Source organism: Argopecten irradians, chromosome 10, assembly GCF_041381155.1.
Source record: "Argopecten irradians isolate NY chromosome 10, Ai_NY, whole genome shotgun sequence".
Classification (NCBI taxonomy): domain Eukaryota; kingdom Metazoa; phylum Mollusca; class Bivalvia; order Pectinida; family Pectinidae; genus Argopecten; species Argopecten irradians.
In genome coordinates, this window is record NC_091143.1 from 27,883,904 (window position 1) to 27,944,036 (window position 60,133).

At 36.0% G+C, this 60,133-nt stretch overlaps 2 protein-coding genes across 6 annotated transcripts; one reads left to right on the forward strand and one right to left on the reverse strand.

Annotated features, from left to right (window-relative positions):
* Nucleotides 1-16,319: 16,319 nt before the first annotated feature.
* Nucleotides 16,320-17,598, forward strand: LOC138332642 (uncharacterized). The gene is made up of 4 exons (XM_069280645.1): nt 16,320-16,781; nt 16,956-17,066; nt 17,173-17,375; nt 17,493-17,598. The coding sequence occupies exons 1-4, from the start codon at nt 16,320-16,322 to the stop codon at nt 17,506-17,508; spliced, it is 792 nt and encodes a 263-aa protein (XP_069136746.1). The 3' UTR covers nt 17,509-17,598.
* A 7,271-nt stretch (nt 17,599-24,869) lies between these two features.
* Nucleotides 24,870-50,893, reverse strand: LOC138333548 (monocarboxylate transporter 4-like). Of its 5 annotated transcripts, none has more exons than XR_011209996.1 (9): nt 50,672-50,892; nt 37,313-37,729; nt 36,681-36,933; nt 35,534-35,683; nt 33,342-33,710; nt 31,837-32,106; nt 29,376-29,501; nt 29,200-29,257; nt 28,794-28,932 (listed from the first exon to the last, which is right to left on the reverse strand). XR_011209996.1 is itself a non-coding variant. In XM_069281997.1 (8 exons), the coding sequence occupies exons 1-8, from the start codon at nt 50,693-50,695 to the stop codon at nt 28,616-28,618; spliced, it is 1,926 nt and encodes a 641-aa protein (XP_069138098.1). In that variant the 5' UTR covers nt 50,696-50,892; the 3' UTR covers nt 24,870-28,615. The 5 variants fall into 5 exon arrangements, 3 of the variants coding, with proteins under 3 accessions (XP_069138098.1, XP_069138099.1, XP_069138100.1); XR_011209995.1 differs by having other exon boundaries at nt 28,796-28,932; nt 29,188-29,257; XM_069281997.1 differs by lacking the exon at nt 29,200-29,257 and having other exon boundaries at nt 24,870-28,932.
* Nucleotides 50,894-60,133: the final 9,240 nt, after the last annotated feature.

Genomic DNA, 60,133 nt, shown 5'->3' on the forward strand with positions numbered 1-60,133 from the left:
TGCTCCACTACGACACATAGGGACCAATTCGTACCCGGCCGAAAGGTATAGTAGGCCGGGTACGCAGTATATTCGTTCAATATGAACTAAAGCACAGAAACGCATGAAATATCTGTTTTATTATATAATCACTATTTTTTTAGTTGAATATTTTATAAAACGAATACGACAATCACTTAACAAAATCAACAGCACCGTACCGTACGGAGAAGCTTCAAGTCCTATTGAAGATTGATGAATTACCCACGTATGTCACGTTGAAACTCCAGTTTGAATGTCTTATTGTCTTCTTTAACATTGTTAGACCTGCATGCAGCCTTTTAATTTTATACATTCGCCGTGTCCGTCCTCTACTCGATAAACGTCTACATGACGTGCTTGATTCGAGATCTATAAAGCTAGCGCGAAATTGAGCGTGAACCTTTGTGACGTCATAATAACGTAACTCACTGTTACGCGCGATTCCTCGGAAGTTTATTTAATTTTATCGGGGTATGAAAAGAAAATTTGTTTGCAAACTGTGTGAATCTGCGCAGTGGATTTTCACAAAAGTTTGCAAACAATTTTTTTTCATACCCCGATAAAATTAAAAATAGTGACATCAATACTGTACTTATAATTAATTTTATACTATATTTGATAAAATGAAGTATGTTTAAATGTAACATTATAGTGGTTTTTCAAGGGATTCTTTTTTCAGAATCAATACGCAACGTCAATGACGTCTCTATTGTGACGTCACGATAACGTCGTGGTTTCGCGCCATTCTCGGATTTTTTTTCATAGTGGTGTGCAAAAAAAATATTGGCTAATCAGATTTGGTATGAAAACCAAGAAAAAATAATTATTAATAGTTGAAAATATTATATTTATAAATTGGTGTAAACAAATTAGGTAATAAATATACCTAGTTATGATGTCTATCCGTCTAATGGACATTCCCTATATATATCCCTAGTTATAATGTCTATCCGTCTAATGGATTTTCCATATATATATATATATATAAATCCTTAGTTATAATGTCTATCCGTCTAATGGACACCCCTATATAGCTACAAGTCACTAGTTATATAACATTTTCCATCTGATTTACTTAAGATGCTCCACCGTCGACAGAGCATAAATGATATTCATCATTTGTACAATAATTGGTGTTTAATCGTGTACATATGTCTAATTAACACAAAAAAAATAGAATAAAATAATTTCTTTTGCCTTTGGTGCATGCGCAATCAGTACTTAATGCCATATAAGATATAGTGCCACGGATTTTTTCCGGGATGCAATTAATTATTTTTCATATTTTTAACTTTAAGTAAAATTAGAAACTCAAACTTTTCAACGGTGGTAATTGTGTAAAGTAAATAACTTTTGTAACTGAAGAAAAACACTAACTCGTCTGCTCCTGTTTTTGATAGTGAAAAAATAACATTTGTCAGCGATGGAGCGTCAACCGAACTATATATCTAAATTGTATCGGTATTTTTATGTATTCAAAGCAAAAATATACCTTACATATACATTGTAGACCTATGTAAAATGTATATGTTTGCTTGATAAAGTACATGTACACCTGTATAATATATACATAATTAACGGGTGAAAATACCTCTCACTTCTTGTCACATTTTTATCACATACTCTAAAGCTTCATAGAACTTATGCTGATTTACTTGTCAATGGATGTATCGGCTGTTTCACTGAATCAGGCCAATATAACCGATAAGATATAAGTGGTCTCTTATAGTGGTGTTATTACATCTATATCTATTAGCCTGATGAGATTTTCAGCGATCCCGATTTTGAACTCAAAGCTGAACTCGGTTCTTTCCGTTATAAACAGCCAATGCCGTCAGATACAGTTTCTTGTTGTGTTTGGCGATATTTTAACGTTGATAAACATTGCCAATATTTCAAATAAGATGTTGTAATTTTGAAAACTTTCTAATTTCAGGTATAAGAACTTTTGTAGGAAGTCAAAACCCCAAAGAAATCTATGTAAATCTAATGATTTAGTAACTTTAACAAGACTAAGATAGTTTGGATCATGTAATAAGCTGTTATTGAATTTCCAAATGCATTTACCTGTTTTAAACTCAGTTAGTTTAAGTGAAATGGATGGGAATGAATGATCTGATCTATATCCTGCCTCTATACTTGATTGAACTGTATTAGAAAGTAATTCTGACACAAGGAAAAAATCTAATCGTGCCTGTTTCCTGGGATTAGTTCTCCCCGAGGTGTATCTTTTTAAGGTTTCATGATGCTCTCTAAATATGTCTATTAATGAAAAATTGTCAATGATTTCTAAAACTTTATCCCTGGCTTTAGAATTATTTATATGTTTATAACTATTGTCATAGTCTTTACTAGGGTCCAAAACCAAATTAAAGTCACCACAGATTATAACATATTTATTGTCAAAGTCATCAATTGTTTCAGATACAAGATTATAGAAAAATGGGTTATATTCATTTGGGCCGTACAAGTTAATAAGTGTTATCTTTAAATTTTCTACACCTATTTCAAAATACAGGCACATTACCAACAGATTGGAAACATGCAAACGTATACCCCATATACAAGAAAGGCGACAAATACAAATACAACCCCACTAACTACAGACCCATATCACTCACCTGTATCACATGCAAACTTATGGAACATATCATTACAAGCGCCACAATGTCACATCTGGAGAACAACAACATACTTTACAACTTACAACACGGCTTCAGATCATCCAGATCATGCGAGACACAACTTGCTACATTCATACACGACCTCGCAAACAATAATAACAGCAACAAACAGACAGACATCATTATCATGGACTTTGCCAAAGCCTTTGACAAAGTCCCACACAGACGCCTACAATACAATTTAAACTACTACGGCATAACAGGCAACACACACAAATGGATCACAAACTGTCTCTCAAAACGCACTTAAACAGTAGTACTTGAGAGAAAACAATCCAATAAAATACAAGTAACTTCAGGAATCCCTCAAGGAACATGTTTGGGCCCAATTCTGTTTCTCATATACATTAACGATATCCATCAATACATGCAGTACAGACACACTAAGATTATTCGCAGACGACAGTATTATTATTATATACAAAACAATAAACAACAAAGATGACACAAAACATAAAACTACAGAAAGATCTGGACGCAGCAGCACAATGGGAAACAGACTGGCTAATGAAATTTCACCCAGATAAATGCAACATCATCAGTGTTACACCAAAACGCAACAAAATACATTACAAATACACACTCCACAATCACACACTCGAGCAAGTAAACTCAAGCAAATATCTAGGACTAACACTACAAAAAAACCTAAAATGGGACATGCACATAAATAATATCACCGCAAATGCAAACAGATCACTAGGGTTTTTAAAGCGCAACTTAAAAATTAATTCAGCACATATAACAAGAGATCCCAGAGGGATCTTGGCGCCCACCAAAGAATGATCTATATCTGACAAAGGAAAGATGGATCTTTTCTCTACTTTTTAAACTTTTTCAAACATACTATATATAAAATTTGAGACAGATCGCTTCAGTACCTTTTGAGAAATAGCGGTAACAAACTTCAACTATCAATATCCAAGATGACTCCTTGGCGGTCATCTTGTTGATCAATCTACATGTGAAATTTGAGAAAGATCCATTCAATACTTTCTGAGAAATACCGATAACAAACTTTGAATATAAAATCCAAGATGGCTGCCTGGCAGCAATTTGTTGACCGATCGGTCCCAAATCACAATATGCACAACTAGGGCCCTAGGGGAACCTACATATGAATTTTGAGACAGATCTCTTCAGTAATTTCTGAGAAATAGCGATAACAAACATTGAATAACAAAATCCAAGATGGCTGCCTGACGGCCATCTTGTTAACCGATCGGTCCCAAAATGCAATATGCACAACTAAGTCCCTAGGGGAACCTACATATGAAATTTGAGAGAGATCCCTTCAGTACTATCTGAGAAATAGCCATAACAAACTTTAACTATCAAAATCCAAGATGGCGGCCTGGCGGCCTGGCGGCCATCCTGTACACCGATTGGTCCAAAAATGCAATATGCACAACAAGGGCCCTAGGGGAACCTACATATTAAATTTGAGAAAGATCCCTTCAACACTTTTTGAGAAATGGGGATATCAAACCTTAACTATCAAAATCAAAGATGGCTGCCTGGCGGCCATCTTGTTCCGATCAGCCGCAAAATCTGTATGGTACAACTAGGGACCAAGGGTAACCTCCATGTGAAGTTTGAACAAATCCCTTCAGCAGTTCTCAAGAAATATCGATAACAAACTTCAACTGCCAAAATCAAAGATGGCTGCCTGGCGGCCATCTTGTTTTTCCGATCAGCCTCAAAATCTGTATGGCACAAATATGGACCAAGGGGACCCTCCATGTGAAGTTTGAACAAAATCCCTGCAGCAGTTTTTAAGAAATAGTGATAACAAGCATTGTTTACGGACGGACGCCGGACGCCGGACAACGGACGGTGGACGACGGACAACGGACCACGGACGCAGGGCGATTTGAATAGCCCACCATCTGATGATGGTGGGCTAAAAACACACGCATACAAAGCACTAGTTCGACCCAAACTGGAATACTGCTCTTCCATGTGTATTATATACACAGACACACCAAATTCACCAGAAAGAAAAAACACAAAGCAGAGCAGCAAGATATGTTCACAACAAATATCACGACACCAGTTCAGTTACAAACATGACACATCAACTCAACTGGCCAACACTACAGACATGACGGCTACACACAAGATTGATACTTTTCTACAAAATAATACACAATATAGTTACCGTCGATACCAGACCATACTCATACCAGTAGACCACAGAACCAGACACTCCAATCCACACTCCTTCAGACAAATCTCTGCTACAAAGGACACATACAAATATTCATTTTTCCCACAAACAATAACACAATGAAATCTCCTCCCTGTAGCAGCAGTACAATGCACTACACTCGAGGACTTCAAGGCACATCTTTCCAACGTAGCCGTTGAAGCTCTCACGCATTAGTTCTGCACACACCTTTTATCTATAGCTATATACTAAAAAAAATCACAAATCCTTTCACACCCTTGCACCCCTACAGGTCACCGTGACATAATAGTCATATTTTGAAGGCGTAACGTAAATAGAAGAAGAACCGCAATGAAATTTCCATTGGACCCTTTTCTTTCTTTAAAAATTTTGAATTCAAAATTATTTTTAAATAAGATGGCAACACCCGTAGAATTAGATTTGTAGGAATTAAAAAGACACTGATAGCCCCATTCATTTTAATTATATGCTCATTTTCCTCAATAAAATGTGTGTCTTGTAAACATATGATGTTATATTGCATTGATCTTTATAACGAAAACAAATCAGTACGCTTGCTTTTTTCTCCAATGCCCCGACAGTTTGCTGATATTATTGAAATGTTATCTACAATGAGAAAGAAAAGTACTAGAATCAAATATAACCAACGCAAGAACAGAGAGAGAGAGAGAGGTAAAACATGGGAGATAGACAAAAAAAAGAAGGGGATGGCGCAGAATATCATCCACCTAAAGGCGAATACAGGAAATAGCACTGGCTAGTGTCCGCAATAATTTATCGGCTATATTAACCTGAATAAGTGCAATACATAGACTTGCACAAGTCAACATGGTACACATGGGCGATGAATGGACTAATTATACAGTATATTGTATTATTAAAATCTAGTACAATAAGGATAAAATGATTATTCAAATTATTTTAATAAAATCAGAGAAAATAATTGATATGGGAAGCAATCACATTCTTTTACAATTGTAACATACATTAACACTGTTAGAATCTAGTTATTTAAAGTTTTAAAAGATGCTCCACCTCTGACAGAATACAAACGATACTCATGATCATCATTGAACAATAATTGATGTATGACATGTACATTTAGGACATTTTACTGTAAATACTGTACATTTTATATGTTCGACCACATGTGAGAAGAGTTTTTGACTCAATGTGCAATCGAATGAAAATAAAGTCCATTATTATTATTATATTATTATATATTATTATAATATCATAGTGCCATGAAATTATTTCGGGGCGCAATCAATTATTTTAAATATTTTTATCTTGAAGTAAAATTAGAAGCTTTATTTTTTCAATAGTGGTAATACCAATTCGTCTGCCCCAGTTTTTTATTGAGAAAAAATACTATTTGTCAGCGGTGGAGCATCTTTAATGTTTGTAACCAATTTTCGATACTTTCTAGTAAGACTCCTTCAAATAATTTTCCTAATCTACGGAAGTTTGCTGGGTCGGACGGATTTTTATTCCCACCATTGACAATCGGTATACATATTTACATATAGAAGATGTAAGAAAACGCCTTTAGGTGGATGATATTTACATATGGTTTATATAGTAAAACTCCTTTAGCTGGATGATATTTACATATAGTTTATATAGTAAAACTCCTTTAGGTGGATGATATTTACGTATAGTTTATATAGTAAAACTCCTTTAGGTGGATGATATTTACGTATAGTTTATATAGTAAAACTCCTTTAGGTGGATGATATTTACATATAGTTTATATAGTAAAACTCCTTTAGGTGGATGATATTTACATATAGTTTATATAGTAAAACTCCTTTAGGTGGATGATATTTACATATAGTTTATATAGTAAAACTCCTTTAGGTGGATGATATATTTACGTATAGTTTATATAGTAAAACTCTTTAGCTAGATGATATTTACATATAGTTTATATAGTAAAACTCCTTTAGGTGGATGATATTTTTACATATAGTAAAACTCCTTTAGGTGGATGATATTATATATATATAGTAAAACCTCCTTTAGGTGGATGATATTTACATATGGTTTATATAGTAAAACTCCTTTAGGTGTATGATATTTACATATGGTTTATATAGTAAAACTCCTTTAGGTGGATGATATTTACATATGGTTTATATAGTAAAACTCCTTTAGGTGGATGATATTTACATATAGTTTATATAGTAAAACACCTTTAGATGGATGATATTTACACATAGTTTATATCGTAAATCGCCTATAGCTGGATGATATTTACAGGTAAACGCCTTTAGGTGGATGATATTTACACATAGTTTATATAGTAAAACTCCTTTGCTGGATGATATTTACAGGTAAACGCCTTTAGATGGATGATATTTACACATAGTTTATATAGTAAAACTCCTTTGCTGGATGATATTTACTCATACATTTGTAGTTTATGTAGTAAATCTTCTTTAGCTGGATGATATCTACAAATAGTTTATAAAGTAAAACTCCTTTAGGTGGATGGTATTTACATAGAGAAGTTATAAGTAAACGCCTTTAGGTGGATGATATTTACACATAGTTTATATCGTAAATCGCCTTTAGCTGGATGCTATTTACAGGTAAACGCCTTTAACTGGATGATATTTACACATGGTTTATATACTAAAACTCCTTTAGCTGGATGATATTTACATATAGTTTATATAGTAAAACTATATATAAATGTCATCCACCTAAAGGCGTTTCTTTGTAAATATCATCCAGCTAAAGGAGTTTTACTATATAAACTCTATGTAATTATCATCCACCTAAAGGCGTTTCTTTGTAAATATCATCCAGCTAAAGGTGTTTTACTATATAAACTATATGTAAATATCATCCACCTAAAGGTGTTTTCCTATATATCTTCTATATGTAAATGTCATCCACCTAAAGGTGTTTTCCTATATATCTTCTATATGTAAATGTCATCCACCTAAAGGAGTTTTACTATATAAACTATGTGTAAATATCATCCAGCTAAAGGAGTTGATTATTAACATTGATTTTTTGTTTTTTGCAAAAAAATGAAGCGAAATTTGGTGTATTTTCCAACTTTAAATTGTGATGACTAATTTTTGTCTGAAAATTATCATTTTGTCATGAATGTGAATGTTAATTTTAGTAATAGGCATAGATTTCGGAATTTGTTTAGAAAACTGTATGATAATAAATTTATAAAACTCCCCTGTATAAATAGAAAACCGGTTACATAGCTAGAGTCTGATGCATCCACGTCTCGGTTTTGTATGTCACAAATAAATGTAGCTACTTTGACAGACATTGTATTTATTACTTACTTGTGTGCTTTGATACTGGTCAATGTTTTACAACGGTTTGGAGTATCATATACAACTTAAATAAAACATTTTAATATCGTTTAAAGGTGACAATAATAGAAAAATGATATTTTCGCTGCCAAAATACTTGTACTGTATATGTATAAATTAACGTCAGCAATTTTACCGAATTTCAAAGCTTTACTGTGTGTATTTGTAATGTTGGATATTTTTTATAATATGTATCTTATTACTCATTATAGCATACATATATGTATGTACAGGGCAAATTCAATGTACACATATATTATATATATTGGATATTTTGTTACGTTATCACACAATTAATTTATATTAATAACTTGTTAGCACAAAAAAGTCGCAAATACTTCATATAAAACCACAAACATACATCATGTATGCATACGCGTAGGTTTGTCGTTTCCATACATACTGTAAAGAATCCTTTATTTCATTACATAAAACAGCCGGTTTGAGTTTATATTAACTTATTACACTTGTACAGAATGCTTACTAATTCGCTAATTCTGCTGATCATGAGAAGTCGCAGAGAAGGTTTAGGATACACATACAATAACCATACTTTAATTACATGTAAATCAATTTAATAAGCTACGATATATGGGTTTTATAAATGGATTAATATATTTCATATGTTGCATTGTAGTCTTATTATTAAGAATATCAAAATTCTGGCTGACGTACATGTACGCACAGAAACATGTTAGGTGAGTTTCTGCTACAGTGCAACAGTGTATCCAGGAACATATAGTCGATAAACAGTGATTTGAACTATAGAGTATTTATGTCCATTAGGTGGATGACCAACTCCGCCATTGCACTACAAGTACATGTTTGATTATTGAAATGCCTAGAGTTATCTTACCGGAAGTTGAATAATACATGGACTATGGATCGCATATTCTCCAAATCCGGATTTTAAATAATGCCTACGAATAATAGTGTATTACTCTTTTTATAGAAATACCTGTCTTATGGAGTATTTATATTCCAAAATTACACATACTCACAACACTACACAGGATACACACAAGCGTAGGCCTATATACACATATTATATTTGAGATTTCCAACAGTCATGTATACATAATTGGCACATGGTGACACTGTACTATACCTTTCGGCCGGGTACGAATTGGTCCCTATGTGTCGTAGTGGAGCGCTGCCTCCGAAAATCACTCGGGCACAGTTTTCTTTACTTTTTTGAAGGTTTCCAATTATTTCATGCGTATACATGCATTTACATATTATTTTTGTCCAAAACAAACATAACTTCCATTCTTAATATCTACCGTACCGCTCACACGACGTCATATTCACAATTTCCGGACTTGTCGTAAAAATCCCCTTCAGAAAGATCTTCATATGTATTACGTAAAAAAGATAATGCCTCGGTGGGAATTTGATAATCTATGTGGTTCAGTTTTATTGCCTAGTAAGTAAGCGATATCGAACAAGTAAGATGAAATGCAAATAAACGTTTTATAATGGTTTGCATAATCATTACTTTGCTCCATTAGCAGTAATAGGCACCAATTGTAGCTCTAAAGACGACACCATTTTCTGTCTAAAAGTCTTTTGAGCTACAATATTGCATCTAGGTGTTTGTTTGTTTGTGTGACACTTGATGGCAGATATCTTGAGAAAATGCCAGTCATGCTAGGTTGAAACTTTCGGAATTTGTTCCTCGGATATTGACCTTGACCAGGTTAGATGGAAACTTGTCAACGAAATTTTGGGAATTTATGAATTTTAACGTTACAATGAAACATATAGCAGAGTTAATTAATTGTGGTATCGGTCCGTATCGGTACATACCAGGGGAAGTCACTTCTGGCGGCATTACCATGCTAAAGTTCTATAACGATTTTTCCATATGAACAATGGAGTTCCAGTAGAAGTTGAAATCATTCATAAGAAAACTTTCAGTTATATAGTGAATTGCTAATAGAAAGTTTTCTCTCTTTTTTTTCCGTTCACTAATATAGCATATAGTTTCCCATCAATGCTAAAAGAGTTTTTAACACAAGGGAATTTGTAGGCATCAGTGAGTATACATTGGTTGGCTCTTGTTAAAAGTCTTCGAAGATGGTCATTCCTGTTTTCTTCAGCTTTGAGCGCGATTTTATTACTTCGTTCGCTTGAAACGCCGGACAAATTTCACTATGATATTTCTTGGTTTATCCGTACGAAATTTCCCTAGCCTGTGAGCTATGTCAATGTCTGAATTAGTAAGCTACACACCAAGTTTTTCATTAACAAGCTTAACCACCTTTTTAGCACATTCTACAGCCGTTTCCGAGTCTAAGGGACATTCCAAGCCACTAATCCTTAGAGAATTCTTTCGGCCATGTTGTTCCAGTTCATTATTCCTGTCCTCAATGGTGTCATTGAAATTTTGAAGTTCGACTACCTTTTTCTCCAGATTACTGACTGTACGACGTAAATTTTCATTTTCAGTTTCAAGGTCAAAAACTTTTCCCTTCAGTTCTTCAACCAATTGCTTGTTTTCAGTTCTAATAGTCTCCTTGAGCTTAGAGTATCTGTATTCCAAATACTTTTTAGTAACTACACTATATACACTGTATATATATGTATGTATATACCTAGATAGCATATTTGTGATTTCATCAAGTCTGTCTTCAATGATCTTGTCCGATCCTGGTTTTGTACTTTCACTCTTGTTTCGACCACTGGTAGGCATATTTACTGTTTTAGTAGTAACACAGTAGAAATGGTGAATACAGAGTCAGTAGTCCAGGTAAGTCCAGGTAAGAATGTACACTATAGTGTAGTTAACAGTGCTCACCATTCACCACTGGGGTCTCAATCCATTGTTTGAGATTTACATGTCCAAAATCAAAATTTTAAGAGGAAAATTCCTCAAAATGAGTTTACAAAGACGACAACTGTATGTTCATACAACAGTGTGCCATCACTTTTCACAGTAAGCAACTTCTAAATCAATCAAAAATAAAGTTTTTTTGAAGCTCCAAGATGTCTGCCTAGATCTGTGTGACCTTGACCTCTCAAATCCAAGATGGCCGCCACAGCCGCCATCTTGAAAATACATTTTCAATCTGATTAAAACACAGATCCTTATAACCACTCCGTTCAATAGAGGATCTGACAATATCCCATAAGGGGTCACGTCCAGATGACCTTTATACCACGTGTACTTCAGAGCAAATGCAGTTTCTACACCTTACAACATCAATTGAAAACGTCTTTTCGACCCAGTATACATATACCATTAGCTTTGTTGTGCACTTCGGGCGAGATGACTACATATACGAAAATAATTTGGACAGCTTTTTCAAACTATTTCGCCCCTAGTCAAGATTCTGGCAGTGCCAATTTGATTGGCCATTTTAAAAGGTCATCTTGACTTGACCCCTAATGGGATGTTCTCCGATCCTTTTATCAAACGTAGTGATAACAAGGATCTGTATTTTAATCAGATTGGCACATTTTGAACTTCTTCTGAAGTTCTACCGGTGCGATTTGGCTGAAATTTGCATGAAATGAACCTGACATGGTCCCGACAAAGTGTTGTTATTTTTCGGGTCGATCCGAAATCCGAGATGGCCGCCATAGCCGCCATCTTGAAAACACATTTCGAACTTCTCAAGTTTTACTGGTGCGATTTGGCTGAAATTTGCATGAAATGATCCTGACATGGTCCCGACAAAGTGTTGTTATTTTTTGCGTCGATCCGAAATCCAAGATGACCGCAACAGCTGCCATCTTGAAAACACATTTTGAACTTCTTCTCAAGTTCTACCGGTGCGATTTGGCATGATATGATCCTTACAAAGTGTTGTTATTTTTCGGGGCGATCCGAAATCCATGATGGCTGCCACAGCCGCCATCTTGAAAACATATTTTGATCTTCTTCTCCAGTTCTATTGGTACGATTTGGCAGATTCTTGCATGAAATGATCCTGACATGGTCCCGACAAAGTGTTGTTATTTTTCAGTCGATCCGAAATCCAAGATGGACGCCACAGCCGCCATCTTGAAAACACATTTTCAACTTCTATTCAAGTTCTACCGGTGCGATTTGGCTGAAACTTGCCTGAAATGATCCTGACATGGTCCCAACAAAGTGTTGTTATTGTTCGGGTCGATCCGAAATCCAAAATGGCCGCTACAGCCGCCACCTTGAAAACACATTTTGAACTTCTTCTCAAGTTCTACTGGTGCAATTTGGCAAAATGATCCTGACATGGTCCCGACAAAGTATTGTTACATCTCTGGTTGATCCCAAATCGAAGATGGCAACCATGGCACTATATCTAATTAATTTCCTATATGTTAAGGCTCTTGTGCCTCTTGTTTGAAATAAAATTTGTGGAAAGCAATTGAAAATGATCCTGACATGATCCTGACAAAGTGACACCATATATAATTAATTTTACTTTTGTCAAGGTAGTCAGATGACCGTTAAGGCTCTTTGGGCCTCTTGTTTCTTATGTAAATTAAGTCTTCAGTTACCAAAGTTAGATTTTTAACATATTGTGTTTACAGATCATTTTTAATCAGTTAATAGCCATAGTTATAGTTTGGTATATCTAATATTAAATTTTAACAATAAGGTGCTAATGATGCTAATATTCTTATTTGAATTTAAATAATCTGTAAATGATGAAATAATATACATTAAGCTACATTAATTGAAGATATATTTATAAATAAGAAGTTTCCTTTATTAGTGTAATTAAAGCTGAATTCCAGTATAGATATATTTTATAACTTATCGATAAAGGTCAAAGTTTCTAGATTACACTTTAAGATACGAAATTACTTTATTATTCTAATTATTTTCATATACTCAGTAATTGATTATTTGCTAATTTCTCCCCAAAATATTAAAGTAAATATAAATGATCAAGTGTTCAGTGTGAAGTAAACCTTTCATTGTAAATTGTTCTGCCTGTTATTTCTTGGATGTGTTGTAAACTTATAAGTGTAACTTTAATCTTTCAATTTTGTTGTATCTGCATTTGAATTGTCACTCTTGACCAAGACCAATAAAGAGGAAACATCTAAATAAATGGCTCTCACTATCATATTTACAGAACGACAAAACCCGATGAAAACTTAATTTACCCACCAATTAACATACGGAAACTTCCGCACGTTTTGTCAAGAAGTAAAGATGACGTAAGAAAATGTTGATTTGAACTTTGGAATTTAATGATGATAACTTTGACTTGACGGATGGCTATTCTGGAGTGTCCAGAATATAGCCGTTGTGTTCAGTACAAAGTCGGAGACCTATACTGATTTACAAATAAAATATAACATGAAATTTCTTAAATAATGTACAGACAATAAAATTAAAGAATTACGATTGACAGATATCGCTCATTGGCAGAATAATCAGCCATGGTCAGTGTCCTTTAGGCAATTAGGATGGCCGTGACATTAATCCGGTTACGTAATAGAATGGAACATGGGTGATTCCAAAAAAATCCAGAAGTGTATGTCCCAACGACGAACATCATTATAGTATTAAAAGTGTGTGTGTGCATGTAAAGTGAATGATACCGGTCTGTTTGCATATGTTTTCTGAAATGCACAAAATAAAGTCCGAATTTTAACCATTTTTTTTATAAATATTTCATATGATATACATACAAGGATTAGAAAACTAGCCATGTCCCCGTGCTGTATTCATTAAGTTAACATGGTATTTTAAAAGTAAACATTTTACTTATACACATCAAATATGTTTCATTTTATTAATTATCATCAAATATTTAAGAAAGCATATAAATTACTAGTATCACGTGATGTCCAAACGAAATATTTGAAGAAAATGAGCTGTCCCTGTGCATCATCTCATTTCCGTAACCTGTTAATGAAATCGTCGTCTGACGGAGTGGCGTCCCTTGGTGAGGAACGTATTTGTGTTGGCTTGAAAGATTCGCCCGCCCTTTTCTTCAAAACATGGCGACGGCATACATGCCGCCATGCCTGTGGATCAAAATCTATCTCGTAAGTACAAATCATGAAGCGTGTACTTTCTTCTTGTCATTACCGTATGTACTATTTACAACAGTTACTGCTAATAAGGAACATGTGTATGTTCGATGTTTTAAATGTTTTAATTGAGTAAACTCCAAGTAAACATTACAGTAACGATTTGCTATGGCTCCCAGGGAGGCCACATAAAGGGAAATAAATAAAAAATGTCATTACTGTCCTGGTCATGTCCGTAACATACTTTTCCGTTACGATAATGACAGAACGTTTCGGAACTAACATTTTGTTTTTCAATGTTTCGGAAAACGGTTGACAAATCGGGAAAACAATTTTATTGGTGTTTTGAGAATATAATTAGTATGACGTCACGTTTATTTAATCTTATTCTCTCTTTTTTTCAGTTTATATAACAGAGCTAAATGCAATCGATTTAAGTCAAGTAATTACAGAAAAGCTATTTTTTAAAGATATATCAGAAAAGTTGGGCTTAGAAATAGATCCTGGCTGGGCAAATCGTATTTGTGACCTCTACGACAGCATTACAAACACGAAAGATATAATTTTGCTAAAAAGAAAACAGGCAATCAATATGGTTTTGTCCAGTAAAGAGCGTGTTGCTTTATGGCGAATGAGACCGGAAGAGAATCCAGAAAGACACGAAGCGTATAAGAGAAAAGAAATGGAAAGGTACCAAAGGAAAAAAGAGAGAGGTGTTGTTAAGGTCGTTTCCGAGCTCGCGAACGCGCAAAAAGGAAACAAAGAAAAAACTGGAGAAAAAATTAGAAATTAAAACGAGAGCGTGATAGGGAAATATTAAAATCCCTAAAGTCTATTAATACGCCACCGGTATCGCCAGAACCAGGTCCAGCCAACCATGCGAGGAATCAAAACATCAGAAAACAGGGAAGAAAGAGAGTACAAAGAGACAGATCAAAGTCATACAAAGAGTTGTTTCGTCTGAGAGTCACATTGAAAGAAGAGCGAAAATTTAAAGAAAAGTACAAGAAACGTTATCAAAGATTGAAGAAGGGGAAAGGATTATCTTACAGAAGAAAATAGATGATATTATCAAAAGGAATGAAATGAAGAAAGCATTACTGCTTCACCAAATAATTCTTGAACGTATCAAGACGCGGTATAAAAAGTCAAAAACACACAAAAAGAAAAAGCAATGATTTCAACATTAGTGTGCTCCTATAAGCTCTTAAACGGAATAAGCTTGCAGAGTATGTCAGGAAACAGCTTGGAATATCAGAACAGAATGAAAGAAATGGTCGTTGCTTTTCTGGACAGGGACGATAACTCTAGAGTTAAAGCAGGCAAAAAGTCAACCATAACCAGGATGGGAGAAAAAAGACAGGTTCGTCTCATGTGTGACGATCTATTGAATCTACACGTGAAGTTCCTGACTGAACAGCAGGTAAAGATTTCCTACAGCCTCTTCTGCGCCTTGAAACCTTTCAATATTATCAAGCCAACAGCTCGTGATAGGAAAACATGTCAATGTAAGATTCACGAGAATTTGAAGTTTAAACTAGAAAAGTGTCATCAACTTAATGTTATATGTAGTTCCAATGTAGATCAATCAAGCTGTTGCAAAAATCACATGCAGCATGGAGAACAAAGCTTGTATGTACAGGGAATGTCCTAACTGCGAAAATAAGGATATTGAAATAGATCTTACCGATAGTGCAATAGAAGTATGGTGGAATACATGGAAGACGAGAAGATAAGAAAGAACAAAATACGTGAAAGGCGAGCAAGCGTCATCAACTGTCAGCGTAACTGGAAAAGAGAGAGAATTTGGCACACTGCAGATACTTTCTGAGGAACTGAAGAAGGAAGTCAAAAGGGCCAGTCGCCATATTTTCAACATCAGACACCAATATAAGGCTCTTAGTTTCCTTAAGAGTAGACCTGCTACTGACGAGATAATGGTCCACATCGATTTCTCCGAAAACTATTCGTGTAAATACTCCAAGGAAATCCAGAGCACTTACTCTGGTGCCTCACAACGGCAGATCTCTCTGCACACAGGGGTTGCGTATACTTCCTCCAAAACCTATTCATTCTGTTCCGTATCTGACAACTTGAGACATGGACCAGCTGCAATATGTATCTGACAACTTGAGACATGGACCAGCTGCAATATGGGCACATCTCCATCCTGTGATCCAGAGCCTTAAAGAAGATATTGATTCCTCAATCATCTATTTTATAATAAATGGACCGACGACGCAATATCGCAACAAAATCAACTTCTATCTGTTCGCGACTAAAGTATATGAATATGGTTTTACCTGCGCAAGTTTGAACTTTTTAGAAGCCGGGCATGGCAAAGGTGCGGCAGATGGGATCGGTGGCGTCATAAAAAGGAAAGCTGATGATCTGGTAAATGTCCAAGGAAAGGACATTACTTGCGCTAAGGACCTACTGGAAGGACTCAAATCAAATGTGAATGTTCATCTCCATGAGGTTGTGGAAGAGGAGATTGACAAGATTGAGTCTGGTCTACCCAATAATCTGAAACCACTGCCAAAAACGATGCAGATTCACCAGGTTTGTCATTTAAAGAACTATTTGACAGAACTATAATTTATGTAGTAAGAAATATTTTACATAAAGTACATTATGCTAAGCAATACAATATCACATTATACGAAGTGAAATTTGACAGTTACAAATGAAATTAATATTGAATAATGACGGTTTATGATTATTTTTTTTTCTTAGCTCCAAACAGTTAGGCCAGGTGAGGTGAAGCATAGGGTACTATCCTGCTTTTCGTGCCAGGAAACGTTCTGTAATTGTTTCAATCCAGTCACAACAAGTTTCACTGTTGAGGTATGCAAATGTTCTATTTTAATTACCGATGTTGAGTAATCAAATGATTTAGTAGATATGAACAGTTGTGTTTGACATTGACTAATTTTTTATTACTTAATTCCAGGACACCGCAATTAATCTACTTGAACTAGAGGCGAGACGTATACCTCAACTCATAAAAGTTGAAAATGTGGTCTGCAAGAATCTGAAGTCAAAGTACTGCGTAATGCGATACGATGGAAGACCATACCCAAGGATTATACTAGATGTTGACGAAGAGGAAGAGGAAGTAGAGGTCAAAGTTATGCACTGTGTTGGTGTAAACAGGTAAACTGATTGTTTTATTTTAACTCTTCAAGTACCTGGAATATGAAATGTTTGTAGTGTATTAGTCTGTATTGATCAGTAGTTTTATTTTCGAACTCTCATATCTTATGTTGACAGGTTTTTTGGCCCATGATGGATGACGTCATTTGGTATGGGAAGGACGACATCATCACACTTCTTGACGATCCTCCAAAACCAGTCACAAAACGACACAATGAAACAGCCGAGAAATATGGTGCCTGATTGAAAAGGAACTTGACTGAGTTGATGAAATTGAAAATATTGAACAGTATTGTAGAGTTAAATTCAATAAAATGTTGAAGTGTGTGCACGGTGTCATTTCCGTATTTCTACTGATCACTTCCGTAACCAAATGTCATTTCCGCAACACGTGTATAATTATGATATCTGTTTATGCTGCGGGGCTTCAGAAATATTTGCAATGGTTTTGTGATAAAGATAAATTCATAACTGATATGTTAAAGTATGAAATCAATATCCATCTCTTGTGCTGTTATATTGAACAGATAAGAATACTTAAGAAAATCATTCCAAATCTTTGTCTGTGGCGATAATTCTACAGTATGCACTATTTTTCATTAAATACTACAGAAAAACCTCACGAAGGTTAATTTCAGACAGTTTTACATCCGTATTGCTAAAATGATTCAACTATTTCTCCCATGCTATAAACTAAGCCAAAAATAGAAACGTTACGGAAGTGATCAAATATGTCATGCATGCAACTATTATCTAATTGTTTCGTTCTTTCCGGAATGTAGGACTCAATGCAGGCATTAGAAAAACATAATATCTCATTCATGCATTACACTGGATGAGATAGGAATCATAACAAATAAAATGTTTTAAAATCTCGCAATTAGGCAATACCTCTGGATTTTTTTTTGGAATCACCCACATACAGTGCCAGAGGATATACAGTTATCACACATACGGGTTTTTATCTCAAATGTCACAAACGATATATGTAGAGTAAATATAATCAATAATATAACCTTAGGAATGTCAAATTACACACAATAGTATTAACTGATAATTGATGTTAAAATTTAGCAACTATTAACAGAAGTTCAAAGTACTTAAAAAATTATCACAAAATTCTTTGTGATAACTTTTCCGCTCCGGGAAAGACGCGTCCCGCGTCTTAACTGTCCACTGTTTTGATGGAGTCTATTCGCTTGGTTTTCATAGGAAATGTGTGGTCGTGAATTAATTTGTGGTTGGTTTCGTGGTCAGGCAAAAGTATTCGGTCTGGTAGTATTTGGAGTGCTGTAGTAACTTGTTTTTGGAGGCTTGTGTTTATGTTTTGTTTCTGTTTTAATTTCTCGTCCTTCTCCGAAATTCTGAATTTTAAATCAGAAACCTGTCGCTGCGTCTGTTCTTTTTGTTTCGCGGTTGTTTGTAATATACTGATTGTTTCATCTTTGCTTTTCATAATTTTCTTTCTGTTGTTCAATGCTTTTTCTAGTTCCTTAATTTGAGACATATAATTGGTTATATTCACATTTTTTGCGCGCGCACATTCCTCTTCTAGAATTTCGTTTGATCTTTGTAATTTTGCACAGTTTTCTGATATTTTGGAGATGGTAATTTTGGTACGAACAAGTTTTGACTGTAATGAAATTATCTGGTTGCTGTAGTTAGTTTCTTTCTGGAAATTGTTTTGAAGTTCACTATTTTCAATGTCACTGAATGGAAAAATACGTAATACTTTTTCGTATCTCGGAATTTCCTGAGACGTTCAGAATCTCGCCGCCGTTTGGATGTTGACTTGGCCTTTTTCTTTGGTGCTGTGCGAATAACGGACTTACTGTCCGAAGATTTTTTTTCGGGACAGGAACAGGATGGATAGGCAGTTTCGGACGCTGACTGGTCCAGGGATAATATCCTGTTGTACCAACATCTGTAGCACAATTTCCGGGTCGATTAAAACACATTCTCGAAAAGTGGCCAATGTTTCCACATCGGAAACTGTTACATCCGTTTGCTGGACAACACATCGGATAGTTTGGAGCAAAGATGCTCCCACATCTGTAACATGATGTCATCCCGAATAGTTACCGTCAAAACGTTACCCTGTTTAATTCCAAAGTATGGCGAAAACAGTCCAGTCCGTGTGATTCCGAATACAGTTGGTCCTTCTTTAAGTCCCTCGCCGGAAATACTAGTTTGGTAGTTAAGGTTGTGGGAAAGCGTTCCCAGCGTAGAAGTGGGCACTACCAGGATTATCTCCACCAATTAACATACGGAAACTTCCGCACGTTTTGTCAAGTAGAAAGATGACGTAAGAAAATGGAATTTAATGATGATGACTTTGACTTTGACTTGACGGATGCATGGCTATTCTAGAGTGTCAAGAATGTAGCCGTTGTGTTCCGTACAAAGGCGGAGACCTAACTGACTTACAAATAAAATATTTCATGCTTAAATAATGTACATACAATAAAATTACAGAATTACGATTGATAGATATAGCTCATTGCAGATAAATCAGCCGTGGTCAGTGTCCTTTAGGTAATTAGGATGGCAGTGACATTAATCCGGTTACATAATAGAAAGGAACATAAAATCCTTCAGAAAAGGTATCTAAGTAAAGTGCCAGAGGATATACAGTTATCACACATACGGGTTTTTATCTCAAATGTCACAAACGATATATGTAGAGTAAGTATAATCAAGAATATAACCTTAGGAATGTCAAATTCAACACAATAGTATTAACTGATAATTGATGTTAAAATTTAGCAACTATTGACAGAAGTTCAAAGCACTTAAAAATTTATCACAAAATACTTTGATATTTGTATAAATTCACGTGTGTCACATCCAGGATCCTCGCATTTACCGACTATAACTTTATCTTCTCTAGTGCTCTCTTCATTTCTTATATATCATTGCTCAATATATCATCGAGATCTTAAACATTTCCAGAGTTCTGTGTTGTAATAAATGATAACATTCTGTTGTCAATAGTTTTTCTTTTAACTTGGAGTAAGTTTTTCTATGAAGTTTGAGAGTTGTTTGTATTTCATCTTCGATGTTTCTTTGATAACTGTGTTGCCTTACGCCACTCATTTCTTGTCCACTTTTCGCTGATAATGGTGCATTATTTCATAGTGAAAAATAGCACTTTATTTTGTTTTATTTTTATCTGTGATTTATTTCATTTGTCCATAATAGTTTTAAATTCAAACTTGTTTTATTTCAAATTTGGAAGTGTCGATAATTGTAATAAAACAAGTTTGAATTTAAAACTATTTGGACAAATAAAATAAATCATAATTAAAAAAATCAAGAGGTCAAAGAGGCCTGCTGCTAGAGAAAGAGCATTGCAAAGTTGGTTCAAATCTATAAAAACTATTTACGAATTAAAAAATACACTTTGAAGTTGAACTTTCGTCTTAGAATTTTTATTTTTTGTTTTTCGTTTTGATAGTTAGTGTATTATGTTACCAAACCTTATGCTTAAAATTCCAATTTGCTTTGCTAACGTTAAACAACAAAACCAAACAAGAAGTCAGTCAGTTTCAGTGATTTTATAAATTTCAATTTTTAATCTATGGAGATTATTTGGTTCCATCAGACCTGTGAATTCAGAAGAAGATTTTGGAATTTTAGCCATTTTGACCCATTTTGGCTCCGCCCCTCTGGTCCCTGGGGGTCAGCCAGGACCAATATGGATATGGTGTTAAAATGCTATTTCAGGCTAATAATTCTAAGCCAGTTTGACTCATTTCCTATTAAACCTAAGCAAATAATGTTCATAAATGTGTTTTTCCTATAAAGACTATAGTAAATTTTACCCCCTTCCCAGGGGAAAATCTGAGATCCCAGGGCCATGAAATTCACAATTTTTGTAAAGGGCCTTACGAACTTCCAATCTATGAAGAGTATTTGGTTCCATCAAATCTGTGAATTCAGAAGAAGATTTTTGAAGTTTTAGCCTATTTGACCATTTTTTTGGCCCCGCCCCTAAGGCTCCTGGGGGTCAGCCAGGACCAATATGGATATGACGATAAAATGCTATCTCAGGCTAATAATTCTAACCCAGTTTGACTAATTGCCTATGAAAAATAAGCAGATAACATTCATAAATGTGTTTTTCCTATATAAACTATAGTAAACTTTTAGCCTATTTGACCATTTTTTTGGCCCCGCCCCTAAGGCCCCTGGGGGTCAGCCAGGACCAATATGGATATGACGATAAAATGCTATCTCAGGCTAATAATTCTAACCCAGTTTGACTAATTGCCTATGAAAAATAAGCAGATAACATTCATAAATGTGTTTTTCCTATATAAACTATAGTAAACTTGACCCCCTCCACAGGGGAACATGAGACCCCGGGGTCATATAATTCACAATTTTTGTAAAGGACCTTAAGACCTTTCCATCTATGAAGGGTATTTGATTCTACCAGTTCCATAATTTCAGAGAAGAAGATTTTTGAAGCTTATTTGACCCCTTTTGGCACCACCCCTAAGGCCCCTGGGAGTAAAAAAAATGTGTTTTCCCTATTTAAACTATAGTAAACTTAACCCCCCCAAGGGGGAACCTGAGACCCCAGGGTCATATAATTCACAATTTTGTAAAGGTCTTTTAGATTTTACCCTTTTGGCCCTTCCCACAGCCCCCAGGGGGATGGGGACCATATAATTCACAATTTTGATTGGCCTTTGCCTTAGGTTTGTGCAAATTTTCATTGAATTTGGTTCAGCGGTTTTTGAGAATAAGTCGAAAAAGTAACTTGTTTACGGACATACGACGGACCACGCACGACGACGGACAAAAGGCGATTAGAATAGGTCACTTGAGACCTCGTCTCAAGTGACCTAAAAAAAACCCACTATTTTTCACCATAAAACATATACGACTTACGGCTAAAAGATTTACGATATGTTGTGTCCTGGGTGAAACACCACCAATTATATATATATATTATATAGATAGGTTACCATGATAAAACGATGGGGAATATAAAATGTATAGTATGATTATTACATCAGAGGTAAACGTTTAAAATTACATGTGGTAACAAAAAGGTTAAGTCGGCCCATACTATCATGTATCCTGCTGTATGTTTTTGTCAAAAGTAGAATATCCCAATTATGTATAACTCATCTGTTCATTTTAAAACGTTTTATATTATAGCTACAAAACAACAGCAAAAGCTCCAGAAGGTCACCATTTATAATATTTGTAAATTTTGTGAAATCAACTTATTCCATTTCTTTCAATGTTAATCTAATCGAGTTTCTGTCTTGTGCATGTGGATCCCCTCCTGAAAACGTTAAACGCTACTTGTTTACATGTAAGAGATAAATAAACAAAACACTGCTTCTATGTAGAAATCTCTGAAATCGTACTTTTCTTTCTCTGGATATGTTACTATTTCGTCAGGAATTTAGCTTGAATGATGAAAATAAATTTCGATTATCACACTGCTACCGCCGGACCTTAGATCCAGTTATGTATGGAAGAATAGGAAAAAGCCATCAAAAGTACGTTATGTGGCGAATATTAAGAAAATGTGCAATGGTTGGTTTAATATATTTACGTCCTTTAATCATCCCGGGTCATGTAAGAAAAGCTTCCCTTGTACGTGGTATATTGCGTGTGTGAAGTGCGAGGTACGTGTTTTTGGAGACTGGTATATTCGTGATGTATGTTGTAAAGTGGAACTCTTTTCCTTTTTAAACAATCTGATTAAAATACAGATACTTATTATCATTACATTTGATAAGAGGATATGAGAACATCCCATTAGGGGTTACGTCAAGATGACCTTTTGAAATGGCCAATCAAATTGGCACTGCCAAAATCTTGACTGGGGACGAAATAGTTTGAAAAAGCTGTCCAAATTATTTTCGAATATGTCGTCATCTCGCACGAAGTGCACAACAAAGCTAATTGTATATGTATACTGGGGCGAAAAGACGTTTTCAATTGATGTTGAAAGGTGTACAAACTGCATTTTCTCTGAAGTAACGTGGTATAAAGGTCATCTGGACGTGACCCCTTATGGGATATTGTCAGATCCTCTATTGAACGGAGTGGTTATAAGGATCTGTGTTTTAATCAGATTGCTTTTTATAGTGCTATATCACTGACGCATGCCACAGAAGACACCGACAAACATTCCCGATCCGATCACGTTATACTGACAATGGACGAACCAGTCGTCCCACACCCTTAATGCTGAGCGCTAAGCAGGAGCAGAAACAACCACTTCTATAGACGATGATTTGGTATTAGTATTTAAAGTGTCGGCTGTGCTGAATGGAACAATTGTTTTAATTCAACACATTTTCTCCATTGACTATAAATGTAGAGAACGTTTGTAAGTTTGAATTTACTTATGCTCAATGATATTGCTAACATGGCAATAACATATGTTTAAGAAAACTATTTAAGCTTTAAGCTTAATGCTGAGCGCTAAGCAGGAGCAGAAACTACCACTTTTATAGACTTTGTTGTGTCTCGGCCAGGGGACACAACTTGGCCATGTATCCCTACGTATAGTATACCATGCAATGTATATGACCAGCAGTATAAGCTTGTTACGCCTTCCTAGTAATTAATCAATAAATTTTTCCTATGAACACATACACAAACAGTCATTTTGCATGAAGGACGATAATAACTATAATCGTTCATTCCAGATCACTTCCTGATCAAAATAATATCGAGGAACAACTTATTAGGGTTATATCCCCTGTTTAATATGTGGGTTTTGTATGCCTAAATATTACTTCTTCAGTGTAACTGAACATAAAGTAATTAATATAAAGTGTATATGCATCCGTCCTAACCTTAGATACAGTATTACTGTTGACACAATGAGTATACCTTTGTTGACCTGCAGGTAGGACGTTAGAATTGTACCTGCAGTCTCTATTGCATAATCGTAAAGGGTGACTACATTTAGGATCTTTAATCTACTTTCTAAATGACTTAATCTTTCCTAATGCCTCCCCTAGCACCGCCTCACTTTTGGCCTTTAGTTGAGCGTTCCCCCCTGTGAGGAAGGCTCTTGGTTCTGACCCCTGGCCAAGACACACCAAATGCTATGAAAGTGGTAGTTTCTACTCCTGCTTAGCGCTCAGCATACAGGAAGTGGGACGACTGGTTAGCCCGTTGTAAGTATAATGTGACCAGGTGGGGTTTGTTGCTTGGTGTCTTCGGCAGCATGCGTCAGTGATATAGCACTATAAAATGAGCAACAATTCCACTGTTACAAGAAAAAACAACATGAATATACCGCAAAAACACACACCTCGCACAACATACACGCAACACACCGCATACATTGGAAGCCGTCTTTACATGCCCATACACTGTAACTGTTAATACGACGTTCATTAATCAAACAAACAAACAAAATCCTCAAAAGTGAAATCTGTACACAGACTTTATATATGCATAGTACATCATACGCGTACATCTGTGCGCACGTACAATGTACGTGGTTCGAACACACAACTGACGAGTTTATCACGAGAACAGGTATAGTCCAGTCAAACTAGGTTTCAACGTCAAACTAATTGCAACAAAAATTATTTTTGTTGGAATGTTTTTAGATTTCGACTATAAGTTACTCGTAAAAATTCCCAAAAAATCCCATAAGGGGAAAGTGGTTAATTTTACATATTTATAAAGTCATCTACACCGCCGGTAAATGTGTCCCGTATGGGCCGCCGTTGTACTAGCGCGATATTGATCAAAATTTCCATTTTACACATATTTACGATAAAATTCAATATTTAATACTTATTCTGAAGAGTGGTTTGGATGTTTGCCACCTCATTATTGTTTTGGTTTCTAATTGTGTACTATTTTCTTTTATTTCAGTAATTATTTTACTTTATTGCCACTTTATTTCTAAATACGTGTCATATCTCTACATATAACAGATACTAATGGTCAGTTAGTTCCATGTATTTATTTATCTGAGGCCAGTTGTTCAAAGGTCTATTAAAAGTTAATCGAGGATTAAGCCTTCATTAAACCGTCATTAACTTGATGACGTCATATCCAGAAAATATAATGTTGCACAAATGTCCATTAAAGTTAACGGATGGGGGCATAAAGCTCTTATAAAGCTTGATTAAAATCTACGATATTTAATGGACCTATGGGGCTCCTTTAAACCATAATTAAATGCTAATTTGTATGGTAAAACTTTTGTATAAACTCTTTTAGCACAGTTCGGTCATCAAATTCACAAAGACGGTAAAACAATGTCCAATTAGAGCATTTATATGTTTGAGGAAATGTTTAGAAATGAAACTGGAAGAAGCAGAATTAAAAAGTGAACTTGCTGGGTTGGGGATGTACATGTATGTATGTTTCCAATTAACCTACATGTATATATATGATAATCAACTTCTACATGTTCTTAATGGATACATGTTAAAAAATGACTTTACAGTGAAAACTAGTCATCATGTTATAGACTTTTACACCTTCTTATTAATAACAGAAACAACAATATCAAGCAAATGAAATACATATTTCAACAAACAAATGTCAAAGGGCATATATATGTAGCTCTGAATAAGAAGTAAATACACACAGTGATGAATAAAAAAAAGGGGGAATTAATTAATAGAAAATCAAATACGATCAAACAAGTGTACAATTAATTGTCGATAATGGAAAATCTGCCTAAGAAGACATTGTTGGTGCCTTCGGAATTTGTGAGTTAGCTTGATACATGTAACTACGTTGATTCGGGGTGCAATCGGCCTATGACTTTAATTAACTTATAGTTTCAGAAACGCTATAGCGAATTTCTGTTATAACGAATTATTTCCTCTGGTCCCAAGTCTGATTGTAATTAGATTTGAAGAAAGTTTATTTTAAAGTATAGATGAAAATTGAACTCCGCTTTTCTACACACATGTACATATGGAAGTTAACGTATATAATGTAACCAATGGGTTCCCGCCAAAAATATAAACCGTTCTTATTTTTTAGAATATCACTTTATACAACGTCAACGTAATGTTGTAGACCGCAACCAATCCCCATGACACAAACCATAATATACATGATGCTGTATTATTTGTAGGTAAGTTACTGGTACAAGGACAATACTGTCACATCACTCCGCTAATTACATTTTAAACAATTTGACGTCATATATTTATTCTGCTTCTTAACCATTTCTATAGTTTAAATCGCGTCCTTTGATTTCTTAATTATGTCTTCTACATGAAGTAGAAAATACAATAAACAAGTGAAGCTTCGCTCTTCTCATACCGTGCATGATTCATATTAAAACACCTGGCTGCGCCCTTTAAGGCCTTGCCTTCAGTCATATTATGTATATTGTAGGAGGTTACATTAGGGGTTCATGTTGGGTTTGCCTCTGTGAAGTTGGCATTCATATTGGCTATGAATGCCAACTGAAAGACGTTCAATTCTTATATTTACATTTACAATTTTATGTTGGAAAAACACGGAATTTTGCATATCAATAATGAATTAAACATTTCGTTATTGTTAGGATGGAACAGCCATTAGAACAGCCGTTTACCGTGATCGCTGGCACGACAATTATGACGTCACAATGATAATTACGTCATAAGAAACGATCGAAGCTCATATTCGAAATGACTGGCAACTGCGCTTGGTAAGGTTACACAGTGGGACTGTAGTATAAATATAAATGTAAGGATATGCACCGGTTGCTAAAGAAAATATAAAGCCACTTACACTGGGGAGAGCAAGAAAACTCTAAACAGTTACAAGACGTCATCAATACATGCAATGTAAACGATTTGTGGATTGTCGATGACTTCATAAATGTTGACGCATAAAGACATTCCTGTGAGTAGGACGACTGGTTCGCCCAATGTCAGTATAATGTGACCGAATGGGGTGTGTTGCTTGGCGTCTTCTGCCGCATTCTTCAGTGATTTAGCACTATTAAAAGGGCAACAGTTACATAATTGTACAAGAAGACACACCACAAACATACCGCAGTCTCACCCCGCACTTCACACGCGTTACACAATGCAAACATGGGAGGCCGTCCTTACATGACCCTGACTTTTGATAGGACGTTACAATCATCAAACAAACAAACAAACAAACCGCTCTCAAATTGTACCAGAATTATATAATATAGTTTGAAAATCTTTAGGATACCGAACTCGCCCTGCAGGTATGGCGTTAGAATTGTACCTGCTGCCCCTATTGCAATTTACATTTTTACAGTTTTATTAGTAATTGTAAAGTGATTTCTCAATATATGTTTCCATATAAAACATGCATAAGGCATAAAACCAACAATTTTGCAGTACATGTATATAATTTCTGTGTTACAATAACGTTTAAATGACATATGAAGCAATTTTAATGGTTTCCACAGCTTAACTCATCAAACCTTATGATTTTCAAAAGATTAATGAAGAAACCATAGCATGTAAAAAAAAATAGCCAGTTACGGCACATATAACTTTAAATACGCAAAATCTTTGCATTTCTTGTGGAGTTATCAATCCAATAATCAATAAAATAGAATTAACTAAATTAATGCAGACTTATTCCAAAATCATTTTAATTTTTTTTTCAAACTGGATCATCGCAATTGACATTCTGTTAGTGAATATTTAAGAATGCACTTGATTTTAACAATCCAGTCAGATATAATAAGCGAAAATAGGGTACACAGGGTCAGAGGTAATGTTCATATGTTTTACAAGAGAAAGAAACATCTCGTTGGTGTTTTATAATTTATGAAAACAAATAGTGAATTTTATGACCAGACAATATCTTTTACAAATATTATGTTAATATCCATGCTGATAATCCCCAAATGATATGACTATTCTATGATCCAGGAAATGTCAAGCTTCGTCTAGTGGCCAACAAGGGGTAATAATAAAATGCACAAATAATATAACCAAACAACTAGTGAAAAGACTATTGTGAAAAAGGATAAAACGCACTCAAAAAAATCGCTTTATGGTGTGGAAGTTAAGTTTGGACTTTGAATCATGTCCTCTCGACAACTTAGGTAACATTATTTATTTTTCAAACACTAGCTTTAATTTTGTACTCTGTTAAATAGAAAAGTGTTGTTACAAGAGATATGCTACAATATGTATACATCAGACACTTAGGGCGAATAATAAAGGGGAGGCTGTCTTTTAATAAGCAAAGCTATAAATTTTCTGTAAATAATAATAATGATAATTTTTGGGCTTGACTTAATATTCCATATCAGTGATATCTATTTCATTAACAATTTCATCTGCAGCATTTATAACATCTTCAATGTTAGAATCATCTCCTTCGTCCTGACGCTCGTTAGCGATTTGTCCCTTGTTTTCACTATTGTTCATTTTGTTTTGTTCTTCGTTGCTATTCTCGTTTCCGTCGACGTCCGGTGGCGACTCTTTTGCTTTTCTCCGCAGCAGCAAAAACCTGGAGAGAAGTGCACACACTCCCGCCACAATTAGCATACTGGCAGCGACGTAGAAGGCTGCGGCATAGTCATCTTCTTCGTGTCTACTGTTAGCATATTCTGGAAAATGTAAAATATTAATATTTGAAATAAAGCATGACGTATTACGGTTTATTACTGGTAACATCAATTAAGGTTTATTTATTACTGGTAACATATATTAGATTAAAAACATTAGGACGTTTTTATTATCAAGGCGTAATGTACCCATACTACGATAAGTTATATTTAATTAGTTTCCTATTTGCCTAGTCGTTGAGTGTATACTGCAATTTGGATCACATATTTCCTATTTTGTCTGTACGAGTTGCTCACATGTATATCTACCCTTGGTGTAGAAGCGAATTCTTTAGTGAAAGGCCCAAACCGTGTAAGATCTTTCAACCTTGATAAAGAAGAAAATGCGATAAATCATAAAATCCCAACTAAATTTAGTCCATTTTAAGATAATGACCAAATAGATTGATACAATTTTTAAAAAATTAAGTAATATCACTCCGCACCTGCAACTGGTGAGGCAACGATTTTACCGATTCCCGCTGCAAATCCAAATAACCCCGTGACCAAGCGAGTATTGAGGACTCCAAATGTGTTTGGTACTGTGTTATTGAGTAATGATGACACAATGGCTGTAATGAAATGGATGAACTTTAAAAAAAACCATTATCATATAGAAATAATGTCTCCTCTCTTTAGCAATATTGTCATTGATTTTGACCTTATCTAGACTTTGATATCGAATTTGGAATGAATACAAATTAAAGGTACCTTTCTATTACATAAGTACCACAAACAACCTTCATTTTGTGAAATCTGTGTTTCACAATTCCAGCGTGGTTGTTTTTTATATTGAATGAAATTAATCCCTTTGATGTCTAAGATAAAGCTGAGATAATTTTAAGGAAATATTCTTAAAAAAAACTAACAATGAAAAAATGAAAATATAAATACAGATTTAGTAGAATATTTTGCCAACTTATTCATTCCCTTATTTAACAGTGTTTACTAAATGATATGGTTTCCTCATGGACTTTCGGTACTTGGTGTTAGAACCCTTTAGATTCTTTAGTATTTGTATGACGTCGTTGCATTTAAGTTTTGTTTCCTGCGTTACATATTGTTTGGAGGACTTCAATGGTTGGCTTAATACCATCAACGCCCCAGACAAATGTCCTGCAAAGGTGCGTGGCATACAAGTACTACTTTATCTACGTCGTTGGCAACATTGACATCGTCGTCATCAGAGTGACTACAAGTATAAATATTATTTCTTTGAAATATTTGTTTGTTTGTTTGTTTGATTGATTAATTCACGTCCTATTAACAGCTATGGTCATGTAAGGACGGCCTCCCATGTATGTGGTGTGTTGCGTGTATGTTGTGCGAGGTGCATGTTTTGGGAGACTGCGGTATATTTATGTTGTGTCTTCTTGTATAGTGGAACTGCTGCCCTTTTTATAGTGTTATATCACTGAAGCATGCCGCCGAAGGCACCAAGCAACACATCCCACCCGGTCACATTATACTGACAACGGGCGAACCAGTCGTCCCACTCCCTGTATGCTGAGCGCTAAGCAGGTGCAGAAATATGATCATTGTTTGGATCAGTAAAAGCCAATATTATTATGTTGCGTTTGCAAACTTTGATGATTTCTTTTCTATTGGGATTATGGGCAACCGTCTTTAATATGCATTTGCTGTAAATAGGATTTTAAGCAATACAAAATACTTTTTGATCGATGGAAATGAAATATGACTAAGTCTAGCAATGTTATTCTTCTACGTCATTAGCCAAGGATATTAAAAGGTTACCAAAGTATACATAACATACTCGTGGTCCTAAGCTCAAGATTCATTTACACATTATAAAGTAAGTTCTGAAGTAATTTTGTATCCAGCCTGCTACAGGCAAACTATTAATTATCTTAGCATCTGCGTTATAGTTAAAAAAGAGCGGATCGGTGATTGTTTGATTACTTAACGTTCTATCAACAGTCGGGATCATTTAAGGACGGACTTCCATATATGTGGTGTCTTGCGTGAAGTGCGAAGTGCATTTTCTGGGAGACTACGGTATGTTCGTGTTGTATCCTCTTTTTTAATGGAACACTTGCCTGCTTAGTGCTGAAACACACCACCGAAGACACTAAGCAATAAACCCAAACTGGCGATATTATACTGACAACAGGAAAACCAGTCGTCCCACTCCCTTAATGCTGAGCGCCAAGCAGGAGCAGACACAATCACTTTTATAGACTAAGGTGTGTCTCTGCCAGGGGACAGAACCAAGAGCATTCGACACAAAGGCATTAGAATTGATTGTATCAACTGTCCCTATCACAGCCAACTATTTGTGATAATATTTTCTTTCATCCTAACTTACTTTCTTTATCATAAGTTCTCCCTTGACACCAACTCAATTTTGGCTTTTGGTTGAGCGCACTAACAGGTTAGTGTGGTTTGTGAATGGTGTTATATACGGTCTATGTCACTCGGCTGACGGAGGATGACTTTTTTGGCTCAGTCGGTAGAGCAAGTTTTTCACAGCGAAGACGCAGGATCGATTTCTAGTCTCGGCACTCGACAAGAATCGGGTGTATTTCCCCCTGTTCTTCATTTTCAAGATTTTAGCTTAGATTACATTTATGACCATAACCACAGTTTTTTTCATTCTACCATGCCCCATACACAATATCAGTACTTTTGGGCTTGTTTGTTTGTTTGAATAAAAATGTTGCAAATGACGGACGACGATCGATTTTTTGTGTGTGTTTGTTTGATTAATTAACGTCCTATTAACAGCTATGGTCATGTAAGGACGGCCTCCCATGTATGTGGTGTGTTGCGTGTATGTTGTACGACGATCGACGAAACACGATGGCTGTGTAGGTCACACCGACTTTCGGATCAGATGTCGTAAAGAGATTATAAAATAAACGTTTAAAATATATATATGATACTTACCTTCCGTGATTCCAAACACAACAGTGTACACAGCAACCCATCCGAATTTATCGTAGGCTGGGATTTGTAAAGTGAGGTAACCGACCAACAGATCCATTGGTCCCCACAGTAACAAAACCGCCAGTAGCTGTCTGTGCTTCCAGTAGTAGAGGAAAATATAACCTGATAGCATGCCAGCTGGGAGCAGGAGGAGCTGTTGGATTGTCTGAAGAGGCGAAAAATTCTTATCCTTCATCATTGCAGGTACATAGGTCTGCGGTAAACTCCTACCTGTAACACAAGGTTAAGATAATTTCACATATTTTCTTTAGATCATCTCAACATCTTAAATTGAAAACGTAGCTTCAAAAGAAATTTGTTTGATGCCCCCGCCATGAACAATAGCATTATCTACGTATGTCAGTCAATGTCCCGTCGCGCTTAAAATAAACATTGTGGAGGCGGGGACATTCATGCCCTGCAGATTTTTCTAACCTAATTTTAACAGTAAAACACGTTTATAACGAAAACGCTTACAATGAATTCAATTTGATGACGTAGTATCTTTTATTTTCCCATCATGGTTCATACAAGACGTTTATACTATGTGTATAACGAGTTATGCATATAATGAAGGTATTTCGTTCGATACCGGAGGCTTTCATATAACGGTTATCATATTTTACTGAAGGTATGCTTATGTATTAGATATGCTCTGATTTTCAACTATTTTCATTGGCTATAAATGGTCGCGTGACGTTCAATATAAAGTATTTTGATTCGGTGTTTCTATTTTTAGTAGCACCGAGTTATTATTCCTTTGTGCTGCAAACGCTGATTTCTTCAGGGTGCCGTTCTTTGACCAAAGTTTTTCTCATAATTAATATGCACATAAGATATTGTTTTGACATTTTTGAAGAAACGACATAAAAAATGTTTGTTTCGGTCAATATGGTATATATCGCCCTTGTGGAATTTAAAGACGCCCATCGCTGACAAATGGTACTTTTTTCACTATCAAAAACAACAGCAGACGATTTAGTATTTTTCTTTAGTTACAAAAGTTACTTACTTTACACCATTATCAATATTTAAAAGTTTGAGCGTCTAATTTTACTTCAAGTTAAAAATATAACAAATAATTAATTGCATCCCGAAAAAATTCCGTGACACTATATCCTATATGGAATGAAGTACTGATTGCGCATGCACCAAAGGCAAAATAAATTGTTTTATATTATTTTTTGTGTTAATTACACATATATATACACAATTAAGCACCAATTGTTGTTTAAATGATGAATATCATTTATTCTCTGTCGGCGGTGGAACATCTTTAAAATAATGACCTCGGCTACGCCCTCGGTCATTATTTTTTCTACTTAGGTGATATAACACCATATGGATCTCAGCAAAAGTCCATAATTGCTATGGATACTATTCTTAAATATCGGTAGTGACATCAGAAAGGGATGTACCATTTTAATATTAAGTTATAGTTAAAACAAATAAAAAAGTTCGCTTACCAAATTGGTCAAAGAAATAAAGCAACATGACTAAATAAAGCGCCAATTCTTTAAATAGCTTTAAGTCTAACACTCCCAGAGTTTTTTCCACAAAGTTTCGTCCGGTGTTGTCTTTCATATGTAATTGTAGAGGCGGGATGAAATAGGAAACGAATAATCCTACTGCTCCGGGAACTAACATGCACTTGAATGTGAGCTTCCAATCCATTTGATCTTCCGTCTTCAGTGATTCTATATACACCACGAGTATGATTATAATGATGACAAGAGAGCCGAGATTCGACAGTATCAAGGCCAACATACGTCGCCGTTGAAAATATTCCAGTATGGGTATAATAGCACAAATGTACCAGCAGCCTAAACCAAGACCTGTGATAGAGACATATTAATATATTTCAGATCGGAAAGGCGGGGTATCACTTTTGGCCATTTTACTTAGTGATTAGTAAAATATCTTCATGAAGATATCTTACGGCCAGCTGCATATTATATGTTATTCAGGACAAATTTTGCTCATCCCTGAATGGCCGTAAAATGGTCCAAAGTGATATCCATCCCTTTTCTACGAAATAAAACAAGTTAAGAATTAACAAATGTGTTGAAATATTTCTCATCAATAGACAATACCAACATAAGTCGCCTTAAATATTTGATGATACATTTAAGGACGACCTCCTATGGGTTGCGAGCGTGAATGTTTGGTTTTGGAGACTGTGGTATATCAGTGTTTTATCTCTTTTATAGTGGTATTCTGTTCATTTAATAGTGCTACTGGTGTATACCGCAATAGAAACCAAACAGTATACCCCACCCGGTCCACACAATACTCAACAGACAAACCGTTCATTCTACTCCATTCATCTAGTGCTGTTATAGAGTTCGGAAGGCTCTGGGTTCGGGTAACCTAGCCAAGACCAGTCATGGTCTATACAAATGATCATTTCTGTTCCTGCTTAGTGCTTAGCATAAACAGTGGGATGACTGGTTTGCCCGTTTTGAGTATAACACTGTAACAGTGAAGAATGAGCTAATGTTGTCCCGTAATACAGTTTACATGAACGTCAGTTGGGTCGCATTGTCTTACAGTATGTAATGGTAGCGCCATGTAATTGTGTATATGTCATGAATGTGTTCTATGTGTGAAGAGTTTTACGTACAATCTTGTTATGTTTGTTTGCTGACGCCACTTGGGACTGATCATTTTCTGGACGCCAACGACTGAGACAATGTTCCCGGATCATGAAACTATCTTAAACTTAAGTTTATACTTAACGAATCATTAATAGCTTTTTCAATCTGATTGAAATACAGATCCTTATAACCACTCCGTTCAATAGAAGATCTGAGAAAATCCGATTAAGGTTCATGTTCGGATGACCTTTATACCACGTGTAATTCAGATCAAATGCATTTTCTGCACGTTACTCTGTCAATTGACAACGCCATTTCGCCCCAACATACAAATATGATTAGTTTATTGTGCTCTTTGGGCGAGATGACTACCTACACGGAAATACTTCTGACAGATTTTCAAACAATTTCGTCCCCTGAAATTCACTGTCAAACTTTTGCCAGCAGCAAATTGATTGGCCATTTACAAAGGTCACCTGGACATGACCCCTGATGAGATTTTCTCAGATCCTCTTATCTAACGTAGTGATAAAAAGGATCTGTATTTTAGTCAGATTGTAGCTTTTTGTAATGTCATTTGTGATTGGCTTAGTCTAATTTAAACGGTTTTAGACTTAAGTCTGTTTCATGATCTTGTGGTCTGGGTGTACCTGATACACATGTGTACCCAGGCGTATACAGAGCAGACGGAATAAGAAACCAAGAAGAAGGATTACATCCCATAAATCGCGTCGTAATATTCATTTTACAAGTAAGACCTGTAACAATATGACCGGATGGGATGTGCTGTTCGACCACCGGGACGACAAGTCTGAGTGGGAAAGCAAAATAAAAAGAGAATGACCTCCACTGTTACAAGGAAATACAACTCACATATACCGCAAAAACATAGTCACACACACCCTATACTGGAAAAGTGGCCTTAAATGCCATTTGCTGTTAATAGGACGTCAAGCAAAAGCACATGTCCTCATTTACTTACAAGACATCAAGCATATTCAAGAAATAATGATGCATGAATTAGCAACGAAATTTTACTGAAAGGTGACATGATAACTTACCTGCTACAGCCCCTACAAATACACCGACCAGACCAGAAACATTAGAGGGCAGGAAACCGGAAACAAAGAAACCGATCATAACCATGATAGAACCAGTAGCTGACACCTTCCGGTAATCGAACTTTACTATTGCAATGGCGACCAGAGGTGCTGGAAGAAAAACAACATGTGAATTTTTACGGATGGTGTCCATAAGTTTAAAACGTAAAAACTTAAAATACGTCTTATGTACTCATGGAATTTCATTTGGAATATTCGCTTTAAAAAGATGTCAGGAATGCAGTTAGAAATAAAGTGGAAACAGGGACCGTTGAACCAAACAAAATCTAGATTCCTGGAAATGTCCTTTCGGACAGAAGATTTCCGAGACTACTGTTTGGGTATTTTGGTTGTATCAGTTATAAAAGTTTAATGTTGTTATTACACATAGATATTAAATTATAAACAATTAAAAGTATTTGTTGATGCTTTATGAAGAGATAATCAACAATCAATTTAGTTTTTTTTCAAATTATGGTACAAAATTCAATGCAAGACAGTGAACTCCGGCTAAACGATTTATAATCCATGTGTAACCCATAAAAATGGAAAATCATGCGTATCAGCAAGTAAACTTTTGAATACAATTTAGTTCTTGCAAATACCATATTTCAGAGTCCATATCAAAGACAAAATGATAAACGAAAACCATAACTGAGCAAACTACCCGATAATACAGGAATTAAAAGAACAATAGTATATAGAGTGAGACCCAATTAATTTGAAGTCGGTTATATTGAAGTACTGCTTAATATGAAATTAATTATAATCCCTGTTCACATTATCAATGTTTTTATTCTGGGTTATATTGGAGTCTGGATGCTTAGAGGTAATTTCCCATTCTTCAATATAACCGGCTTCCTCTGTGTAAAGATAAATTCTGCGTCAAGTCACCGCCTCCAACTTAGATAGTGTCGAAACTGATTCAATAACTATTCAGAAGATGCGTTCAAATATATTAATACTGTATATTGTTACCGTTTAAAAGTAGTCCATTGTTTTTATATCAGCACACTAACAAAATTCTTCTTGTTTCACCAAAGTATTTAAACTTCAATGGAAATAATGACGTTACAATACATTTATAAAATATTTGATAAATCCATACCGGCTAATAGTCGGATTTGACTACAAGCTGTAATGATGCTTTCAGTTGGATCCTCCCCCAAATCAGCAGTCATACTGCTTTTACTGAAGGACAATATAAGTACACATGTTGTACTACAGGCGTTTAGAATGCTGCAGGCTAGAACCACTTTCCACGCGGTTAGGCCTCCGTCTGGGGGCTTCTCTTCTGTCGTACCGGCCGCTGGTAGCTGGAGTGTGAGGTTACCATCTGCGACATCTATTTCTTTGTCCTTCTGATATCAGGGGAAGAAATAATTAATATCCTCCCTATGGTTTTTTATTGAGACATTTTATTTCGACAAAAAAACTCTTAAAACATGTACTTTATTTTGCATGGTCAAACATTCTTTTTACATCTGAAATTTATATTACTTATAATGTTGTTCTTGCGAAAGAAATTGACAAACCAAATTTAAACATAAACTTAACATATGTAGAATCTGAGTACTAGTAGAATGTTAACATGAGCATGACCAATTATAGGGTAATTGGCTATTCCAAGCAATTTGTAAACATTAGTATATGTGTCAAATAAAAATATTATATATAAAATGTAGTCATACAAATAAGTAGACGCCGTTTGTTAAAAGTAATAGAACGGTTGTTTTTTACCTGTTTGGGTTGTCCGGCATTAGCTTCATCATGTCCTGTGGTTTTGGAAGGTTTTGCAATGCCTTCTCGGGACCCAGTGGCATTGATGTCTTTCTTGGCTTCCTTGGCGGCGTTTGTACGTGTCCGAGAGACCTGCGACACGGACGGTTGTGGTGTTGATGCAGTTTCAATCGAACCGGGGACTATATTGCCTTCTTTGACTGAGGCTTGTCCTTGGGCACAATCTTTTATGTTGACTGTAGGATTATAATATTTGATGGCATAGTTTTGCGGATAGGCTGGCTGAGGTGGGGCTGGAACTCCGGGTGGTTGGTAATAAGCAGGGCCTGGTGTTCCCTGGTATGCCCCACCCAGGTAGATAGCGGACTGTTCTCCAGTAAAATCTTGGACTGGGTTATAGTTGTAAACTGGAACGTTCTGTACAAAATACAAAGTAAATTCAACTCAAAAAGTGAATATTCAAGCACCCCACGTTCCTTGCCGTCAATTACATTGCTAATCTATGGCAAGATATTATGGTTTAGTTATACGATCATGGTATGCATTTTGAAAAGCTTATATAGATGTGTTCTCAAGTTACCGTCCGGAAACTAAAATTTGGAAACAATTTATTTTTTTTAACCCCAAATTAAATCCCATGCTGTGTTATCCTATGTTACCATTGTATCTTAGTTTTAAATTCAGGGGTTGTGTTCTCAAATTATAATCTGGAAACTAAAATTTTGAAACAATCTATTTCCAGTAACAGAGACCTTTGTGGTTTTTCTTTTAAATTTAATCCCAATCTGAATTGACTTATATGCTTTCATAATAAGACGTTTGAACAAATTCCGTTGATGCATTCTCAAGTTATCGTCCGGAAACTTGTGAAACAAACTAATTTCAGTAGCAGTGACCTTTGTAATTGACCCCAAATTCAATCCCAAGCTGTATTTTCTCATATGCAACCATTGTATGAAGCTTGACCAAAATCCATTAATTCGTTCTCAAGTTATCATCTAGAAACCAAAGAGCCGAACAGATAGACAGACATGCAGACGGGAACAAGGACTAACACAGCCAGTGAAACCAGAGGGGACTACTAATAACCTCACTATTTGGTGGTCACAATATCCTTTATCGTTGATTTTAAAGTTACATTTTGTAACTACTACAATTATCTCGGCATGCATGGTCAAATGATATGATAGAAAACAATTACACTGAAAATTGTTTGTTTGTTTGATTAATTAACGTCCAATTTACAGCTATGGTCAACGCTGATAATTATTTTTAGAACAACGAAAACAACTTCAAAATACATTGTATCTGGATAAATGTTAAATTAATTTATTATATTTCTTCATTTGGTTTTAAATATTAAAAGTACTTATATGAATCGAATCGCAATTTATTACAAAAAAAAAACGATTGCAAAATAAGACCTAGGATTCGAATCGTCACATTGCAGGATAAGCCTGCTTTTGACTTTATTTTAAATTTAAGTATTTATTTGATATTCTGTCGGAGATGGGAACGCTCTGATGGACGTCAACAGAGGCATGTATTTCTCGTGGAAGGATTAAGTCCTGGTTGAAATGTAATAGCTATAGCAGTATCACAGCACCTAGGGATGGGTAAACAAATATTTAATATATTGTTATGATAACAAATCACTGTACTAAATAACATACCATGTCAAGTTAAATTTGTTTACATTTAAAAATGTTCATCGCTGACAAATGGTATTTTTCACTATCAAAAACAGGAGCAGACAATTTAGTATTTTTCTTCAGTTACAAAAGTTACTTACTTTACACCATTACCACCATTGAAAAGTTTGAGCTTCTTATTTTACTTCAAGTTAAAAATATGAAAAATAATTAATTGCATCCCGAAAAAATTCCGATTGCGCTTGCACCAAAGGCGAATTTATTATTTTATATTATTTTTTGTGTCAATTAGACATATATATACATGATCAAACACCAATTATTGTTCAACTGATGAATATCATTTATGCTTTGTCGGCGGTGGAGCATCTTTAAACTAGACTCTCTATCCAACATAGTCGTCTGCTAATAGCACTAATAGCCCGGGTTCTGATCGACGTAAAAAGATACATTTTGTATAAAGGGTAAAGATGATGGGTATAAGAGAATTGCACTGTACTGTTACTTCTTAACACCTAGGCATGAGCAAACCTCTTGCTTGTATCCGACTAAGGCTTGAATGACGAAGGGATACAACGAGGTGTTGGGAACGTCTATAAAGAATGCGATGACTGTGCATCAAGGCAATATCATTCAAGCACCAGAAGCCCAATTAATGAAATGCTTGGTTATGTTTGTTTGATTAATTAGCGTCCTATTGACAGCCAGTGTCATGTATGGACCGTGTCCCATGTATGCGTTGTCCGATGTGTATGTAGTGTAAGGCGTGTGTTTCAAGCTATGGTCATGTAAGGACGGCCTTACATGTATGCGGTGTGTTGCGTGTATGTTGTGTGGGGTGCGTGTTTTTGGGAGACTGCGGTATATTTGCGTATCGTAAACACATCATAATATCAAATGAATGAGATACATGAATATTATTGATAATGGGGATTCTTCCGTATTTTCCCGCCCGTATAAGAGAAGATAGACCATATGGGGGAAGCAAGTGCAGAAAACGGAATGCTCCAATCATGTGTGTAAATGCGCACTGTCAAACAAAGAAGCTCTTATTGAGGAAAATCCATCATTCAATGAGAAAGGCAATTTGTGTAAAACCCCACGTTTTCGGCTAAATAGTTCCATCAGATGCGCGATACGTATGTGGTCATCATTGTCAGATAAAAAGTAAGCCGCAAATTGACTTCAACATGGTATAAGGAATTGTATTTTCCACATATATGGTCAGCATGACAATTTTAGTGCAAATTTTTGCAAAGTAAGGTCGGCACCCCCAACAGATCTGTGAACCCAATTAAATTAGAAGAATAGTTGTTATGGTATTTTGGAACTACAGTCCAAACTTTGGTCTGAAGGGTCTTCCTTTGAGGCACAGGAAGAATCACGCTTGTACACAGCCGTAGCTATGGATTTCCTTTAGGTCTGATAAAAGACGTGGTGTTAATTCTGGATAGGGTGGCATGCAAGAGTGCAAGATTAATTATTGATTGGAAATAACGCAACAAATTTGGCAGGGTTCTGATGCACATTAGAAGGGAAGAACACCAATTTGTGAAAAAGAAGATCTTGGCATACTAAGTGGTATCCCGGCACTTTTAGATATAATTTAGGTTACACGTGGTCTCCTCAGGTCTGGGGAAAATTTACCAAAACAAGAGCAGGTGATAACTTTACAGCCCTATATGAGAAGAGATATCGATGTTTTCAAAGCAGCGTCAACTCAAAGTTAAAGCAAAGGCAAGACGCTGGATAAGGATATTTATACTGTCAAAGATATCAACACAAAGGCCAGGAGTATGGTAAGGATGCTACAAAAGACATCTCCCTCTGAACTACAGAAAGCAGAACAGGCCAGGAGTTCATGGACTCTCACTTCAACCAGTCGACTGGAGACATTGAGAAAATGAAATGGAATCCCGAAAACAGTCATCATCTGCTATCTGGATACCAGAGAGAGCAATAAAGTTGACGCCTTCTAACTTATTCTCAGTATCAGTTAAAGTGGCGTCTTTTGTAAAAACTCTCCTTTATTCCTCTTTTAAAGGAACAGCTGCTACATGTAAGCGAACAAGTATAGCATTAGAACGTGTTATCAGACAAGGATGTCAGAGTTGTTGAAAGCGGACTAGTCATCGATCCACAGCATCACTTTTAGGCATATAGTAAAGAATAATCACACTACAGGGCTAATTAAAATTTTAAAATCTCCGCCATGGTAAACCAATCAATCTTACCCAGGCAGTAAAACTCAAAGTCATGAAAAGCTTTTGCTTGAAACAACAGGAATACGGCACACAATTATTATTACCAGTATCAGGGACTACTAAATATTACTCGTCTTCCTTGGATTGACTTTCATGTTCTAATAGACAAGAGGCCAGGGGGCCTGTATATCTAACCTGGTTTGTAAAGAGAAGTAATGTTCTGAATACAGGTTCCTTTTTTTCTAAAGGAATTTGAATCAGTTCCCGTATTGGGCTCAACTCTTTCTGCTCCAGAGTTTCAAAGCCAAAATTTATACAAATTCTGTTACCCTTCCCCAAAGGATGGCTCAAAGACAAAATTATTTGTTAGCTAGCATGTACACAAATATTGAAAATGTGACTTTATTTAAATATTATATTGAAGCAACTATTGAATATCAGTTATCAGTGAATTTAAAATGTTAGGTTTGTTATGCATTTCCATTATCCCAATGCTTTAAAAAGAAGTGTAGAGACTAAAGGACAACTCAAAGTGGTTGAAGTGTATACCGCCCGGAAACAAGTTCAAGGAATTCTTTATAAGTGAAAAATACATTCATCTATGGTTGTATCTTGAGCTAATATTTCCTGTTGGTATAACAGCTGTAGCACTTGATCACTTAAGGGCCTCCATCCTTGATTTAAAAGTAGTACCGCTATGGCTGTATTCCACATTTCTCCATTATATACCCTGGTATCATATCTCCACTGTAAGCATAATTTTTATGTAAAAATAAACATGTGTAATTTTAGGTGCAAATAAGGGATTCTAACTTATATTTATTTTGTCTTTGAAGGGGCAAAGGGGTTAACGTATGAAGTTTTAAATATGGTATTAAAATTGTAAAATTGTACAATTGTCATACTGGTCATTTGTTAGCATCTGTAGATTTTTAGCATAAATAATCACATAGTGTAGTCAACAATGAACAAAATTATATACAATAATTGGCACTCTAAATTTAGTAAAATGAAACAAATGTTGACCCAAAAATGATAGCTCAAAGTAGTATGATGAACGATAAAGATGCTCCACCGCTGGTATTTTTTTCATTATCAAAAACAGGAACAGACGATTTAGAATTTTCCTTCAGTTACAAATGTTACTTACTTTACACCATTACCACAATTGAAAAATTTCAGTTTCTAATTTTACTTCAAGTTAAAAATATGCAAAATAATTAATTGCATCCCGAAAAAAATCCGTGACACTATATCCTATATTGAATGAAGTACTGATTGCGCATGCACCAAAGGCAAAATAAATTATTTTATATTGTTTTTGTGTTAATTAGACATATATATACACGAATAAATACTAATTATTGTTCAAGTGATGAATATCATTTATACTCTGTCGGCGGTGGAGCATCTTTAATGCTGAGTTCTAGGTAGAAGTAGAAAATACTACTTCTATAGACTTTGGTGTGTCTCGGCTAGGGGAGAAAAAAACAGAGCCTGCCTCACAGGGGCGAGGTGAGACGTTTTGGAAGAAGTCAATAAGACAGTTAGTAAAGAAGAAGTGAAAAAAAATAAGACCATAACTTTAGTTGCCTTTTACGATCATGCAATAGTGCAGCAGATACAATTTTAACGACTATACCTTACAGAAATGCAATGTAAAAACAACATATGCACCCAATAGTAATGGTGTGATGTTTAATTTGTTCACGAAATGAGATGCAGCTTATCCATTAGAGGGAGGCACTCACATCGTAGTAGAAAAGATTTGTATCTCAGTTTGGTGTTCCGAAGTAAATGCATTCTGTCCCAGATAAGGATTTTGACTATTCGCTAGTTGTCTCAATGTATGAGGTCTGATGCGTATATCAAGAGTGTGCATGCTTTACTAGACTGCAATATATTTGTTGTGTTTATTTGTCATAGTGGAGTTATTGTCCATTTGATAGTGCTATCTAGCTGCAAAAACACAACCGTAACCAACCACACCGTCTTGTGGGCAAGGCAAAGCTGTCCCTATTGCATGATCGTAAAGTAATGAGTACTTGTCGTATTATCAAAGGACGGCCTGCCATCTGTTGTGATTGTGACAATGTTTTGTGAGGCAGATATATATCTCTGTTATATCTCCATATTTTTTTTAAGTGAATAGTCGGGTTTCCACTGTTCTCATTGAATAATACATGATAACGTTGAGTTCCTATATATAATATCTTCCATTCTTAGAAACATCGATTTTATATTCCTTTGGGGACGTTATTGCCCATTAATGGAGTTTCTCAGGGTGGCATCCTATGGCAATCTTTTTTTTAAATGTGTCAAAAATGGAGTCGTTTATTATATTTATGTACTATAAGCAGTCAATGTCATTGAAGGACGTCCCCCGTGTAAGTAGCGTTTGCGTGTGTGAAATGCGAGGTGCGTGTTTTGGGAGATTGATATCAGACATGTTTAACCCTACCGTTTCAGGCGGAAGGCTGACTTTCCGCCTACCACTTTAATATCCAAATATTTCGATTTCTGCAAAACATTTTCTTATTTTTTGTGTGTTCCGATTTCTGTATTTTTTATAGTCGGTCGGGGCTACCATGGCGGCTTCAAACTGCATACCAGACAGTGTAGGGTGACTGGCTTAATAAGGAGGTAAATAAAGGACGTGTGAACACTCCCTGACAAACACCCACTATTCCGACCTTGGCTTGGTGGTGTTTTTTTATTTCACGTGTCTGGGTGTAGAACTACTAACGATGTGTATTACGTAGGCCTACCACAAGGAAACAGTCATCTGGCCTTTCAATAAATTTTGTGTTTAAAACTAGTTAGCATCATTTCAAAAACAAACACTACTTATAATTGAAATGATTAACTCACGTTTTTAATGTAAAATAGGCGTATAGTGTCTGCCGAAAGTCATAAACTTTGCAATCGAAATAGCCGCCATATTTTGGCCCTGCAGCTAGGGCTTTATAATTATACCTGCTGCCCCTATTGCATGATCGTAAATTTAGGATTTTATCTTTTCTCTTCTTCAGACTTAATCTTTCATAATGCCTCCCTGGGCACCGCCTCACTTTTGGCCTTGTGTTGAGCGTTCGCCCCTACGAGGAAGGATCTGGGTTCTGTCCCCTGGCCGAGACACACCAACGTCTATACAGTGAACTGCGATCAAGCTTCCGGATTAGACTCCTCCCTCAAATGTTGTAACATTCTGTAACGACAGCCAATGAAATCTCCGTAAAGTTGCCTCGATTGGTTAGACTTCATGTGGTGTAGCGCAAACAATGTTGACTTCAAAGGGATCTACTGATTTGACTTGGTCACACCTTTGTACCAAAGATTTGTTAGCATACACTTGTAGATAAAAAGGTTTCAAACATGTTTTTAAGTCAATTGTACCATATGATCATCGGAAGACAACAACACTATATCTTGACAGCTTCGTAAAACGTTCCATGGAACATCCGCGGTTGTACATGTAGCTGTACACATGTATAAAGCCAAAACAATGTCTGTTTAGGGTTACATTGGCAAACAAAATAAGGTCGGTAGGAAGGGATTTTTTTTTATATATTTTATATGCGACTGGTTGAAAATATTGACGTGATTTGTGGTTTGAACGATCCGAAAGGCAATTCCGGATGCTTGAACGCATTTCACTGTAAAAGTGGTAGTTTCTGCTCCTGCTTAGCGCTCACCAAACAGGGAGTGGGACGACTGGTTCGCCCGTTGTCAATATAATGTGGCCGGGTGGTTGGTGTCTTCGGTGACATGCTTCAGCACTATAAAAAGGGTAACAGTTCCATTATACAAGAAGACACAACATGAATATACCGCAGTCTCCCACAACACGCACCTCGTAAAACATACACGCAGCACATTGCATACATGGGAGGCCGTCCTTACATTACCATAGCTGTTAATAGGACGTTAATTAATCAATCAAACAAACATAATACTGAGAGCGCTAAGCCGTAGCTTGATAGACTATGGTGTTTCTTGGCCAGGGCACAGAACACAAAGCCTATCTTACCGGGTCGAGCGCTCAACCGAAGGCCAAAAGAGACTCGGTGTCAAGGGAGACGTTAGGAAGAACGGAAGTTTGGAACAATTAAAATGCCCTAAATCCAGGCAGGGCAAAATTTTGAAAGTAACTGCAGTTTAAACAATAATTAAGGGTCTTTGTTTCGAGTCTAACGGTGTTATATGTTAGTTATTCTACACGAAAAATTCCCTGCGTACTCTACGTAAAAAGTAAATATTTATTTTGCTGTTTCGCCGTCTGGCGCAGTGATAACCAAATGACGCGGGGTTATTAGGTCGATGACGGGAAAAATAAAACGATCCTCGTTATGAAAATTAGCATTTAATTTATTAAAATTAAATTGTTAAGAATGTAATGGCAGGTGCAACATTAACAGTAAGTTAATAACTTTTGTGACTCTTTAGAATTATCAACTTTGTTTTACATTCCTATTTTAATGATTAAAAGCCGTTCTGGAAAGGTAGTGGTCCTTTAAATGTCATTCACCACTGAATATTGCTATTCATTCAACTTCTTATTTCAGTTTTTTTTACGACCGATCGTTTCCCAAACTTTATTATCACCAATCTTACCGTACCAGTCCCCTTTTTGTGAGAGAGAAAATTATCTCCCATACACTGATGAACTTATTTATAATAATTTCAGTTGAAAGTTATTTATTAAAGTTGGCTGGTGTGTCTGTAGAGTTGGTATAAGGTTGAATGTAAATTTGTTGTCCCATGGCTCGTCAGGTACAAGTAGATGTTGAGATGGAAAGATGATGGACTCCCAATATAGTGTCGAGGTTTTACTCTCTTGGTTTATATACATGAATATGTAAACCATACATATTTACATATGAATATAAATATGTAACATACCATTGTGAGCCAAAAAGGGCCTGACCTCAAAATGGAGCGGTGCAGACTAAACATTATCTATCTGTCTCCGCCAGGCCTTCAATACATCTTGAATTTATATCTACGTATAAATATCCCGGAATATACATTTGGATTGACAGTGATTACATATTATATGTCACGACTGACTAGTCACGGTCACACAGCATTACATATAATTTTTTGAACATGCATTTTACATGAGTCACATCATTGCCCGACTTTGTCGTATCTATCAAAAAAATACTGGTTATGACTATGTGGATGTTATACAACTTATGGTGCTATGCCCGAAACATCATTAGTAGTTGATTGGTCGCAAACAGTTCAATAGCATCAGTTTATAAAAGCAGCCACTGGAAGAACTGGAAGAAAAAATAGTCAATTTTCAAAGAGAATGCAAATTACTTGTTTATTGATTGAGGTGTTTCTGTTTGTTTGTTCCGACAATCTTTCGTTTTGTAGTTAAGATGTGTATGATGACTATACTATTGTACAGGTTATACACTGATCAAGGCATTGTTATCAACATAGATAACGGGCCCCCGTTGTTCAAAGCATGGTTAGCTTAATAAGATTATAATAGAAAATTTCACGTCTCATTTATTAAACTCAGCAAGTCAGTAAAGAATTGAGTTCCTATGTTTCTTATAAAATTTTGTAAAATTTGTATTACAAGAAATTATTTTATCTTGATTTTAAAATAATTGTTAAACTTTTATTAATCTTATCACCTTTTGAACAACTGGGCCCATTAACATTGATTTTTCTGCAATGCAGAAACCGTTGATTCCATCTGTTTAATAATTAATCGATTTACTCTTCTGTCCATCCGTCTGGAACCCGTTATTGAGTATCCTATATAGTTTGAGTCCGGAAAAGCCGGCTTTATGCCTGACCTACCGGGAACCCGATTGTAAATTAAGCATATCATATATCAAGCAAATTAGATGTTATTTCAACAATTCATTTTATTCCGTACACCAATTTTTAGAAGAAATGAATATTAAAATAAGAAGTTATTTTGGTCGTTTTACGGTCATCCATAGTGATTGCATGAAGATACCTTGGGGTCAGCTGCATATTACTGCTATTCGTACATCCGATTTGTTTCTGTGGTCAAAGGGTGAAAATTGAATTGTCATGGTTTTGAGAAATTTAGTTGAGAAAACAGTTGAGCTTTGAGAAGTAGGTCACAGTAACATAGTTTAATATTTCCTCTATTTAAGCATGACAACTTTATGATTTTTGCTGGCATCTTTCATTTTTGTGATAGCTTCAGGATCATATTTAGCACTACATGCAAATCTGGGCGTGATCTGGTCAGATAATTATATCCCAGGATTACATAAGCTGAATGATGGAGAGACATTTAGTCATATTCCATTAGTGGTAACTTAAGTAGTTTTAAAGGTATATGTGCCACCATGTTCATACTCACAATCAAACATTACCAAGAAATTCTGATAATTACATTATTTATAATGTATGGGCTAATATTTAAATGTACAATTAAGGTGAAAATGGATTTTTGGCAGCATTGCGAAAATGCAATATATTTACATCTATAGTGCAGTGAAATGAGTACCTACGGTCAGACAATGAAGCCAATTTGTGGTCTACAATTTCATGTTATATTTTTACAGTGGTATTTGTAATTGTCAAGTGATATATGCAGGTCTGTTTCCATCTAAATATACATGTACATACATGTAAGGCATAAGAAACAGTGCATAAAATTCAATGTTGTATCTAATGTTTAAAAGGCATCAAACATATTTGTATGTCCTTTGAATGATGTTAACAGATTTATTCACCAAAACTGATGGCTTTCAATTTAATACAGAAGAAATAAATAATGTCAAAATAATCGCCCAGTTATGACTCATATGACTTAAGGTTATTTATTTTTAGTTTTAATAATACTACACACACTGCCATTATCACATCAAACTACATAATAATCGAACAACAACAGCCCTGCAGGTAGGGCGTTAGAATTGTACCTGCTGCCCCTATTGCATGATCGTAAAAGGCGACTAAATTTAGGATCTTATCTTTTCTATTCTTCCTAACTGACTTTTTATCCTTCCTAATGCCTCCCTTGGCACCGCCTCACTTTTGGCCTTGAGTTGAGCGTTCGCCCCTGTGAGGAAGGCTCTGAGTTCTGTCCCCTGGCCGAGACACACCAAAGTCTGTAAAAGTGGTAGTTTCTGCTCCTGCTTAGCGCTCAGCAAAAAGGGAGTGGGACGACTGGTTCACCCGTTGTCAGTATAATGTGACCGGGTGGGGTGTGTTGCTTGGTGTCTTCGGCGGCATGCTTCAGTGATATAGCACTATAAAAAGGGCAACAGTTCCACTATACAAGAAGACACAACATGAATATACCGCAGTCTCCCGAAACACGCACCTCGCACAACATACACGCAACACACCGCATGCATGGGAGGCCGTCCTTACATGACCATAGCTGTTAATAGGACGTTAATTAATCAAACAAACAAACAAACAAAATCGAACAACAATAGTCTCTGTTATTAAAGTATTACATTACAATAATCTATTTGGTTTAATTTTAAAATTTAATATTTACTTTTGCCAATTAAAGACGGAATCCTACAATTATGACAATTATGATCATTGTTTGCGTTATTGTAAAATATAAGAGTAGCATGTGATTGGATACTTATCCGATACAAAACTGGAGTTTATTTGAAACATGATTTACAATTATTCCCAATGGAGGGGGATAGACAACAAATAATTCGGATTGCTGCTTTCCTATATCTTTGTCGGGGCTACATGTAAATTTGTCAGCAGTGTATTACAGAAACATCTAGCTACACAGGTCGGTAACTGTTTCATAACTGCGACAGATAATTGAATATGCGTAATTTATCAAGAAAAGGCTAATTTAAGATACGACCTGAACACATTGATATAAAAATCTAAATGTATCAAGTAGTAATTTACATAATTAATTACATGTAGCATCTGTGGCATAATTAATACTCTTAAATGATTGGAAATATTGTGTTAAATAATATTTGATCTATAGTTTCTGTCCAAAAGTTGCATTTGTTAGACTTGATGATTCAAATAATACACTGGTTGCTGAAAAACCTATAGCGTTTTGATCTCATCTTTCCTGGCCGCAAATAGGAGCGGACTATCATGTTTATGAATAATGCTAGGTTTACACTATGTTCCCGGCGGCCACGGCAGCCCCGTTTCAGGCCACCGTGGACAAAACGTGGTGACCGCGAGACAACGTGAGACAACGCAGAAGGACGTGATAGACAAACGTGAGCGGCCGTGATTACCGTGGATGCCGTGCCAGATTTTTAAACTGTCAAAAAATTTGCCACGGCAGTCACGGTACAGATGGTGAACGCCACAGGACGTAATAAAACGGGATTGACGTAACAAAACGTGACAGTGCGTACGAGGCCGTAACAGAACTTCAAGACGGTCCGTGGTGGAACGGGCAGCAAGCACGTTCCCCAGAAACTCACGGTGATTTCAAGTTTTGTGACGTTCTGTTGCGGTTTTTCCACGTTTGATCACGGTTGATGAAGATTGGCTGCACGTTTTGTGCCGTTTTGTCCAGGTTTCTCAAGGTTTTTACGGCAAGCCAAGATGGATGAAAACCGTTTGGATGCGTTCTGTCAAGGCATCTCACGGCTTGTAGCGGTTGAAAGCCCGACGTGATACGGCATGTTACGTCATATTACGATTATACGTTGCAAGCAATATATCATTGCCTGGCCTGGTTTATATTTGCTACTTCATTGAATGATTGTATTAATAAATAGAAATAGTCATTATCAAACACATTTAAACCCTCAAATTATACCAAAGCTATTATTGCAAAAGGCAGATTAAATGAGTACAGAAAAAAATATTTGCGTAGAAACACTTGGCTATAATAATTATATATTTATACCAAATATACTTTTAACAAATTTTGTAATTAAAACGTGTTTGAAATGACATTTTCGGCAATAAATATTGTTTCAGTTGCTCCAAAAAGCCTGGCATAAGACTTTAATCCTAGTAAGCCTTGGCGGACCGTGAAAAACGTATTGGAGTTCGATCAAAACGTGTAAAACGTAGCAGACCTCATCAGATCGTAACAGGCCAGGAGAGAACGGAGTGGTATCCTTGATAGACCGTGCTAAAGCCGTAGTGTTCCTTTAACCTCCGGGAACAGCACTTTCCCCTATATCCACGGTCCACCACGTAATCCGTAAAAGACCGTGGAAAAACTTCACAAGACCTAGCTCAACTTGAATACAGTTGCAAAAATAGCCAAAATTCCACGGCGCACCACGTTTCGGGCAAACGGGACTACCGTGGTCGCCGGGAACATAGTGTAAACCTAGCATAAAGACGTATTTCCGCCCATATACAGAATCTGTAGCTTTTATAATAGGAGACAATCTCAGTGAAATACATTTACATTTCTAACGATGACATAATAACGATGATACCATGTTAGCATACCACTATTGATATAAATAAACTTGAATACACAAATATCTTATATCATCGACCTGACATTGTGTGTGTATATTCCTTACCGTATACCTGGGTGTGTTGTCCATGGTGGTTCTAGAACGAAGTGATTTTTTGTAGTCAGTCGCCAGGTGTATCCATCTAAAGGAGGCTCATGTGTACCAATACCCTTACCTCGCTTGTTTCCTAGACATATCGCTATCGATCTGTCTGTATCCACGCTCGATTAATGTTACAGAAATTCATGACGTGTTTAGTCAAGCATAATTAGGTCGGTCGATACCCGGAAGAAGAAAACAGTGAACATTGTGTTGTTCATTTTCGATAAATATTATATTTGCTAAAATTAGATCGACGGTTGCCTTCTGTAGTACGCTGAATGGTTTTGATCATTATACATGTATGTAAAATCATATTTACTTTATCTGTAATAGAAAAGTATTACGAAGAAGAGGCCATGTTAATGGTATCAACGGATATCCGACAATTGGCAGAAGTCAATGTATACAATAATGTAACAAAATATCTTTGATTTAAACATATTTTATTCGCCTTTTTGTATTTGACAAAGAGGATTGGCGATTGGATGATCCAATCTTTGTTTTGGAACAATACAAAATAATCCAATGGGGTGAAAATGTTCACCAGTCCTTTCCTTCGGCTAACCATTAAAACACAATGTACACTAGGAAGTTCAAACCTGGTAATCCTTCATTTCAGTAATACCAAAGGCCAAATATCAGGTTGTAATGCTTTTCAGTTATTGACAAGAATTCATTTAAATATTACGCCTATCTAACCATTGTCACATTCAGTTAAGATTAAGGTCAATCATTTGAACAGACTTGATAGTTCTTCCTCCTAACATGCTACAGGCCTGAGTAACAGACATACACGATTTGTTACCTCGATGTTGGTGGAAGTGTAATAATTTTTTTATAATTAGAGAAATCAAGTAAATAAAAAGGCGAAAACACTGCAAATAATTTCAATGCATTTATAAATCTGTAAACAGCTTATTTAATAAAAGGGGGATACAGTTTGCATTCAGCCGCATGGGTATGGTGTACTTATGATTCTAGCACCCGGTTCAAACAGAGCTCCCTCCCCCTTGTAATCCAAAGTATTACTACAAAGTCATGATATATTTCATTAAATTTTAAAAAGATTTGAACTGTGAAACAACGTAATGGTGACGCCAATCTGGGACAGCAAACAGCTGTTCCAAAGTTTAAAAGACATTTATAATTTATAAATTTATATTAATTTATTTGTTTTTTGATAAATGTTCTCATATACATGTAATCGATGATATAAATAACAAGAACATGCTATGAATGTATTCACCGATTTAGGAGTGATTTTGTCCTATTATCCTAATGGTCTTAATACAAGCCCTCAATCTCTGGGTTGCCAATTCAAATCCCATGTGGTGCAGTTGCCAAGTACTGATATCTTGCGGTGGTTTTTCTCCTAGTACTCCGGTTTTCTCCACCTAGCACGTCCTTACATGACCCTGGCTGTTCATGGGACATTGAAAGAACGTTTCATGGTCTAGGTTTAGATTTTAAAAACATTGAGCTGGCCCTAACTGATTCCAAATACAACAGAGCAAGTGGCACCCCATCCGAATTTGTCGAAAACAGGCATCTGTAAAGTCAAAAACCCAATTACAATGTCAATCGGCCCCCACAACAGCAAAACCACGAGTAGCTCCCTCTGCTTCCAGACGCAGAGAAAGATGAATCCTATCAGCATGCACATAGAAATAAGGAAGATCTGTACAACTTGTTGTATAAGTGTAAACTCCTTATCGGCCATCATGACGATTACGTAAGTCGTGGTTTGTTACGGCCTGTGGTATAAAGCAGAAACGTTCATGAATTATTTAATAGACCTTAAACTTTGTTTAAGTTAAAAGGTCTATTAAATAATTGCATGGACGTTTCTGCTTTATACCACAGGCCATGTAAGGTGGCCCTGCAGGTAGGGCATTAGAATGGTACCTGCTGCCCCTATTGCATGATCGTAAAAGGCGACTAAATTTAGGATCTTATCTTTTCTCTTCTTATCTTTCCTAATGCCTCCCTTGGCACCGCCTCACTTTTGGCCTTGAGTTGAGCGTTCGTCCCTGTGAGGAAGGCTCTGGGTTCTGTCCCCTGGTCGAGACACACCAAAGTCTATAAAAGTGGTAGTTTCTGCTCCTGCTTAGCGCTCAGCATACAGGGAGTGGGACGACTGGTTCGCCCGTTGTCAGTATAATGTGACCGGGTGGGGTGTGTTGCTCGGTGTCTTCGGCGGCATGCTTCAGTGATATAGCACTATAAAAAGGGCAACAGTTCCACTATACAAGAAGACACAACATGAATATACCGCAGCCTTCCAAAACACGCACCTCGCACAAAATACATACAACACGCCGCATACATGGGAGGCCGTCCTTACATGACCATTGCTGTTAATAGGACGTTAATTAATCAAACAAACAAACAATCATGTAAGGTCGAAGCCGAAAAACGAAATAAATTATGCTGCATGAAATCATCATCCATACTCCAGATATTACTAAAACTGACGTTATATTTGTTGCTTGTTTTGTTTGTTTGATTAATCAACGTCCTATTAGCAGTCAGGGTTATGTAAGGAATGCCTCACATGTAAGTAGTGTGTAGCCTGTGTAAAGTGCGAGGTGCGTGTTTTGGGAGACTGTGGTATATTCATGTTATGTCTTCTGTATCCACCCCTGGACAATCTAACAGTAAAATGAAAGGCAGCTCAGGGGGGAAATCTGCACCAATCGCAGGCCTTCGAAGATTTCCTTTGACGACTACACAAAGAGCGTCGCCGAATTTTAATGCCACACAATCAACCACAGTGTACCTTTATACGGCTCTTTTGATATATATCAAATGACTCAATTACCTGTTCTGTAGCCTCCAGCCGAGCTATAAGCTAGTCCAGGGTTAGATATAACGTCAGTATTAGTAACCCCTGGTTTATCGAGGATGGTATGAAATATATACGAATTGTTACTGTGTCCGGGTTGCAATGAAATTAAATTAAAGAATAAATAGCGTATCCTCGTCTGGCTGTAATCAGGTTACACATTTATATAACCACCGTGAGGCACATATAAATACCAATGAACAATGAACCATTTGCTGCTCATAGGTATGCATTAATCCCCGCCAATTCTACATATAACTTTTAGAGAGATACCATTGTACGGTGATTAAGTTTATATGACAATTTAATTACATATTACTTAAACAATAATTGCACACCCTTATGACACCCAATCATTTATACTAGTTTAAATAATATCTATATAATGAATGAATGAATATCATTAAGAAGTGGTTTCTATATGTATATAATGCATTTTGTGTTTGTCTTTTATGTGTGACAACTTTCGTGGCTTCATTATTACCATACGGTGTCAGTGTTTTTACTATGTTACAATTGTAATTTCCGGTTTTTTAACCCTGGACATGAATACCATGTATTATATAATTGTATTAGCAAGATAGCCAAATTTGTACTACATCTTTGCTGCTTCTTATTTATAATGCTGAATAGAAATTACAATATTTTGATACGGTAATTACGTCATTAATAAATGACCATTTCAACAACATCAATTTAATTATGTTGTCTTTAATAACAGTAAGATAAAAGCAGCAAACGAGATGCAGGTTCTGATCAGGATCAGGCTAACAGAAAGGTTGTTGTGTGTGACATGTGTGCAAATAAATACCTTATACCTTGACACAATTTCACAAATCATTAGATAATGTCGCGATTTAGAATAAAAAGAGTGCTTGAGAGAAGGATATTCTCAGCATTGGATTGAGTATAAAGATTTTGATATGAAAATAGACCGCAAAAACAGAGTATATTTTGTATTAGGTCCCCATTATACATGATTTTGTCTGTTTTAATCCTTAAATCAAAAACACGTGCAGGTATAAATAAGGTGGGAAATAACTGAAAACAATAAATTGCAACTTACCAAACTGGTCAAAAAAATAGACCAGCATGACTTAGTAGAGCGATAGGTTTCTAAACAGCTTTAAATCTAGCACTCCAAGTGTTTCTTCTACAAAGCTTCGTCCTATGCTTCCCTTCATTTTCGAATGCAGAGGCTGGAGTAAAAACGAGGCAGATAGTCCTACTGCCCCGGGTAAAGCCATATATTTAAACGTCATTGTCCAGCCAGCGTTTTATCAACGGCTTACTGACCACACTAATAACGATCAGTACGACAATGGAGCTAAGATTCGACAGTATCAAGGCCAACATACGTCGTCTTTGGAAGTACTCTAGTATTGGTACGATAGCGCAAAGGTACCAACAGCCCAAACCAAGCCCTGTGACAGTACGATAGCGCAAAGGTACCAACAGCCCAAACAAAGCCCTGTGACAGTACGATAGCGCAAAGGTACCAACAGCCCAAACCAAGCCCTGTGATAGAGACAGAAAAACAAATTTACCGATTTATTATAGATGGAATTGTCTCTTTATATACGAAAACATCGTAAACATTCCATTATTTAAATTATTTAACTCGTTTTGTTATTGTCATGATGGCGGCGCCCATATGAAATATACACTTCGAACATTTTATAAAAGATGAGCATTTCCTCTAAAATGGTTATATACATTGAAATATATATTCTATGGAATTTTATCGATAAAGTTTACTTGCATTCTAATTTTCAGCAAAGAAAACATTTAAAAGGAAAATTAAAATAAATGAGTCCGTCATCATCGATTCAAGAAGAACGCTTCAGTAAACGAACCACTTGTACCAGTTCGGTTCGACTGGTAGGGTGCGTTCTATTTCAGATACAGCAGATTCGTACATGTACAACTGGTACGAAGCCGTAAATATAATGCATGTAAATGTTAATCTGCTAAGAATTGAGTTTACATGAACTCTATTGTCATTGAGTTCAATTACGATTAACTTCTTTTGTGTATGATATCAACGAAATGGATTAGTATTTATTTGCAAGACGACTTGGTGCGGTTGTAGCTTTTTTATACTACTTGCAATTTATCAATATTCCAAGAACTTAAGTTACGCTTAGCTTCCCTGCAGGTAGGGCGTTAGAATTGTACCTGCTGCCCCTATTGCATGATCGTAAAAGGCGACTAAATTTAGGATCTTATCTTTTCTCTTCTTCCTAACTGACTTTATCTTTCCTAATGCCTCCCTTGGCACCGCCTCACTTTTGGCCTTGAGTTGAGCGTTCGCCCCTGTGAGGAAGGCTCTGGGTTCTGTCCCCTGGCCGAGACACACCAAAGTCTATAAAAGTGGTAGTTTCTGCTCCTGCTTAGCGTTCAGCATACAGGGAGTGGGACGGCTGGTTTGCCCGTTGTCAGTATAATGTGACCGGGTGGGGTGTGTTGCTTGGTGTCTTCGGCGGCATGCTTCAGTGATATAGCACTATAAAAAGGGCAACAGTTCCACTATACAAGAAGACACAACACGAACATACCGCAGTCTCCCAGTACACTCACCTCGCACAACATACACGCAACACACCGCATACATGGGAGGCCGTCCTTACATGACCATAGCTGTTAATATGACGTTAATAAATCAAACAGACAAACAAACGCTTAGCTTGCTATAAGATCAAAATAGCAAATTTAAGTTTTAGAATTTTATAATTTAAAATTACAAATGCAGCGATGATGTAACTGAAACATAATATGGAATAGTTTTTTAGGTCACCTGAGACGAAGTCTCAAGTGACCTATTCTAATCGCCTTTTGTCCATCGTCGTGCGTCGTGCGTCGTCCGTCGTATGTCCGTAAACAATTTACATTTTCAACTTCTTCTCCAAAACTGCTGAAGCAATTTCAATGAAATTTTGCACAAACCTTCTAAGGCATAAGGCCAATCAAAATTGTGAATGATATGATCCTCACCCCCCAGGGAGCTATGGGAGGGGCTAAAAGGGGTAAAATTGACTAAAATTTCAAAAATCTTCTTCTCCACTCACAGATGTGATGGAATTAAATACTCTTCATAGATAGAAAGGTCCTAAGGTCCTTTACAAAAATTGTGAATTATATGACCCTGGGGTCTCAGGTTTCCCCCTGGGGAGGGGGTTAAGTTTACTATAGTTTATATAGGGAAAACACATTTTTGAGTATTATTTGATCATTTGTAATAGGAAATGAGTCAAATATTGTCAGAATTATCAGTATGAGATGGCTATTGAATCCTAGTAACCAGTTTTCCATGACTGACCCCCAGGGGCCTTAGGGGCGGGGTCAAAAGGGGTCAAATAGGCTATAACTTCAAAAATCTTCTTCTGAAATTCTGGAAATGGTAGAATCACATACTCTTCATAGATGGAAAGGTCTTGAGGTCCTTTACAAAAATTGTGAATTATATGACCCTGGGGTCTCACGTTTTCCCCTGGGGAGGGGGTCAAGTTTACTATAGTTTATATAGGGAAAACACATTTATGAGCATATTTTGCTCAATTTTCATAGAAAATGTGTCAAACTTGTTTAGAATTATTAGCCTGAGATAACATTTTAATATCATATATCTATATTGGTCCTGGTCAACCCCCTCGGGGCAGAGGGGCGGGGCCAAAAGGGACAAATAGGCTCAAACTTTAAAAATCTTCTTCTTAAATACTGGAAATGGTAGAATCTAATACTCTTCATAGATGGACAGGTCTTAAGGTGTTTTATGAAAATTGTGAATTATATTACCCTTGGGTCTCATGTTTCCCCCTGGGGAGGGGGTTAAGTTTACAATAGTTTATATAGGGAAAACACATTTTTGAGCATTATTTAGTCATTAAAATAGGAAATTAGTCAATTGTTGTCAGTATTATCCCTATGTGATGGCCATTGAATCTTATCAACAAATTTTCCATGACTGATCCCCAGGGGCCTTAGGGATGGGGCCAAAACGGGTCAAATAGGCTAAAACTTTAAAAATCTTCTTCTGAAATACTGGAACTGGTAGAATCAAATACTCTGCATAGATGGAGAGGTCTTAAAGTCCTTTACAAAAATTGTGAATTATATGACCCTGGGGTCTCATGTTTCCCCCTGGGGAGGGGGTCAAAGGAGTAGGTGCAATAAAGGTCAATTTTGGCCCCAACAGAGATTGCCTTTATTTTGATACTACATATACATCAATATATGGGAATTATAAAATGCACACTTTCAATACATTCTGTTATGTTGTTGCCTAGCAACAGGCCTGGCAACGAGCATACAGTATTGATGCTAAAACAGACATTTGAATTGCTTTTAAAAATTTCTAACGTGTAGATTAAGGTGGAAACTTTAAGAAAGTTAGTACTTTGTGATGTGTATAAGAAATCATCGAAACCATGTCATGTTTTCACAACACTTAACCATATTATAGCCCATAGTTACACCATAGCAACCATTTTCTCTCCATAGCAACAACACTCTAGACACTAAAACACAAAATAATGAGATTTTAAACATATTTAATCAATCTAATTTTACGTCTGTTCATTCCATTTCTGTATTTCAGTTGTCGGTATTATTCTGACATTATTTAATCATCTAATTCTATTTGAGGGTAACGTAGAAATAAAAACAACAGGGCAGTCTTCACATTTCTGGAATTTTATATCAAAGTCCCAAAATTATAGCAACAACGTAATATAATCACAATCTTATGGCACTACTACAATACGGTACTACTTTACGATATGTATTGTAATTATGTAATTATGTAAATTAACACCGTTGTAAGCTCAATGGCTTCTGGAGGCGTATCCTTGTATACAATAGTTGTCCAATCAAGTAACATTAAAAACATGTAGGAGTAAATTTAGAGGGCTCATTGTGCCAGTGCTTGTTCAGGCGTGACTTAAATGAGTTCAGAGTCATCGCAGATACCACATTTTCAGGTAGACTGTTCCATGTATCCACAGTTCTACTGTTGAATTTGTTCTTTGTGACATTCAATCTTGCCCCGCGCTTCAGAATCTTTTTTGAGTGCCCTCTGGTGACAGTAACAGGAGACATTGTAAAGAGCTTGTCCTTGTCCATAATATCGATATCATTGATTATTTTGTAGACCTGGACAATATCTGCTCGTTTCCGTCGATATTGAAGACTTGGTATTCCTAGTGATCTGAGACTTTGTTCATACGTCAGATTGTGTAAACCTTTCACTCTTTTTGTAGCTCGTCTTTGGACATTTTCAATCAAAATTAGGTCCTTAATGGAAATTTGGTTCCAAACGCACGATCCGTATTCCAGATGAGGCCTGACAAGAATTTTTGTAAAGGTTCAAAAACATGTCTTTGTTGATATAGCTAAATGTTTTGAATATCAATCCTGTAATTCGGTTGGCTTTAGAGACTGAATTATTTACATGTTGACTAAAATTTGAGGTGAGAATCGAATGTAACACCAAGATCTTTTTCCGAACTACATTTGCTTATTTCTTCATTTGTGCCCATTTTGTAGCAGAAGTTGTCATGTTTGATAATAAATTTCCAATAGACATGTGTTTGCACTTTTTGGTGTTTAAATTCCATGTTCCATGTCTCAGACCATTTAATGATATTGTCGACGTCGTTCTGTAGGTCTAGTCTGTCTCTGATACATCCAATTACCCTTCATCAGCTTAGCGTCGTCGGCAAACATTTTCACGACCGAGTTTTAAAAAACTTCAGGCATATCATTGATAAATATCAAGAACAAAACAAAATCGGCCCGAGGACGCTCCCCCTGGGGGACGTATTACATGTAATAAACGCTCGCTATTTACAAAAGTAAACTCGACAGTACTCTAATTCATGTAAATATTTTCAAGCGCAATAAACGAAGATAATAGATTTAGATACATGTACAGCAGGTCATGTTTAATTTAAAAGCATTTTTCAACCGCGCAAGTGACTTCGGTCTTGCACTTTTTCAATGTGTTCGAGAGGTTTGTATCCTGTTCTGGGAATTACGTTACGTCACATAGATCTACCCTTTCTTATCAATTAATAAGCTGTTTTTATGTTATTTACTTTCAAGCATGATCTTTTAATGTAAGAAAATACTTTTGACAAGCAACGCCAGTGTCCTTGCAGTGGTTTATTCCTAAATATTTAGTACTAATACTGGTAGCATGGCAACCATACAGTCTTTCATTAAGAAGTGTCCCTTTTTCACAATCATATAAAATTAATCGCTTAGGCATCCTACCATACAGATGTAAATATAATCAACGCTCAGATAATGCACGAACAACAATTTGTATACATGTACATGTATATGCATTTTAACATTTGATCACAGTAAAGTCAATGGTTACATGTATAACTACCGGGAAGTATGTACATAGTACATATGTTGACTATGGTAATGGTGTCCTTATTATTATTATTTTTTAATTATGTCAACTTGAATAAAGGAGAAAAATAGATTGAACAACATATTCACATACGGTTATATATGGGTTAAGAATGTTCCTGGTTCAATATTTCTAAATATAATATTTTAAATTGTAAATG

Coding starts and splice junctions, on each gene's coding strand:
- LOC138332642 (XM_069280645.1), top strand. CDS start 16,320: ATGGACCAGCTGCAATATGTATCTGACAACTTGAGACATGGACCAGCT. Junction 16,782..16,955: donor AAACGATGCAGATTCACCAG/GTTTGTCATTTA, acceptor TTTTTTTCTTAG/CTCCAAACAGTTAGGCCAGG. Junction 17,067..17,172: donor CAACAAGTTTCACTGTTGAG/GTATGCAAATGT, acceptor ACTTAATTCCAG/GACACCGCAATTAATCTACT.
- LOC138333548 (XM_069281997.1), bottom strand. CDS start 50,695: ATGGACAACACACCCAGGTATACG. Junction 36,934..37,312: donor ATGCCGGACAACCCAAACAG/GTAAAAAACAAC, acceptor CCCTGATATCAG/AAGGACAAAGAAATAGATGT. Junction 35,684..36,680: donor TCAAATCCGACTATTAGCCG/GTATGGATTTAT, acceptor TTTTTCTTCCAG/CACCTCTGGTCGCCATTGCA.